Consider the following 72,089-nt stretch of genomic DNA (forward strand, 5'->3'; position numbering starts at 1 on the left):
ATGGTTTTTTTGGATGATCAGGTATCGTTACTGTTATTTTATTTTATGTGCGGCCCAAACCAAATTTTCATCTTCTAATGTGGCCCAGGGAAGGTGAAAGGTTGGACACCCACTTTAGTTCTTTCTCTCAAACTGTTTTTAACTATAATGGGACCCTGAAACCGTGTATACATGCTGGGACTCACATACTGTCATTTTTGTACAAGTTCAATCACTGTATAGATTGTATAGTATTGTGATTAACCACTAATGTTAATAATATATCTTCGATATATATAAAAAATTATGTACAGTACTTTAATAAAAATTGAGAGATTAAGGTGGTTGATGGTAGGCATAGCTATGCCCTAAATGGTGCTAGCACCACGTCTCTGCACAGTAAGGTAATGGAGCCTATACTCTGGCACTGGAGTGCTCCCAGGGACTTCCTTATATAGGCAGGGCTTGTCTTTAGGTGCCTCCTGTGACGTCACCAGGAAGAGTGTATGGCCCTTTAAATCAGTGACAGGTCGGGACATAGGGAGCCGCGGCCACCTGCAATATGCTGGAGGAGGGAGAAAGCGGCATCTAGCAGCGAGTGGTGGGGACTCCACACCCGCTGCAGACCAGCGCTGCTGGACCCGGTAAGTGTGTACCGGTGTCCGGCGCGCTGTGAATCGGGCCCTGTGTCTTAGGGCAGTAACCATTGTAACGCATGAAGGCATGCACAGGGTGACTGACACATGTGCAGACTGAGAACATTGGGCGCTTGTGTACAGCAGCGACAATATGTGCACCTCCTGAATCAGGCCCTAATGTGTTATAATGATGACCATGTCTTACAGAGGGAAATAACTCCCAAATCAATATGATCTTGGTCAGAACAAGCAAATTGATTTATATAAATCATTAAGACAAATATGTCCTCCTATTTGGTTATTAGCACAGAATAATGTTTAGTGAAAAGTGAATATAGAATTGTTTAGTTTTGGTTCATGGTGGTACATAGGATATGATCTAAGGAAGTGCTTCACTGCTAAAGCCATGCTTTCTCACCACTATCCCTTGTTGCGTCTTTAGGAAATTAAATACTGGGCCAGATTCAGAGCAGGACGCTATTTGCGGACGGTCGTTCCAAAAAAGGGGCCGGCTATTTAAATTGAGTGCTCGCTCTTTGCGGTTTGTTGACGCCTCTATGTCTTAGCAAGCGAACGAAAAATGCGCTCGCTATTTTGTAAAGACGCCCCTTTGCCGTTCGCATCACACGTCATCTCCGGTATTTATTAGATTAATCGGGAACATCGAAAGGCGTCTGAACTGCTCGCAGTGGTTGTGGTTCCTACCGCAATCACTGCGAGCAGTTCAGGCTAAAAGACAACCAAGTGACGTGGTCGATGACGCTCCTTTACTAATTATGCACTCCCATTAAACGCCCTTTTGACCGTTAGGCACGCCTGCGTTCGGATGTCCACTCCCCCGTTTTCAAGCACCTTCCCCTGTTACCACCCACAAACGGTACATTCTGTCAATCAAATTAGCAGCCCCTCGCTGTTTTGCGAGCGCACGATTTCCGACCGCAATGACTGGTTTGCGCATGCACATTACGACCCATACGCATGCGCAGTTGTGCGAACATCGCTCAGAGCGAACAAGCGGCCGCTTACGAGCGGCTCTGAATCAGGCCCACTCTGTGAACTTATGATTATCAACACAGCCTAAAGCTCAACATGTCCTAAACTGGAGTTATATCATTCCCAGTCACCACCTCACCTCCAGTCTCCCAGTCCTGTCATCTCCATCTTAGACATTTTACCAGGATGTGCCCTTTTCTTAGTCAATGGGCCGAATTCAATCAGAAGCGAAAAGTCAATTTCTGCGATACTTTTTTGCCGATTCCATTTATCCCCGTATTGAATTTGTCCGACTTTTCGCCGTTGCAAAAAGTTTCGCTTATGAATACCCGGCGGAAAAAAGTGCAGAATCGGGGTTTTGGGGTGCACAATTGCAGAAACCCCCTAAACCATTTTTACACCCCCCTGACGCTAATTGCATCAAACGCTTAAAAAAAAAAAAAAAAAAGACACCCCAAAAAAAGCACTTTGAAATAATGGGTGAAAAATAAAATCAAAGTGGAGGTACAAAATAAAAAACTGGCGAAAAAGCCTTTGGGGGGGTCTGCAAGTATGGGGGAGGTGTTTTTTGGATTGCAGGTGTTTGCTGAAGGTGTGTTTTTGGTGCTTTTTAATGCTTTACTTTAGCAACTTTTTAAAATGTGCTTACCTTACACCCATTTTCATGTACCCCAAATTTGATGGGAATACTTATTTTCCCCCCAAAAAAATGGCTAAATCCTATTCTTCACCACTGTCACTAAAGATGCGAAATAGCGCCTATTGAGACCATTCAAAGACCCCAAATACCTTCAACATGGCTAATCAGGGGTACCCATACTGAACTTCCATGAGAGCATCTTTTAGGGGGTGTCAGGCTAATTTCCCCAAAAACGACACGACCTGTTTGCGTTTCGCTGAGTCCCGTTATCGGTAATTTGAAATTGAATACGGGGATATGCGGGGATGCGCGCCATAGGTTTTCGCCGGCTAAACCTCTGATGTGTATTTTAGCATAAATTTCTCATATACATCAAATAAATAACACATTTGGGTGTGGATCATTAGGTCTACATTGTGTAGATAGACAATGTTTGGGTAGACAATGGAAGATAGACAGGCAATAGATAGACAGGGACTGAAGGTCAACAGGGTCTGAAGGTCGACACACTAAAGGTCGACTGGTAACAAGGTCGACAGGTACTGAAGGTCGACAGGCAACAGATCGACTGGGACTGAAGGTCGACATGGTCAGAAGGTCGACACACTGAAGGTCGACTGGTAACAAGGTTGACAGGGACTGAAGGTCGACTGGTAACAAGGTCGACAAGAACTGAAGGTCGACAGGGTGACAAGGTCGACACACTAAAGGTTGACTAGTAACAAGGTTGACAGGTATGAAGGTCGACAGGCAGTAGTTCGACACTCATATAGGCAAATGGTCGACACTTTTTTTTTTTTTATTAGGGTTAGGCACTTACTCCGACGGTTAGGCTCTTATTCCGACAGTTAGGCACTTACCCCGACCGTTAGGCACCAGGAGGCAGGGTTAGGCACCAAGAGGAGGGTTAGGATTAGGGTAAAGATTAGGGCTAAAAAACAAAACAAACCATGTGTCGACAATTTGCATGTCGACCATATCAATGTTGACCTAATGACCATGTCGACCTTCAGTCCTGTCGACCTCCATAACTGTTGACCTTTAGTGTGTCGACCTTCATACCAGTCGACCTTTAGTGTGTCGACCTTCTGACCCTGTCGACCTTGTTACCAGTTGACCTTTAGTGTCGACCTTCTGACCCTGTCGACTTTCGGTACCTATCCACCTTGTTACTAGTCGACCTTCAGTCCCTGTCTATCTATTGCTTGTCTATCTTCCCTTGTCTACCCAAACATTGTCTATCTAGACAATGTAGGCCTAATGACCGGATACCGTGCAGTCGTTTGTCAGTCTGTGACGTACTTACAATGAACGAGGAGTAGTCCTGTCTAGGCACATCAATCATCTGCAAACATGTTGAACCGATTTTCAAACGATTCCACAATAATTATATCGTTATCTTTCAATCGCTCAATTTAATCGTCTAGTGCACAGGTCACGCTTTCCAGGTCACCCAGCAGGTGCACAGGTGTTTTCGTTACTTACTGACACATTTTGAAAAATCCACAGGTGGAGCTATTTATTTAACTTGCGATTCAGTGAGGAAACATGGAAAACATGCACTGTTTGGGGTCCTGAGGACCGAGTTTGAGAACCTGTGGTCTAGTGGGTGTGCCTTAAGGGTTCTATTTATCAATGGGAGAAAGGTGCTACATAAATCTTATACCTATTGCGATGTGTGGCAGCCATTGCTTGGGTTTGTGTCCTCCTGTGATAACTTTCCCATGCAAAGGCATAAGTACCATCTATGTACTCCAATCTCAAGATGGGGATAGCAAAGATTTTTTTTTTTTTTCTAATAATAATATTAAGTTCCTTAATAACACTTTTATACTGAATAGCCGGGTCTGACCCGGAGGTTGGAACAGGGTTCCAATCCGGATTAGACCCGGAATTTCCCCGGTGCTGACCCAGGATATTCCTGAGTCAGCGCCGTTCACACCGGAGCCGGGTCTGCAGAGACTCGGCGTTGAAGTGGATGCTTTGAAATTACATCATCTCCAAGCTCCACTGAAGCCGGCCAATGGGGACGGCATGCGTGCTGATCAAGGTCACCCTGACCCGAATCACGCCGATTACACTGCAGGGTTTCACGGGTTATTCCCATGTTAAATCCTGCAAGTTACCTGGGTTAGATTGCCGAGTCACTCCACCCAGGAATCCAACCCTTTTACACCAAGGAGCTACCCGTGTTAACCCTGCAATAACCCGGGTTTTAGCTCTGGTGCAGAGCCGCAACTAGACTTTTTGGTGCCCTGTGCCAGAAAGAGCATTGGCGCCCCCCTTATTTTTCAAAGGGACATAATGCACCCCAAAAAGGGCCATGGCTTCATGGGGAAGGGCCAGGGAAGAGATGAGAGGCCAGGAGATGCTGGGGATGAAATAAGAAAGTTATAAGTGAGAATGATAATAAACAGAAATTTTATAGGCCCAAACAGCGCCCCCTAACCTGTGGTGCCCTGTGCGATGGCACCGGCCGCACTACCCTAGCATACCTCCCAACATGACCCTCTCCAGGAGGGACACAATGCTCTGGTCCTGGGCTTCCCTGGTAATTTATGATTGGTGGCGGCTCCAGAGGTGGGGCTGCAGTACAGTCCAAAATTCAAATAGGGGAGTCACACCAACTGCCAGTGAGTCCCAGCCAGTGATGTTTGGCAGCGTGTGAAATGACAGTTGGTGAGGCTCCCCTATTTGAATTTTGAACTGCGCTGCAGCCCCACCTCTTACCAGGGAAGTCCAGGAGCATTGTGTCCCTCCTGGAGAGGGTCATGTTGGGAGGTATGCCCTAGCTACGGCCCTGCTCTGGTGTAAAAGGGGTATCATTTGAAATTTCTTAAACCATGAAGGTGTGAGTTATTTATGTTTATTTATGTCTAACATGTTAATGTATGTAGTTTATGTTTCATTTCCCTTTTAGAATTTGTCATATTTATAATTTAAACGCCGACTGCGGATGTACTATAATTATACTGATGTATGACAAGGTCATCTTTCTTTTGCAACCTTTTACCTTATTGTAACCTTCTGAATGCTCAAATAATGACTTTATAGGAAGAGAAAAAGATGAAGAATGTTACCACTAGGAGGGGTATTCAATATGAAACGTAAACTTCGCTGTTGAAGTGTACGTTTCATATCGGAGTTTTCACCTGCGATAAAGTATCGGGCGCGCGCCCGCTTATCCCCGCATTCAATATCAAATTAACGAAAACGGGAGCCTCCGAAGTTGGATTTGCGTAAAGTTATGAATTTTTCCTTAAAAAAATTGTAGGACCCCCCTAAAGTTGTAAAATCATGGGGGATCACTATGGGTACCCCCGTTTTAGCCTTTAAATGAAAGTCGGGGATTTAAATAGCCGCAGCAGGTGTTTTTTCCCGACATTGAAGAAGTGTTGCAGAAGAGCACTTAGGTTTTTTTTTTCGTTTTTTAAGTGGTCCCATCAAATTTGGGGTACATGAAAATGGGTACTAGCATATTTTTAAGTCCCTAAAGTAAGTTTTTAAAAATTCTGCATTTGTGCACCTGCCGCTACAATTCTATTCTAGAAAACACCTGCTGCATACATGCAGAATAGCCCTGAACCTATTTCCCTATTTTTAATCAATTTTTCCCCATTTATTTATTTTTTCACCCCAAATTTTAAATCAATTTTTTGGGGTGTCCCTATTTTTTTTTTTTTTTGACACAGTTCTTTTTTAAATGTCATTCCCAGGGGTGCAGGCTATTTTTTTTTTTTTTTTAAGCCTCCACCCCTAAGCCCCAATTTTGCACTTTTTTTCGACACCTATTCAATGGTGAAAAGTTATCCCCGTTTTTTATCAAAGACTTTTCAAAACTGCGAAAAGTCTTTGAACTTGAATACGGTGCAAAAGTAAAACCTCCGATAATGACGTCATAGCTCCGATATTAACGCAAAAACGATGTTTTCGCTCCCATATTGAATACCCCTCTAGACGTTCATATTTGCATTCAGGGATATTACCCGATTAACATACTGCAAGAATCACAAACTGCTGTGGGCCTGTAGCTGAGCGAGGCTGCGGCGAGCACTAACTGAGCAAAGACGGGCGCCGGGGGCGCGCCGCAGCATAACAGCACGTGACTGGACGAGCCGCGGGCGGGGGCGAGCACGCTGACCAGATTGTATTAGACTAGGGGGAACGGACTGGTTTGGATGTGATTGTTTCCAGGGAACGCTTTTTCGCCTGCATGCTGGTGTTACCTTGATTTATGTCCCCCAGTAAAACTAGGGATCGTGAGGACAGAGTTTTGCCTTATTTATCACCGGTGCTCGGCATGAGGCTGACGCTTCTTCTCCGCCGGCCTTATGACTTTGGAGAGCAGACGGTGGCGCACTGGTTCCCGGGGCACATGGCTAGGGGTGAGAGATGGGAGTAGGAGCACAGCTGTTCCCTGGTGACGTACTTACTGAGATGCTGAGGCTGTCTTCGTATAACGTTATAGAACTAGTACAGCACAGTCTCACCACATACATAATATGAAATCCGCAGCTAATTAGCACAGAATGATTGTATCATGAATGGTAATAAAATATACATGTTTAATTTTTCAAAGCGAGTCCACATGTAACACACATGCACCTAGAGGGGATGTAGTTCATTTACCGGTGTCTGGAATCACGACGCTGTACTAAAGATAGGTTTTTAAATACCAACGCCTATCTTTAGCCGGACGCCGAAATCCCGACAACCCGCCATCCAGAACGAAGGTAAGCGGGGACTGTTAGCCATGGGGGAAGAGGGTTAGTTTTAGGCACCCCCCAGGGAGGGTTAGAGTTAGGCTGGGGCAGTTATGATTTTAAAATTGCCAAGGCACACCACCCGGCGATGCGGCGTGCGCGACCTATAAAAAAAACATACATATTGGCTCCCACATAAGAAAACCAAAAAACCACACCCACTGGCATCCACAGGAATAAAACACACTACATTGTCCTCCACAGGACTAAAACACACATACATTGGCCCCAGAGAAGTAAATCACACATACATTGGCCCCAGGGATGTATCTAGGGGTCCGAGCGCCCCTGGCAAAGAGAGAGACTGGCGCACCCCCCCATTTTCTCAGAATATTTACACTCTGAAGGGGTCACTGGGTGCAGCCGTACAGTCCCTGCTCTGGTTCACTTCCCTGTCTGTGTTATTCTGCTTCCCCATCTGTGTGATTGGGGATCAGTATGATTTAGGTCCGGCGGTTCAAATCCCGATGACGGAAGACTGGCAGTGAAGATCTCGAGTAGGTAAGTAAATTTCCTATTTCTAAATCTATTCCGTCCCCCTAACCCTCCTTTAGGGGTGCCTAACCCTACCCCCCCCCCTCCCCGCAGCCTATACCTAACCCTCCAGGGGGGGTGCCTCCTAACCCCCCTTCCCCTAGCCTAACCCTCCCGGGGGTTGCCTAACCCTCCCCCTGCACGGCTGTCCGCACCCGGCTTACCTTCATTCGGTATGCCGGGCTCCCGACATGGGAATTTCGACACCTATCAATAGATCCCTGCCGGGATTTGACAGTCGGGAAGCCGGTGGTCGGCATTTCGACTGTCTGCTTCCTAACTACATCCTGTGTGATTGTGCTTCCCCTTCCTCATCTGTGTTATTGTGTCCCCCCTTCTTTTTATCTTATCTGTTATTGTGTCCCCCCTCCTCCCCATCTGTTATTGTGCTCCCCCTCCTCATCTGTGTCTGTTCTGCCCCCCCCCTCTTCCTCCCATCCGTGTCTGTTCTGCTCTCTCCTTCCCATCAGTGTCTGTTATTCTGCCCCCTCCTCCCCATTGGGCTTTCTCCCCCCCCCCCTCCTCCCTCTCAGTGTCTGTTATTGTGTGTCCCCCGACCCCCTTACCAGCTTCTTCTCTCTTCACATGTTCCCCTGTTTTCTCGGCTCCTCCACTGTTAAGAGCACCTCCGTGGGTCTTCAAAGGGCTGGGTGACTGGCGGAGTGGCCTGCCACCGCATCTAGGTACGGCCCAGGCGCGACTGTGCCACCCAGAGGAGCTCAGCGGCAGTGCTGCCCAGTCCGTTCTATAATGTGACCGGCGCCTCTCGTGCTGCCGCACACTATACAACCGTCGTGTGCCGTGGCACAGCGGTTGAAAACCTTTGGGTTAGGGGAAGAAGGGGTGTCAGGGTTAGGCACCACTGGGGGGAAGTTAGGGTTAGGCACCCCGCCGGGGGGGGGGTTAGGTTTAGGGTGCGGGAAGGTGGGTTAGGCATCACCGTTGGGGTTTAGAGTTAGGCACCACTAAGGGAGGATTAGGGGGGGGAGGGATGGGGTCCTTACCAGCCCCAGTCGGGATCCTGATGGTTCGGGCTTCCAGCGTCGGTATTTAGTCCGCCAGCAGTACATCCGGCGGCATTACATACCAATTCCACTTAGACAAGGCCCCTATTGTAAAGTGAGCCGGCGTTCGCGCAGGTCTGTAATACGTGTTTAATAAAAGTTAATAAAATATCTTGACCGCAGAAATGCCTTAATAAACCCTTAACCACTTAACTGGCTAATCTTTTTTTTTTTTTTTCCAAAAATAATTGTTTAAATTAGGTCAAGATCTATTTAAGATTTATCCTACATGATTTTATTTAAAATAAAAAAAATGCTTTTTTTTATTAACACAGTATAGTATGGTATACTGAGTATACCATAAAATAAAAGCAAATTGTGCATGAACTTGTTTATTTAACCATCACCAATTGGCAGTGCTGCATCGATATTCGTGATCGCTATGGGCTTGCCATAATCAAAAGGAGACATGAAATCAGGATTAATACTAATATTGGGCAGTTACATTTTCCCAGCGACTGCTCCTCTCTGCAGCCACTGGGTGGGGGAGCTGGGAGGTACCTCTGAGATTGGTGGCTGCTGGAAAGTCTTCCTGCAGCCACCCAGTGGGTGTTTCAGTCTGGTCACAATAGATGCAGCCATGTTGGGGAAAGCCCAGCCTGATGTGGTCGCATCTGATGATTTATGGTGCGACTTTAACCACTTGCTGGGGTGATGCAACCAAGCCAAGCAAGTGGTTTAAGTCACACAGTATATTCTGTGCTTTTTAGCCTTGAACACAGCTATGTTGTAATGAATGAGCCAGCATAGTTGTAGGTGTTTTCTGTTAGTCTTGTTAGGTAGATTAATTCCAAAAGCCAGCTGGTATAAATGATCAAATAAATCTACATAATTATGCAGATTTGTCTTGCAGTTAGTACTATATATCCGTATTGTGCAATTGTTCCATTTTTACCAGTCACAGACAGGAGCAGGTGATGGCAAAAGCACCCGACGTATGTATGTCACAGCCTATCTCTTTAGGAAACAATCACTGATACAGCATCAAATGAATGGAATATAGTCGTGTCTTACCAGTCACAGGAATGGAACTTATGACAGCGTCCACCAATTGATGGTGCTGTGTGCGCTTATGCATCAAACTCCGAATCAGACATGTTTTTTTACTTCTTAACCAGGAGTGAAGTTCTGAAATTAAAACAGTCTTTTGATTTCCTTTGTTTGGGTAGCGTAAAACACTTCAAAAAGTTATTGTCTGTTATAATACACTGAACTACATCAAAAAGTGAGATTTTAGGGAATGCAAACCACAGAATACAGCAGGAATCACAGGTTACACTGCATGAAAAATTAATATGATCATAACATACAGTGGCAAGGGGGGGGTCAAAGAGGTATATTCCAATTCCAGAGTAAGGCATTAGAGAATCAAAAATATGTTTTAATGTGTATCAAAACCTTAAGTAAAGACTGATTGTTGAGATTTTGCTTCTTTTTATTACCTAGTGCAGTTTCAAGTTTTGCTACCATTGGCATTTTATGTCTAGATTTCTTATTTCCTCAACTCTATTGATGACCTTTGAAATTTTCACATTTCATCTGCAGTAACTTAGATTTCTAGTCTACTTAAGTAAATTTCAGGTATTCACTTTTCTTTTGGACCTTGCTTGAAAACTTTGTCTAATGCATTAAAAAAAATAAATCCAGCTTCTCAGTATTGCAGAAAATGTCCCCTGACTAATATTACTGTTTCTCCTACAGGGATCAAACAGATGAGGGCTAAACTGACCAAAATTGACTGTATTGTGGAAGTGCATGATGCCAGAATATCCTTTATCTGTGGACTGTAAATGAAGCCATTTCACTAGAAGTCATAAAATAAAACAATCTTTAGAGAGTAACTTCTGGATGGGTGTCCTTTTATATCTCCCTAAAGTCGACCATATACCTCACACAATTGTTATTTATTTTCAGTTATTTATATAGCGCACACATATTCCGCAGCACTTTACACAGAATATTTTACCATTCATATCTGTCCCTGCCCCAGTGGAGCTTACAATCTATATTCCCTAGCACTTACACACACACTAGGGGTAATATTGTTACGAGCCAATTAACTTACCAGTATATTTTTGGAGTGTGGGAGGAAACCCACGCAAGCACAGGGCAAATATACAAACTCCACACAGTTTTGGCCGTAGTGGGTATCAAACCTACGACCTCAGTGCTGTGAGGCAGTAATGCTAACCATTACACCATCTGTGCGGGATGTAGTTGTGGCTGCCGGTCACAATCCCGACGCCGGAGTGCCGGCTAGGGATTTATGACAGGCATCAAGATAGCAACGCTGGTCATAAACCCGACGCCGGAAAGCAGATTGGAGGGGGGGGTGTGGTTTAGGTTTAGGGCACACCGGGGGGGACTTGGGGTTGGGCTAGGGGAAAGGGGGGTTAGGGTTAGGCACCCCCCTCCGAGTGGGTTAGGTTTAGGGTGCAGGTAGGGGGGGAGAGGGGAGGGTTAGCTATACTTACCTCCGCTGTCGGGATTTCCTCCCTTTGGCCAAACCAATCCCATTTCATCTGTGCTGTGTTATTGTAGTCGACTATAGCTCATTTCCTTACAAATCTGTTTGGGTGGGATCTTAATACTGTATCTTGTCAGTAGAGATTAGTTAAAATGTCCTCCTCAACCAGCTGCATCACTAGAAAGCCTGGGTTGATTCCAGGTATAACAAGCATTAGGTCCCTACACTATAGCGCTATAGTGAAAACGCTCCTTACAGAAGCTACTAATCTGCACTGAAACCAATGATGCTCTTCTCTAACCTGGGTGGTGGAGGCTGTGGTAATTGGGACCCCTGGAGTGCGTAAAAATATATAAAGTACAGCCACAATTTTCAAGTAAACTTTCATTCTTCATTATCTCCTTAAATATAAAATAAAAACATAATTTCTTTATTTGGTTTGTTACAGCCTAAACAAGGAGAAACAATTTACCTAGCATTCCCGCGGCCACACGCCCGGCGGTTCAAATCCCGGCAGTGTGAGCCTGGCAGGGGTGAAAATCCAGATCGTCCTAGGTAAGTATTTGCTAACCTACTTTTACCCCCAACCCTCCCTTAGGGGTGCCTAACCCTAACCTCCGAATCACCCCTCTAAGTGCCTAAACCTAATACCCCCTTCCCTGCTGCCTAAGCCTAAATCCCCCGGGGGGGGGTGCCTAACCCTAACCTCCCCCCAGGGGTGCCTAACCCTAACCCCCCCTTCCACTAGCCTAAACCTAACCTCCGGGGGGGGGGGATGCCTCACCCTAAGTCCCCCCCGGGAACCCTAAACCTAACCCTCCCCCCCGCGGCTGTCCGCGCCCGGCTTACCTTTGACTCGGGCTCCCAGCGTAGGTCTAATGACCAGCGTCGGGATTTCGACACCGATCATTAAACACCTGCTGGGACTAAACATCAGGATGCCAACGGTCGGCATTTAGACCATCGGCATCCCGAATGCATCCCGTTCCTGCTAGGCTGTTTTAGGTCGCCGCGCTCTACCTGATTTTTAAACACTAAAATGCTTCCTGCCCTTATGGTGAAGCTCCTCTGAAACAGCCGGCCGACTGTTGACCCCACCTGTGGGCCTAGTTAAGGTGAAACAGTCACCATCAGGTGGAATAGATGCCATGCGCATGTTCTGCAGGCAGAGCTTTGGAGCTGCCCAGCATCTCTGAGTTCTGGGCACGCCTCCTGCAGTGATGAAAAGGGGGTTCATCTTAAGGACACGCCACTTTAGAGTGCTCACATTTCCTTTGCGGCATGCATGCTAGTGCTCTTTTTTCATGCAGGGCATCTGGCTGTACTTCTGCCCTGGTGTGAACACTATAACCCTTAGTACTCCCCACAGAAATGAGCTACCTACACATTAAAAATGACCGCAGCAAAATTATCAAGGCCAGCAGTCTCCCTTCACCGCCAGTCAGTTACAAGAAGCCAGTGTGGTAAATGATTTGAATTAGCTGACTGTGTTGAGGAATCTATGGGACCCCCCAGTATGGTCATTTATTTATTAACAGTGACTTATACTAGTGTCAGCATTTCTATTGTGCTTTACAGTTGGGAACAAAAAAGTAATAAAAGAAGACTAATGACTTAACAGATATATGATTGTTCAGTGTGTATGAACAACCATCATCTGCAGATATATCTGCAGTCGATGGTAGTTCGTACACTGAACAATCATCATCTGTGTTCAGTGTGTAGGAGGAGGCGGGTCCCGCGCTGGCCGAGTGGTGGGTTTGGGTCTTGTCCGCCGCCCCCTCCATGGCTGCCGTTGTATGTTTACGGGTGGGCTGCAGACCGACCGTACACACTTGCTGATGGACAGGTATGTCTGCAGACATATCTGTCCATCAGCTGTGAAGCACAGCCAATGCGATATGTCTGTGAACAAAATCGTTCAGAGATATCGCGGGTACACAATTTATCGGCCAATATATCGGTCAGTGTGTACCCAGCTTAATAGCACACACAAAATAAGAGCACCCTACTTGATTACACTTTATAGAGAAATATGCATTGATACAGGATAAGTGCTACATATTGCATATTGTTCAACCAGATTGCAGAGGTGCTTGGTGGGCTGTATGATTCAGTCACATAGGAATGTTGGCCTGGTGTCAGCAGGATGTGTGGACTGTACAGAGGCTATGTAATTGCGTAGGATAGCTTATGAAGGTTATATGGGTGGTTCTGGAATTTTATAAGTTTGCCTGAAAAGCTGACTTTTCTGGGAATGCTTGAAGGTTTGGTGATTAGAGGAAAGTTTTATTGTGCGTGGGGGGGCATTCCACAGAGTGGGTGCAGCCCAAAATGTTCTGTGTTAATTGTTTTGCTTCTTTGTTTGTGGTGTGTGGGTCATTCATATTTCTTTTTTAAATAATGTTTTTTTGTTGTTGTGGGGCTGATAATTTTCTGTGGAGTAAAAACCATATGGAAAATGTTGCTTGGTATTCCGAAGGCTTAAATTAGGTGACACATGCAACATTTCATTGTCAAATTCCAGTTTAGAAAGTGTCACTACCTGTGCATTGCTTACTTACCTACCAGCCAATATATGGGATGTGCAGGCTCGGATAGGTTCGAGTTTGCACGTTGAGTTCGGATTTTTCCCTCCAAAAAAACGGAACTTAGAAAGAGGCTAAATGTCATCTTACATGGACGAACTTTAGCCTCTTTCTGAGTTCCGTTTTTTTGGAGGGAAAAATCCGAACTCAACGTGCAAACTCGAACCTATCCGAGCCTGCACATCCCTAATATATATATATATATATATATATATATATATAAAATCTATATTGGTTTAATTTTATAACGCTGTATGGTATATTGTCTTTATCTAGCATATGAAAACCCCCTTTCTATAACCCATGATAATATGTTATAGTAATGCATTTTACAAGTGAAGAAACTGAATGCACATCTAGTTTAGTCCGCAGGACGTTGTGACTACACGCTGGTTTCTGAAGGATTACTGTTTGGCTTATAAAAAACAAGCATAGTGGTTATTTCCTTGACTAAGAAACATCCCATTATCTGGTCGGAACCCTCTCTTTAAAGAATACCTTGGAATTAAGCCTCACCTGCTTATACTCAACAAGATGGACCTGGCAGACATGTCTCATCAAAATGTAAAACTGCATAAGTAAACCACTGTTTAAGTTAGGCACAGAAGAGGAAACTGATCACACAGGGAGGATGCATGCATAAAATAATACATAGTAATGCTAGTTAGATACTAATCTACAATGTTTGAGGATTTGCCACATTGCCTATGTCAGATAATATCTCAGTTTAATACAAATACGTGATCATGTTTTATTGTTTTCAAATACTAATTAGAGTTATTCAGTACTGTGTATGCATTTTAGAATGCAGTGTTTTGAGGGTAATACTCATAGTAATACATAAAACGGCACAACCGTTTCCCTGTCACACTAGAGGGCTCTAACCAGTGGTGGGAAAAGCGGTTTTGGCAACTACAAATGCTAGCCAGATCTGCCTTGCATACCCTATGTTACTTTAACATTCACATCATTGCCCATATCCATTGATTGTTCCATACATAATGGACTAGCACAGTGACCTCTGCAAGTGGCTAGTGTACAATGCAGATGCCCCTATTCTGTGCTGGCTCTTGTACAATGGAAACACCTCCTCTGTGGGGACTAGTGTATAATATACAGGCAAAGTCCATTATACAGCTGATGTATAATATGGCTTTGGTTCTCTGATATAATGTGTATAATACAGACCTCAGTCTCATGAGATTAGTATAGGATGCAGAGTACACTCTTGAAATTAATGGCCCTATTTCAGGTACACTAACTTATGTCCCCATTTAAAAAATAATGGGGGGGGGGGGGGGCAATGCTCTCTCTGGCACAGGGCACCATAAAGTCTAGTTACGGCTCTGCATCTCACTAAAGCAGCATATAATGCCTTCATAACAATAGTTTACTGGTTGGTAAACACAATGTTTTTATTCTCATGTTCCACTTTCCTTAGACTTGTTACCAGTGTTACACAAATACAATGCGAAGTTATTGTTGTTCTCTGCTCAATTGGTTTCAGTGTTTTTACAGGTCCCCTGTTGTCTCCATAAGGCATGCTCAGCAGTGAGACCACAGATGATGTATTGCTTAATTTACTTAATTAGCATAGTGCAAGCTATTTAGACCAGAAGTACACTCTCCCAACTGATGTCCCAAAGTCTATTGTGAACCACTTGTTTTGTCGGGATACGTTCGGTATCCCGACACAGGGGATGCCGGCGCTTAGAATCCCGGCTCCAACATCCCGAAGGTAAGTAGCGTGGTTGGGGGGAAAGTAAGGGGGGAGGGTTAGGTTTACGGTGCGGGTTGGGAGAGGTTAGGTTTAGGCAGAAGGGGGAGGGGGTTAGGTTCAGGCATCGGGGAGGGAGTGTTAGAGTTAGGGTAAGGAGAGGGGGAGGGTTAGGATACCGACCGTCAGGTGTCGGTATCCTAACCCGGTTGGGATTTTGACCGCTGGGATCCCAAGCACCGGCATCCTGTAATCATCCCGTTTAGTGGTCTCAAAACAATGGTGTACTAACACACTCTCAACAGAAACTGTGAATATCTTTCACATCTCTGGTAAATCCTAATTTTAAACTTAACTTTGTTACTCCAAGCACTGAAGCATATAACTACCAAATTTTACTACTTTCTTGTCTTTTTCCAGAGGATTGATGCACAGCTAAAGAAACAGGGAGTCGGAAAGGTCATTTACACTGACTGCATAAGGGAAGAAAACATCTGGCAGGTAAGTAGAATTCCAGCCTCCTTCATGTTCCCTTGCTCTTTTTAATGATGAATAAATACGTAGAAAACTTTGTATATAGATGTTTCAGTGTATAAATAACTTATTAGCCTGCATCCTGAATGTAGGGAAGAGTTTCAGGCATCTGTGATTAAGAAAGAAGTTAAGAGCTCAGAGACAGGCTACCTTAATAAAATCAATGGAGGGATCCAATTATAAAGAAGGATTTCACAAACTGGGGTTGTTTGCTTTGAAAACAAGTGACTTAGAGGTAATCTAATACTACAGATTTAATACACAGCCTTGGCTGACACTGTTTTTGCACCCAGGATGACACAGGAGAAATCTGCTGTGACGGGAGGAATGATGTTTCACTGACACCTAGCATTATGCACTAGTAGGTTAGTTAGATACTAGAATCCAGTGACAATGGCGGTTGGAATGTAGAATCACTGGATGATATTAATGCCTACCTTATATGTTAGAGAGCAGTGTACTCCGGCACTGTCTCCTCTTTCAAATATAAATGCTGGGCCCTAGGACCCAGAGTCAGAGGGAGGCACAACCTCCAACCTGATGATGTCACCAATGTGCTACTGCTCATGTGCAGCTGGTACCATCTTGTTTAGAGTGTAACATTACTGTGCAGATGCACAGTACTTAGCTCCTGAGGTGAGACACCTAAATACCGCTGTTAATCCCTGCAATACTGCTATCCTATTTACCCCTGTGTTACCCATTACCCTATTGATATCAATAAATCGTAATCCTGAATAAGGTCTCTGTGTGGGGCCGATGCAATTCAGCTCGCTGTTGATAGCGTCGGTAAGGAGTTTTCGGAGGTAATCAATTCAGCGTGCTGTTAGGTCGACTAATGGATTTCTCCTCGCACCCTCCGAGCAGAAATCCAACTAAAGTGCCATCCGAGAGGCTGTTTGCTGGTTTAGCGCGGCACTGGCAGCCTCGCTGCTGGCACTTTAGTCAAATGCCGCTTCTCGCGACTAAACTCCCAATTAAGTCATGAGAATTGGCATTCTCCAATGTAAATTGTTACAGCCAGACTAAACTGTGAGGTGAATTGAATAGTTTTGTGACCAACTTCCTGGTGCTATTCACCTCGCTCTGAAGTGAATCATCCCCTGTGTGACCGAACAGTCACTTTCACATACCGCCTGACACCTATTGTTACCACGGGATCGGTATGAAATACCGCTGGCCCCCTGGCCGGCAGTTTGATTCCCGGCAGCGCCTGGCCGACAAAAGCAGAGTTCCCGGCAGCGGAAGCCCAACAGCGCTGGAAATCCTGATCGTCGTTAAGGTAAGTATAAACTAACCTAACCCCCTAACCCTCCTTAGGGGTGCCTAACCCTAACCTCCCCCCCAAGTGCCTAACCCTAACCTCCCCCTTCCCCGCTGCCTAAACCTAAGTCCCCCCGGGGGTGCCTAACCCTAACCCTCCCTCCCCCTAGCCTAACCCTAACCCTCCCGGGGGGGTGCCTAACCCCAAGTCCCACCTGGGTGCCCTAAACCTAACCCTCCCCCCCGCGGCTCCCTTCGATTGGTATGCCGGGCGCCGGTGTCCCGGGGTTGGGAAAATGATAGGCGTCTACAAATAGACGCCCGTCATTTAACCCCCGCCGGGATAATGCAGTTGGGAAGCCGGCTGTCGAATAGGCTGTATTATTATCACAGTGTGTCTTTAGTTATATTGGGATCGAATATGTGTGCTATGTATGGTGTCAGGAAAAGGAATCTGGGTTTGTTTGCTTTGATAAACACATCCAAAATGTATAAAGTTATGTAATTTATAATGTTGTTTATTTTCAACCTCAATTATTTGGTCACTATTTAAAATTGCAGGACACATCCTCGTTCACTGATACCTGGTGAGGACTTCAGTCTTGATTCCTACTGTACACAAAACATTATAAACAGTTATAAAATATTGAGTATAAACAGCTCACATTGTTACAGGGAATACCCACTCATTATCGTGCCTAATCAGTGTGCTGGCTACCTCAATCTATTGGAATAAGTCGGAGGCTGTAAATAGAGAAAATAAGGTAATTTGTTATAAGAAATGGGATAGGTACAGTACATTGAAGGTTTACATCCACAGAGCCAGACAAATATCTGGTAATTAAGGCAGATTATATAATGTAGTTATCCACACCTGTTCAAGGCGCCTCATTAAGCGTCCCATGTTTTTTGGTACTTGGATTCTTATGCTTCCCAACCCATTTCTCTCTTCCGCTCTTGGACCATTATCCTTGCTTTAATTGGTGATTGGTATAATGTGCAGCACAGGCGGTGTAATGGTTAGCATTACTGCCTCACAGCACTGGGGTTTGATTCCCACAATGTGTGGAGTTCTTATATTCTCCCTGTGCCTGCGTGGGTTCCCTCCACGTACTCCAGTTTCCTCCCACAATCCAAAAATATACTGGTAGGTTAAGTGGCTCCAAACAAAAAAAAATCAACCCTAGCATGTGTTTGCGCATGTGGTAGGGAACATAGGGCCTGATTCAGAGCCGGACGCTCTGACAAGAGCGCTCGCTCTGAATCAGGGCCCTCCTACCTAATATTGGAGCGGCCTCCTGGCCGCTCGCATAGCTGTGTGTGGACACCCACAGCTTATGCGAGCGGCCAAAAAGATGATCGCGATGGTCTTGACCATCGCGACCATCGGGCTTGCGACGAGACCCTTGCGGTAGGGTCTCGCTGCAGCAAGCCCAGGAGTGCTTTTGGCTCTATCAGAGCCAAAAGCACTCCCACTGACATCACTAGTGATGTCAGTGGGGCCGGCCCCAGACGGTAGGCGTTCCCATGGGAACGCCTCCGTCTGGGCAGCCATGCCCCTGGCACGCCCACAAAAGGGGGCGTGCTGTCAGTCACCATCGACAGCACGCCCCCTTTGGTGCGAGACCCATAGCGACGGTTTGGCCGTCGCTATTCAGGTCTCGCGCATGCGCACTACGGAGCTCCCTCCGTCGTGCGCATGCGCACTAGGGCACCATCGAACCGCTTGCGAGCGGGTCTGAATCAGGCCCATAGATTGTAAGCTCCACTGGGGCAGGGACTGAAGTGAATGGCCAAACATTCTCTGTAAAGCAATGTGGAATATGTGTGCGCTATATAAATAACTGGTAATAAATAAATAAAAAATTGGTATGACAGCAGCACTGGTTTGGTATGATATTATGTGACCTGTTCTGGTTTGAAGAAAATTTTTTTATTTTGTTTTTATTTTGATCTTTGTTTGGAGATTTGTATTTTTATTGTAAAAAATTTTGCAAAATGTGCAACTTTGGGGTCAATCCAATTAGATGCAAATTGCGAGTAGCGAGTTTGTTTCATAAAACTTGATGACTTCGCACGAATGCGCGCACCCGAGAATTCTCCAATCCAGTTAAAAATTCCTGTTTGCGGTACTCGCAGCAAAGGTTTGTAAAATGGACTGCCAAATGCGATGCGAGAGAAGTACATGAAAAGTGGGAAGACCATCCTGGACCCACACCATAATTGATAATTTCTTCTTCAGGGTCCATAGGGATCCACAAGAATACCATGGGGGTAATGTGGTTGGAGTGATCCAGGCACCAAACAGTTAAGCTTCTGCTGCCATGAGGCCAGCGTACACCGGCCGGTTGACGCAGCTTAGAGGAGGTAGGCTCCCCCAACCCAGATGCAGATCCATCAAGGTTTTCCTGCGTCTGGGCCACTCCTCCTACCTTCCTCGTGCATATGAGATGCTCACAGGGCCTCATTCTGTAAGGTTTGTAATTGCAAAGCTGCACACAGGCAGCTTTGCAATTGCGATCCTTGCAAATAGGGTAATGCAGCAGGAGGCATCACGCCTCCTGTGCATTACTTAACCGAGCTGCGTTGTCCAATACAGCATTGGTGAATCTGCGTATCATCGGCCGGCTGTGGTGACCCATTGGGTCCTGGAGCCGTCCGCTGCAGTTTAGAGGAAGAGGCCAGGAAATCTCCCGTCACCCGATGGAGATCCTGGCTTCTCCCATGCACCTGCGGTGATATGCCTCCGTCTCGGGACACAGGGGGCATCGCTGCCCCCTCCCCCCCCTCAAATGGCAGCAGACTGTCACTGACAGTCTACTGACAGTTTGTGTATGTGCTCGCAAACCCGTTCTACACATGCGCAGAACAGGTCTGGCTCTAACTTGCACTGCTGAATCAGGCCCACAGTCCACTATTGGTTCTCTGCTGAAGCAGTTTGGTCTCAGGAGGTTTTGGGTCATTCTCTCCTTGGTCAGGTATATAATGTTCCTAACAAGCCTGCTGTTTGAGTAGTTGATACAGGGCCTATTGCAACTAAATTACATTTGCACTGCTAGCAGCTGTGTTGTTACTGCCTTTTATTTGTGACTGTTAGTTATAACTATCACTGTTTTTTTCTCCTATTCCCTCTGGTACAGGTGGGTGGGTTTTTTTCTGTGTACATCACATTTACTAGTATTTGTGAAGGCTGTCACATTGCATTGCATTGTTACCTTTATTATCGAATATGTCAAAAGGTAAAGGGAAACAGAAGGTGGAGGCCCCTGTGCTGGTTTCATGTAAATCCTGTTTGGCGGGCTTGTCCCCTCAGGACTTTATACAGGATGGTTAGTGTGCTATTCTAAAGGACCACCTCAACAGTCCAGTATACCAGCCCCTGTACAGGAGCCATCGTGGGTGTCCTTGTCTCAGGTGATTGCGCAGCTGGTGGATCGTTTGGCTACTCCCACACTGCCTCCTTTAATGGGATACCCAGAGCATGCTATGTTTGCCCTTCCTATACATCCTTCCTGGGTGGATGTTTATGCCCACTCAAGTCAGAGTATAGCTCAGTTGGCTGTTACGAACAGACCGGTAGTCACTAAGGCGCCTCAGCGGAGGTTATATTTTTATCAGTCTGCTGAGCATGTAGATTCAGACGCATCATCGGAGGAATCAGATGATGGGCCCAGTTCTTCTCCAGAGTCTAGCTTGGGAGAGGAGGACCATTCTTCTACAGTGGATGTTCCTTCTTTGGTGAGGGCGGTCAAATCAATCCTAAATATACAGGAGGATGATCCGGCTCCTAGAAAGAAGGCTCCAGTGTTTAAACACCAGAAGGTGGTAAAAGCTGAGGTTCCTAAATCTGAGCAGCTCCCTGAACTTATGGAAGAGACATGGAGTAACCCGGATAAACAGTTTCATGTTACGAAAAGATTAGCATCGTTGTTTCCTTTCCCAGCTTCTGAATGGGAAATCCCTCCTATCTACTGTGGATGCTCATGTGACACATTTAGTCAGGAATGTTACGTTGGCTATCCCGTCAGCATCTTCTCTTAAAGATCCTACAGATAGAATAATTGAAACATGTCTTACTCGACCAGCTATGGCTGGGGCTTGGGTAGCCAAGGCTGTTGAAGAATGGACGGGGGCTTGAAAGATACTCTACCAAATGCTACCAGCTGAAATATATCTCCCACATATAGGAAGCAGCCTCCTATTTGGGAGAATCTGCAATAGAGGCTGGGCTCCTAGCTTCTAGGGTCAAAGAAGGCTCTGGAATCCTTACCTTTTTTTGGGAATATACTTTTTGGAGTAGAATTAGATAAGATAGCTACTCTGGCAGCTTCAAAATCTGCAGGTCTGCCATCAACAGCTACATTAAAGTCTAGGCAGTCTTCTTTTCGGTCCTTTTGTCCTCAGGGACGAGCAAAAGGACAGTCTTCCTCCATGCCGTCTAGTTCTTGCAGGACAACCAAGCAGCAAACTAAGAGGTTCTGGCCGGCCAGACGTCCAGCTTCTAAGCTGGACAACAAACCCTCTGCCTGATGGGGCGGGCCTGCTCCTGGGGGATCCCAGGCAGGGGGGCCGACTTCTCCTATTTGCAGACTACTGGCATCAAACAACAACAGATGCCTAAGTCCGAGAAGTGGTCTCTCGGGTATGCCCTCAGTTTCCGGAGGCATCCTCCCCAGAAATTATTTTGCACAACTCTTCAGATTCTATCTTGGCCTTGGCCCTCCAGGAGGCTATTTACTCCCTGCTGCGGTCAGGGGTGATAATCCCGGTTCCTGTAGGTCAACAAGGAAAGGGTTATTATTCCAATCTATTTTTGGTTCTGAAACTGAATGAGTCTCATCGTCCTGTTCTAAATCTGAAAGCCCTCACCAAGTTCCTCCGTCTACCCAAGTTCCTTATGGAGACTCTTCGGTCAATTATTTTGGCAATGGAACCTGGGGATTTTATGGCTTCCCTGGACATTCAGGATGCATATCTGCATGTGCCTATTACGCAATCCCACCAACCATTTCTATGGTTTGCTGTCCTGCAACAACATTACCAATTTCAGGCACTGCCCTTTGGTCTGTCAACGGCCCCTCGGGTCTTCACCAAAATAATGGCGGTTATGACGGCCTGCGTCAGGGAATCAGAATACTACCATATCTGAACGACCTTATGATATTCTCCAGCTGTTCTACAACACCATCTCCAACTGACCACGGCCTGCCTACAGACGCACAGCTGGGCCATCGATTGGAAGAAATCCTCTCTTTCTCCAACACAGCAGATGGTACATCTGGGGGAATTTCTGGATTCTCAGATACAAAGGGTGTTTCTGCCAGAGGACAAGATTGCGGCCCTATAATTGCGAGTAAGCAAATTGCTACGCAATCAAAGGGTATCCATTCTATCAGCAATGCAGGTCCTGTGGTCAATGGTATCCACCTTCGATATGGTGGAGTATGCTCAGCTTCACTCCCGGCCTCTTCAAATGAAAGTTCTGTCCCAGTGAACTGATCACATCTACAGCTGAAGACATGTAAATTAATTCTCTCAGAAGTTCGGCTCTCTATCTTGTGGTGGCTCCAGGGTTCCCACTTGGACAGGGGTCGCCCCTTTTGGCTTCCGGAATGGGTTCTCCTCACTACCGACCCAAGTCTGCGCGGGTGGGGGGGCGGTAACCTGTCAGCAGATCTTTCAGGGTCAGGGTACTACTCTAGAGAGTCTGTTGCTCATAGATGTTCTGGAGCATCTTGTGGTCCTCAGGGCTCTTTGTCTGGCTCTGCTGCTTTTCCATAAACTAATAGAGAAAAAGAAAACTCCTTTTTGGGGGCACTCCTTTGTTTAATAATGGATATTGTTAAAAATTTACTTTTATTACTTTACTACTAAAAAGATAAACTTTACAGACAGACATACACAACACATATTCAACCCTAATAATTAAGGGAACAAATCTATATAGGAATAAAATAGCCTATATGGAATCAATTATACTGTTAGGCATCATATTATAAGTAAAGTGATCTTTCTGTGCGGTTTAATTGCCCACAAGCATAGTAGCAATAATGTGTCTGATAGCGCCACACAAAAAGCAGCAAGAATAAAGCTGGAATCAGTGATAATTGTCTCTCATGAATCAATAAGTTAGCAACAGGATATACATATAAATCAAATGCATTAACCATATGTATCAGAGATTGTGGTCCATCTGAACACTGGATTATAGCTATCTCAAGTCAGGCTTAGTACAACATAGTATTTAATTGGTATATTGTCACAACAACACTTGCATATATGAAATAAATTAATTATTTAAACGATAGCAGTGCCAATTCATGCACATAGTGTTGAAAATGTATATATATATATACACACATCACCTCACTATAACTTCAGAATAAAGGATTATAGCTATTGAAAGCACGTATGACGTTTGCTTCTTATCAGATACTCAGTGACACCAAATTTGCTGAGAGTGAGGCATAAATACATGTATCAAGGCAGACGTGTGAGTTAACTTGTGCTGACTTCATGAGGTTATCCCTTAGGTATTCTGCTGTTCCCAAGGGGGGAAGTGGCTGTGAACGCGCACAGAGGGCACAGGCTTCGGAGTAGACGGCAGCGGCAGTGGGAATCCTCCTCCACACGGCTTCACAGGATGGTGCCTGGCCGTCCTAGCAGTCACAGCGGTGGCCGCGGGAATCCCCTTCCACGCTACCACACAGGATGGTACCTGACTGCTCCGACAGCCTACCTCGTTCTGCTGCTTTTCCAGCATTGTTCTGTCCAGGTACACTATAATAAAGAGACAACCGTCGCCTGCATCAACCATCGGAGCAGCAATCGCAGTCAAGACACCTTCATGGAGGTGAGCTGCTTTCTCAGCTGGGCAGAGCGTCATCTTCTGGCTCTTTCTTTCCCGGGGTTCGGAATTGGAAAGTGAACTTCCTCAGCCATCAGGATATTCACGCCGGCGAATGAGCACTTCATCCAGATGTCTTTCAGCTCCTGGTTCTTCAATGGGGCTTGCCGGACATCGTCTTGTTGGTGTCCTGACACTTCTGTAAAACTGCAGAGATTCTGCTCTTGCACCATAATCCGGGAGCATTTCGTGTACGCCTTGACGGGCCGGTGAAAGTTCACTCTCCTGTAAGTCTGTCATACGATCTCACGGGTTCTCTGCAAGTTGACGTCAGAGGGCGGCACGGTATTCCTGGTAGCCCCCAATTTTCCACATCGAGTTGGTAGGCACATTTCCTTAGCCTCTCTGTTGATGCTCCACTGAGTCTTCCTCAGTGGACAGATTTTCGGACTCTGGCCCATGCTTCCATCCGGATCCGAACCGGCTCGCTTCGATGGGATGGTTCTTGAGACATCCATCCTGCAAACTAAGGGCCTTTCCAGATCAGTCAGTCATATGCCTGTATGTATGCCCTCCTCTACAAACATTTTTCACTGCATTAGCGGACTTACTTAGCTTCATGTTCTGACAGGAACTTTAATCCCAGAGTGTTTTTTCTCTCTCGGATTCTCTCTATAAAGGTCTGGAATTGGGCCTCCGCCTTTTTTGTTTGCAGGTGTGGAACCACACCTTCGGTCCTATTCCAGAGTCAGATTGCTCGGATGCCTGACGTACAGACTTTCATTCAAGGAGTTCTCCACATACAGCCCCCTTTGTTCCTCTGGTGGCATCTTGGCACTGGTCTTTGGTGCTTAGGGATCTTAAGTCGTTGCCTTTTGAGCTTTTACCCTCGGTGTACATTCGTGGGTTTATGAAGAAGACAATCTTCCCACTGGCAATTGCGCCGACTCAACGGGTGTCAGACTTGGACGCATTGTCCTGTCGCTCACCATTATTGTTTTTTTTAAATTGGACCGGGTTGTTCTTCGAAGTTGCTTAGGCTACCTTCTTATGGTAATCTCTCGGTTTCTCATTTCTCTGGAAATCGAGGTACCTTTTTTTCAGCCACCTGATTGTTCTACAGAGGAGGAGGCCGCTTTAGACGTTGGGTGGGCCCTCCAGTCCTCAGGGCATAGGATCCAGGATCTCTGTTAGACGGGTCCACTTTTTGTCTTTTACGAATTTCACGGACCTGCTGGGAGAAAAAGTTTAACTAGTTGGTGCCCGGACTCCTCCTGTTCCAGCCTATACCCATGGTCAATGCCTGTGTCCCCTTTCGATTCCGAAAAAAAGGATTCAACCAGGTAAGGCCATAAATCTCCTTTTTTTTTTTTTTTTTTTTTTTTTTTTTGTATGCTGTGTAAATAACATGAACAATGCAGTTTATTTTGTTTTAGATATGTTTTTGTTACAATACCCCTATGTTGCCTAAGGGCAGCACAGACTGGGGAATGGTTAGCATTATTGCCTCACAGCACTGAGGTTGTGGGTTCGATTCCCACCACGGCCCTAACTGTGTGGCGTTTGTATATCTTCCCTGTGCTTATGTGAGTTTCCTCCGGGTACTACAGTTCCCTGGTAGGTTTATTGGCTCCCAGCAAAATTAACCCTAGTGCGTATGTATGTGTGCATGTGATAAGGAATGTAGATTGTAAGCTCTACTGGGGCAGAGACTGATGTGAATGGCCAAATATTCTCTGTAAAGCGCTGTGGAATATGTGAGCGCTATATAAATAACTGGTAATAAATAAATATTTCATAAGTGTGGGTTTTAAGAAGTTGAAGCCCATAGCAACCAATCACATTCTAGGTATTCTCTTCTAGAAGGTGCTAGTTAAATGTTAAGTAGAATCTGATTTGTTGCTATATGCAACATCTCCACTTCTATAAACCTGCACTTTAGTAAATATAACCCTAAACATTTCCATGGATAGTGGCAGCTACATCTATGACGTCGCCCACTTCTGTACGTTACAATGAATAGTTTCATATTTCTAATGATGCTGCACAGTTCTACTATATATAGAGTAAACTTATCTGATGCAGTGAATGCAGACATTTGCTGGAATAAAAATTCATGACAATGTAGCCTGTGACTTGGCTTTGTGGCTTTGGCTCCTACTGATTAGATTGACCACATTCTTATAAATATTGACTCAGTCCACATGTTAGCTGTGTTCCCTATATGTAGGAGACCAGTTCACTTCAAGCTCCAAGGAGCTGATTCAGACCCGGATTCTCAGAAGCGTTCGCTCGTAGCTGCCGATGGTTCGCATTGTGCGTATGCACCGCAGTGCGCGAACCACTGCGAAAGATCGGGAAGCATTCGCTCACCGAGCATAGACAGCCCAGCAGAGTGAGTGACAGGAGAAGCCGTTTGTGGGTGGTAACAGCGGCTGGCCACTATAAACGGGTATGAATACCCTTAAATTGCTAGAGAGAAATAATCGCTGTCCAGACAATAATTGTGTTTCCAAAGCACAAAAGTTCTTATTGTAATAAAAGAAAGTTACACGCTTTCATCTAGCACTATTAGCGCAAAGACAATGAAATACAGAATATGATACAGCCCAATACATACGCGTGCGCACTGGTCCCAGCATACAGTCATCAGCCCAGAAGCCTGTGGTCATCCAAGAAAGTATGGCTGTATACTAGAACCAGCATACAAGCTATATACCCTCCCAGAACAAAGAAACTAGTTAACGGGTTTCCATTGGATCTTGCTCGTGGACATTCTGGTATGATGCAGGTCATTGGACAGTTCATATAGCATCACTAGGGGTATGTCCCAGTTCCTCAGATGTTGCTTTATGTGATTTTCCCGCCGAAGAACTGGTTTAAACTAGTAAAAAAACACTTCATACATTTTCATATTCTAACCACTATTTTCATATTGTTCATATCTTGCGAACGCATGATGCGATTTCCTTGCGGGTCGAACCGGAAATCTGCAAACAAACAGTGCTTTAGAATGGTACCAAACATGATATGTTTACTAGCTTATGTACCTTAAATATCGCATACATTACATTTCAAAACATAAGTATTCGCTAATATAACCTCTAATATTAAGCCTTTAATGTGGAAGAACCTTTGTATAAGTTTCGGTATATGTAAGTGTGAGAATATTGCGTATAGTCGCTAATATGCGTGGTGCGTTTTATGTCTAGAGTGCTTTGATAAACAGCACAACTGTGCGGTGTGCGTCTTGTATATTATATGTATGACTTAATGTGCGTATGGGGTATGGTAGGACTTTTAACAATATGCGGTAGCAAAGCAGTCGCACAATGCTAATAATGGCATATTAGCATCGCACACAATGGTTTCATGCTGACGACGCAAGATGGCGTCGTCAGGGGCAACATAAGATGGCGTCGCCCGATATTAACTTGGGATCTGGTTTCAGCCATTCATTTGGCTTCGACACGGGGGAGTGGAGGTGCGAATGCAAGTGTGTCTGAGCGTCTTAATGCCGTTTCAGAGGCGTGCTTGGCTGGTTTTTACACTGAAGTGCTCGCAGTGCTTGCGGTAGGGTATAGTCAACCTCAAGGGCTGCGTATGCTCCTGATGGTACCCGATGTACCGATGGTTGCATACACTTCCTGGAGATGATGTGAGCAAGTGGGCGTCTGCATACACAAAGCGATCGCACGCCAAGACATAGTGGGCTTGCTTATGCCTTGTCGTGCGTTCGCCTGCCTTGTCGTCACTTGGGCATAATTTGTATACTATATGAGCGTACGCATCTAGCGAGCGGGTCTGACTCGAGCCCCAAGTGCTTTAGTACTGTTTCTCTCATTAGCTTTGCTTGGAGAGCACTATCAGTGGGTGCTCCCAAAGACAACACCCACGGTAATGATGAACATTGGTTATACAGTATGTTGTCCACGTGTGCATAGAAATGCAAATTTCCTCATTGCAGTTATACTTCATGTGTTTAGTTATTCATGATTCCTGTAAAGCGCCGGAGTCTTTTTGGAGAAAAGCGCTACATGTATAAAACATTTTTAATTATTTCTGGAATAGATCTTACTGATCTATGCTCTTTAATGCCTTCAGCATGAGACTTGAGAGTTTAAATCCACAAATGAAAACATTTTTTATTTCTCATAAAGAAGTAAATGTTTGTTTCCAAACATGTGTATATATGCCTATTACAGAATTATGTTTCAATTTGCAGACATTATTTATTTTATAACTGGATGCCTGTATTTAGCTGCATTCATTTAATATGTGCATAGCCGTCAGTTGGCACATTTGTATGATGACGTGCCGCTTTTCCTTAGCTGCATAAAATGTATTCTTGGGCTTTCATGTAGAGTCCTGTTATAAGTGACGCCAAAATTCTCCTAATCTAACACATTTTTTTGGTTTGTTATATCATTGTAGATTGTTCCAGCCATTACAGAACGCATTGGATGTAATCCTCGATTTCACAGAACAGAGGTTGGGTTCTCAGGCACTAGAACTGCATTACATGCATGTTGGCTTTTTTCCTTAGTGACTTGAGTCTCTCGCTCTCTCTGTCGCTCTCTCTGTCGCTCTCATTTGTATCAAGTTTACATGCATTTGACATGCGGTTGTGTCTAACACATTTACTCTCATTCATTAGGTTGTTGGGGGACACTCCTTTGACCTCCATGCAAAAAACTATGCTGCAACACTTACAAACACGTCTGCATGTGCGTTAGTATGCTGGCTTTGGAGACGATGGATTTCTTGTTCCTTCACTAGGGGGCACAGGGAAGATGATGGGCATAGCCTGGAGAGGAGAGTCTTGCCACTAAGCAGTTAATTTAATTACCTAGCAGCCCAGGACTACCTCTCCCCTATACTCAGCCTACAGTTCCGTGCCGTCAGGAGCAAACACCGCTTGCAGTGGGGACTGCTTTTAAGTGGTCCCCCTATTTATTTATATATATATATATATATATATATATATATATACACATATACATACAGTGTGTGTGTGTGTGTGTGTGTATATATATATATATATATATATATATATATATAAATATATATATATAATTTTTTTTATTGTTTGCGTATCGCAGTTAAAGGTGTTCTATAGATGCCGTCGCTGCCATTCCTGCAACCTCCGTGTCAGGGATGGCAGCATAGGCAATTCGGTTGATGACTTCTGCCACAGGCCCCAGAGATGATTGCACTCATCTTCCATGGCTCCATGCCGGACACAAGGGGGGCAAGGTAAGCATGGCTCCCTGCTTGTAGGGAGCTGCATACTCGCGGCTTTAAACCATTGGTGTGGAGATCACCGGCGGTGCTGGTAGTGTCCCTCCGGGAATCCCTGCTCTGTGCACTAGACCACCAGGGCATTTAGAAAGGGAACGCTGCTTGCAGCTTGGCGGCCATTTGCTTGGGGTCCATACTAGAGGGAGAGGCAGGCTTCTCCTGTTAGCCCCTCCCCCACACCTGAGCACGTTCCCTCAGTGCAGGCAGCCTGTCTCATGTGTTCACCTCTCTTCTCTCCATCTCAGATTTCTTTACACACCCACGTATTTTCACTTTCTTGCTTTTCTGTATAAAATAATGAATATATATGTGGTGAAAGACCTTTGTTTGTGTAACTGCTGATAAAATAACTTTGTGCATTCCTCTATAGCGCTGTTGTGTGATCCTGCAGTATATAAAACATACCTATCTTTGTGCTTTTTATATGCCCACAGGCCCCAGAAACCTGCATTATGGTAACTGGAGTTCCCAATGTGGGAAAATCCTCCCTGATAAACGCACTGCGTAGAATGCATCTAAGGAAAGGTACACGCTCTCCATTCTACCCTGCTTATTTACTGTAAGGGCATTTATTTCTCAGGGCAATGTTACATTTTGTTTGGTAAACTAGACACACATCCCATATACAAAGAAGAAAAGTAAAATCTCACTGTATTAAATTTGTTACCATCTTAAATTTAATACAGTGAGATTTTAATGCATACCTATTAAACATATATAATTTTAAATGACCAATGTGGGTCCCAGTGCACCCATTAAAACGACTTACTTTTCTTCTTTGTATATGTGATTCACAAAGCTCAGCAAGCTTTATATTTATTCTGTAGATACAGATGAACTGAGTAACAGCTAATTGGAGAGAATACAAAAAACTGTAAATTACAAAATAGATGGCTGGTGCGGGATTGGTGCTCTATTTGTAACTACTGTAGAAACTCATCCCATCTATTTATTTCCGAGGTAACACACTCTTGTTTCCTATTTCATTGTGTCTATTTTCTCATCTCCAGGAAAAGCCTCTAAAGTTGGGGGTGAACCTGGAATCACCCGCTCGGTGCTTTGCAGGATACAGGTTTGTCGCTTTACGTGCAGTTTATTTTATTGGGAGAAGCTCACACACTACAATAATAATCCACGTGCAATAATTTTTCTAGAAAACATCAGTTTACAGTGAGATCAGAGATTCATAGGGAAACTCCAATGTCATAGCTCTTAATGGTCATTTTTGCCAATAACAATCCCTACACTGCTCCTTTTCATTTGTTAGATGCATTCTCTATGGCTCATTGACTAACATTGAATTGAGAAGCCCAATTTGCACTGAACCGCAGCAGTCAATGCGAAGGCTTTTTTTTTTTTTTGTAGTGCAAGTTAACATCCCCGCTGTAATTATGTTAGACAAGGATCCAACAGGGATCTTTGCTTTTCATGTGTTTCACCACAAATCACAGCGTGTATGGACTAAAAGAAGACCACTGTTCACAGTGAGCATCCGATGGGGAGCCAAAAGGAATGGTGAAGAGTGATGGACGTTGACAACAGCTGAATGTGTAGGCGATTATCATCTTGATGGTTCCCTGTGGATTCTGCCATTCAACCCTAGCACCAAATGGAATTTTGTCTTACACATATAAAGTGGTGTATTATTATTATTATTATCATTTATTTATATGGCGCCACAAGTGTTCCGCAGCGCCTTACAAAGTACATAGACAAAAAAGTAACCATTGACTTACAATACAATACAGGACATGGATAAACATTGCTATATTAGTGACATTAACGCCCGCATAAGCAGCCAAGTGTTAGTTGCCCTAGTGGCTAGTAAGAGATAAATTAAATTACAGTAGGGAGAAGCACAAGAGGGTAAAGGGCCCTGCTCGAAAGAGCTTACATTTTTTAAGGGAGGGGAAGACAAACAGGAGTAACACAGAATGGGGTGGGCCGGGAGAAAGGAAGATGTAGCAGCAAGTTAGGATGAGAGCTGGAAGGCTTTAATGAAGTAGTGGGTCTTAAGAGCTCGTTTGAAAGATGGTAGAGAGGTGCAGAGTCTGATAGGGAGAGGGAGGGAGTTCCAAAGGTGAGGAGCAGCACGGGCAAAGTCTTGGAGGCGGGAGTGGGAGGAAGTAATCAATTGGCATGAAAGGCGGCGTGTATTAAGTGAACGAAGAGGGCGGATGGAAGAGTGAAGGTGAGGGCTTTGTAAGTGAGTGGAGGACTTGCAAAAGAGGGGAGGCAGATGTAGAGCATTTGGAGAGGAAGATGAGCCGAGCAGCAGCATTGAGCACAGACTGGAGAGGAGAGAGATGGGATTTGGGGAGGCCAGCTAGGAGAAGGTTACAGTAGTCCAGTCTGGACATGACCAGTGAATGTACAAGGGTTTTGGTAGCATCCTGGGTGAGAAAGGGTCTGATCTTGGAAATATTCTTGAGATGGAAACGACAGGACTGTGAGAGGTTCTGAATGTGTGGTTTAAAGGAGAGGGAAGAGTCCAAGACAACGCACTTTGGGGCTAGATGAGATAGTAATGCCATCTATTAATAAAGAAATAGTGGGACATGATGTTATGTGGGAGGGTGGGAAGACTCAGTCTTAGACATATTAAGTTTGAGAAATAACCAGCTTCATATAAGGACAGCTATTAAGTTTGTATAACCAGCTTCAGACAGTGGAAGCAGACCTGTAATAGGTTGCTGTGGTTCATTGAGAAGTCTTGCAATCTGTGCAATGTTGGCTGTTATCCCTTCTGATCTTGACTGTTGTCATCTACAGCCATTTGAACTGCTAAAGGATAGCTACTGGCAATTAAAGTTTGAAACCAAAGTAAAGTTTAGTAAATTACTTTCTTAGCCTCACTGTGAAATGTAGTATGGTAGTATGAGTGCTGAAAGCAATATTGTCCTTCCTATACACTTAGTTATTTTTTATGTCTGTATTTGACTGTTTCAGATATCAGAGAATCCTCTCATCTATCTCCTGGACACACCAGGAGTCCTTACCCCCCGCATTGAGTCTGTTGAGACAGGAATGAAGCTAGCGCTGTGTGGTAAGATGACCTTTGGTTTACAGATAGATATACACCTAATTTATCATTAAAACAGGTAAAAGTAGCACATCCTGTTTTTTCGGTCTGTCCTGTTAACTGATCTGTGCACTTGGTTGTCCTCAGCCTTCCCGGGTTGTCAGGGATCCAGTTGACTGTTTACTGTATTAAACACCACAATTGTTGTGGGGTGTGAGGCTCGGCTTTGGGAAGCAGTGTTTTAATTCATATCTATTTATTTCACATTCATGCAACTGCACATTGCCATTTCTTTTGAAATAAACAAACTTGTACCAAAAGTTTACTTACTTGGGGTCTTGTCTTTGCCAGCCTCTGCGGGTCTCCTGGCATCTTGTGCACACCAAGCATTGCTCTGCTGACAACACGCTACCTCCCTGATATAAGACTGGAGCGCCGGGAGTGGGGGAAAGTGTTGGAAATTGGGGCTTGTATCACATAATAATTGCACAAGTAAAAAAATATTTTATTAGATGTCAGAATAAAATAAATTAGCAACAGTATGATCTTGGTACTGATTCATTGGCTGTGTAAAAAATATTGGTTTTCTGATATGCGGTGCAAATTAACCGTGGTGACCAACTTTCTCCTTCATCCACTAGGGGACACTGGAGTCTCAGTACAGTAGGGGTATAGATGTTGGATAACCGGGAGCTGGCACTTTAATAAATTTGAACAGTAGCTAGCTCCTCCCCCTCTATACGCCCCTACAGGTCAGTCTAAATTTTGTGCCAAGGGAGTTGGTCACATACAAGAGCTCTCTACTAAAAATCAATGGATCCTCGATCAGCTTGAGGATCAGACAGGTAGCTCACTGCCCCTGCCTGTCTGCTTCGTTGGAGCTGCCGAGAGACCTCATCGCCGCTGCTTGCAGCGCGCGCTGGGGTCTTCAGCTACAGAGACCACTGTCTCTGGGGGGTAGCCAGATGCGCTGCGTGCGGCGTTCGTCGCGCTCCCCCATTAGCACAGCCCGCCGCTGGAGGCAATTGGCAGCAGAAGGTTAGTGACTCATGGCACTCTGATTAGCAGGGTGACCAGGAGGTCTGCCTTCTCTGAGCCAGACTGGGCGCAGTCTTTAGCCAGGTCTGTAGAAGGGCTGACCAGGCTTATGTCAGCCCAGGTTCCTCCCGTGGCATTGTCCTCTAGTGTCCCGATCAGGAGACTTATACCGAATCCTCTTATGTGGAATGATCCGGAAGAGGATAACATGCTGATATGGAGGAAGGGGAGGTACAGAAAGCGGAGCCTGTATATCAGGGAGTAAAGGCGCTGATTGCAGCAATACGCCAGGTGTTACATGTTGAGGACAAGGATCCTGTAGAGGTTAGGCCGTCTATCTTTAATAAAAAGCAAAGACTGGCAGCCTCCTTTCCAGTGTCTGAGTAATTGGACGAGATCCTTAGCTCAGCGTGGAAACACCCTGATAAAAGGTTTCAGATTTCAAGGAAGCTTTTATCATACTATCCCTTTCCTGCAGAAAGCAGGTATTTATGCGAAACTCCGTCAGTGGACCCTTCAGTGTCACGTCTGTCTAAAAACAGTGCTCCCTGTTCCAGGTGCAGTGTCTTTTAAAGGAGTTTTCTGACAGGAAGTTAGAAACTACCTTGAAGTCAATGTACACTGTAGCAGGGGTGTCTCTTCGACCCGCATTAGTCAGCTGTTGGGTTAACAAGGCGGTGGAAGCATGGGCTACGCAGCTCGCTGAGGGTCTTAAGGCTGGGGTTCCGGCGGAGGATCTGGTTCCTCTAGCGGAACAGATTGCAGAGTCTGCTGCTTTTCTTGGAGAGGCTTCTAAGGATATTTGTAGTCTTTCCTCTAGATCCTTGGCCTTGGCTGTCTCAGCCCGCAGAGCCCTGTGGCTGCGACAATGGCAGGCGGATGCGGAATCCAAGAGAGCCGTGGAAGCACTTCCATTCACAGGAGAAGCTCTGTTTGGAACGGAACTGGATAGGTGGATATCTCAAGCCACAGGTGGTAAGTCCACTTATCTCCCATCTGCTGCTCCTCCCCCCAGGAAGCCCTTTGCCGGACCGTCCTTTCGTATTCCAGAGAGATTCAGGGGCCGTGGCAGAGGCGCTCGCGCTATCTCCCGTGGTCCCAGAGGCAGGGGTAGAGCCACTGCATCCTCCTCCCAGCAGGATAAGGCTTCAGTTAAGCCTCCAGCATGATGTGCTCCCTTCTCTCCTGGGGGACCCCAGGGTGGGAGCTCGCCTTTGCTACTTCAAGGAAGTTTGGACCAAGTCTTGCCAGGACGCGTGGGCCCGGGACATCATTATTCAGGGTTTGAAGCTGGATTTTCAGATCCAACCTCCTCCTCGTTTTTTCACAAATGGTTTGCCGGCATCTGCGGACAAACGGGTTGTTATACAGGAGGCAATACAAAAGCTACTGTCTTCTCGAGTAATAGTGCATGTCCCTCTCCACCAGCAGGGTCAAGGTTTTTATTCCAGCTTGTTTGTGGTTCCCAAGCCAGACGGCTCTGTAAGACCCATTCTGAACTTGAAACATCTCAATCCTTATTTGCGGACTTTCAAGTTCAAGATGGAGTCCCTGCAATCCGTCATTGCAGGGCTAGAGAGGGGCAAGTTTCTCGTATCCTTAGACATAAAGGATGCTTATCTCCACATTCCCATTTGGCCTCCTCATCAGGCATTCCTTCGGTTTGCAGTGCGGGCCTCTCATTTTCAATTCCAGGCCTTACCTTTCGGTCTTTCATCAGCACCATGAGTGTTCACGAAGGTCATGGCAGAAATGATGGCCCTTCTTCGGATACATGGGGTTACTAGCGTCCCTTACTTGGAGGACCTACTCCTCAAGGCTCCGTCAGTCTCTCAATTACTGCAGGACATCTGGGTAACACAGAGTCTGCTGTTGCAACACGGATGGATCCTGAATGACCAAAAATCTCATCTGCAGCCTACAAAGCGTCTGCCTTTCCTAGGGATGATTTTGGACACAGTGGAGCAGAAGGTATTTCTTCCGCAGGAAAAAGTCACCTCCATCCAACACATGGTGCAATTGATACTGTGTCATCGCAGGGTGTCAGTGCACCTGTGTATTTGCCTTCTGGGAAAGATGGTTGCGTCTTTTGAGGCCATCCAATACGGGAGGTTCCATGCCCGTCCATTCCAACTGGACCTTCTCTCTCAGTGGTCAGGGTCCCACCTCTTCCTTCACCAGCGAGTTCAACTGTAACCCAGGACTCGGACATCTCTCTTTTGGTGGCTGAATTCCTCTCACCTTTTGGCAGGCAAGAGGTTTGCATTGTGGGAGTGGATTCTCCTCACCACAGACGCAAGTCTGAGAGGATGGGGGGCAGTGACTCAGGGAAGACACTTTCAGGGCCACTGGACTCGGCTGGAGGCAGTACTGCCCACAAACATTCTGGAGCTAAGGGCCGTGTTCTATGCTCTTCAGGTGGCACATCATCTGTTGAAGGGCCAGGCCATCAGAGTGCAATCTGACAATGCCACGGCTGTGGCGTACATCAACAAACAGGGCTGTACCAAGAGTCGGTCCGCCATGAGGGAGGTAAGCCGCATTCTTCTCTGGGCAGAGGAATATGCGGTAGCGATATCAGCAATTTTCATACCAGGGGTAGAAAATTGGGAGACCGATTATCTCAGTCGACAGGACATTCATCCGGGAGAGTGGATGCTCAATCCGCAGGTCTTCCAACAGCTGATTCAGCGTTGGGGTCTCCCTTAGGTAGATCTTATGGCGTCGAGACTGAACCATCAACTGCCACGTTACTGCTCCACAAGAGATCCACAGGCAGTGGCGGTGGATGCTCTAACAGCTCCTTGCCGGTTTCAGTTTGACTACCTGTTTCCACCCACTCCCACTCCTTCCTCGTCTGCTGCAAAGAATCAAACGAGAAGGGGTAAAGGTTCTGTCGGTGGCTCCAGACTGGCCCCGACGGGCGTTGTATTCCAACCTACGTCTTCTACTGTTAGACAACCCGTGGCTTCTTCCTCTGCAAGAAGATCTCTGCAACAGGGTCTGTTTATTTATCAGGACTTAAAGCGGCTTCGTTTGACGGCGTGGCTGTTGAAAGGGCTCTCTTAAGAAAGAAGGGTATCCCTTCCAGGGTGATTCCTACTATGTTAAGGGCTAGAAAGGAAGTTACCTCTAATTACTATCATCGCATATGGAAGGCATATGTCGCTTGGTGTGAACGCAAGGGTGCGCCACCGTCAGAATTCAACTTAGCCAGGCTGCTTCTTTTTCTACAGGCTGGTTTATCAGCAGGTCTTCGTCTGGGATCTTTAAAAGTTCAAGTATCAGCTTTGTTGATTTTCTTTCAAAAGGGACTAGCATTATTACTGCATGTCCAGACTTTTCTACAAGGGGTTGTCAGATTACAACCTCCGTTTGTACCTCCTACAGCCCCATGGGATTTGGATTTGGTCCTCTCTTTTCACCAATCTTCCCTATTTGAACCTTTACAAACAGTGGAATTAAAATTTTTATCATGGAAAGTGGTTCTCCTGTTGGCGCTCGCCCCTGTTAGGCGTGTGTCTGAGCTAGTGGAGCTTTCTTGTCATCCGCCTTACCTAATTTTTCATGAGGATAGGGCTGAGCAACGTACGCAGTTATCCTTTTTGCCTAAGGTAGTGTCGGCGTTTCACATCAACCAACCGATAGTAGTTCCGGTGTTTAAAGAGGATTATTCGGCTTCCAGATCCCTAGATGTTGTCTGGGCTCTTCGGATTTATGTTGATAGGACAGCTTCCCTCCGAAAGTCGGATACGCTGTTTGTTCGATACGATATGATATGGCGCGGCCAGGCTGGCCGGCTTCTAAGGCTACTGTTTCTAGATGGATTCGTCTGACAATCAGACAAGCTTATCTGGCTGCTTCAAAGCAACCACCTACTTCAATCAAAGCGCATTCTACGCACTCAGTGGCTCCTTTGTGGGCGGCTGCCCGCTGGGTTTACCGTTAAATCCCTTTCTCCGATTCCACAGGGGACACTGGATGCCCACCCGGCGCTGTTCCACCTGCATTTGTTATTGTTCTACCAGGTTTGGACAGTCAGTTTTTTCTTCAAGGTCTGCTTGATTTGTTTTGCTTATTTGCTTGTTGTTTAGGTATGTTCTAGGTCTCTTCTCCTCTGTTATTCCAGCTCTCCTCGGGCACAGTTTATTTAGACTGACCTGTAGGGGTGTATAGAGGGGGAGGAGCTAGCTACTATTCAAATTTATTAAAGTGCCAGCTCCCGGTTATCCCACATCTATACCCCTACTGTACTGAGACTCCAGTGTCCCCTGTGGAATCGGCGAAAGGAATTAACGGTAAGTATCAAAATCCTGTTTTTCCCTGCTTGCTATTCTATGTTTTGTGTCCAATGTCCTGACTCCTAATGGTGTTAATCCATCTAAAAACTTGATTTTGAATGGAGTTAAGCTGGCCATACACCTGACCAACTTTCCTCCAACCATCCAACTAGTTGGTTGGTTGGAATGAAAGTCCAGTAATGTATGGGAGCAAATGACAATCAGCCATTTGCTCCCAAATACGGGAAAACAGACAAAAGCTGTTGTTCGAATAAGTTTTTTAATCAAACAGATTTAACCAACTTGTCTAAATGACCTTTTTTCTGTTTTCTGGTGTTTGGTAGCAAATTGCTGATTGTCATTTGCTCCCATGCATTACTGGATTTTCATTCCATCCAATTAACCAGTTAGATGGTTGGAGAAAAGTTGGTCTGGTGTATGGCCAGCTTAATCCGCTTGCCAGTTCCCAGACTTCTGCCAAAGGCAGGAGCTGGACAAATCGGGGCCTTCCTTGCTAAGTGGGGGTTAGGCTAATGACTATTTCATTGATATAACTCTTCAATGACATACGTCATAAAGATAATCTGGGTGCACTATGGTGGTGCTAAGTGCAGCTTTACATGTATCACCATGAAATGAAAACGTGTGTATCAGGAAATACAGTATAAAAGAGTGAGAATGAGAATTATCTTTGTTAAACTAAATCTATAAAGAGTATTTTTCTTTCTTCTGTTAAGGCACAATCCTTGATCATTTGGTGGGAGAGGATTTAATAGCAGATTATCTCCTTTATACTCTTAATGAACATCAACAGTACAGGTGAGAGGGGCAAGGTTTGTGACATCACTATTGTATATGAAATGCACATACTCACAGACTGGTTATTTTATGACAGAATAAAGAATATCTCCACAATTTTGGGATTACTGTGTGGTGCACCTTAGTATCCTAGTGCACTCTGCAGTTAGATAATGTAAATGAGTTTATCCATTTGTCTGGGAGAGAGCATTTTGTTCAGCTTGCCATAGCTCTTCCTGGCATGCTTCCTTCAACGCACACAAGAAGAGTGCATTGTGGTACAGTGTCCTGTGAACCAAGTGTTTTTTCCCCTGATTTCCTGCTGTGCACGAAAGAAAGCTGCCTGGCAGAGTGCATAATACATACGTATCATTCATATACAGTTTTACCTTCTAAGCAGGTTCTTGTGGAATCCCATTTGTTGTGTTATTTTTCTAATTACAAATGCCTCAATTAGAGTTGTCCATAAAACAGCTGGCAGATCATATGAGCAAAAATACTTACACAGAATTGCAGTTGTACATGTACAGTTTGCGTTGAATGTTTGGTTCCACATCTATACTATACACAATTTATACTCCGACACTTCTGGTATGTCTCTCCTAGCGTCTCTCCATACCCTAAACTGTGATTCTGTCCAAATTTGGTACTCATGCGTAGTGCGGAAATGCAGTACTAGCCATTTGTGACCTAGTGATAGGTGCTCTATAAACAAATCAGCATATACCTAAACATATGCTAACATTTCCATGTATGTATAATAAAGAAGGCTTCATCTGAAGGTATTAAAAATAAAAAAAAAGACATTTATCAATTGACAAGAAAACTTGTATTTATCTAGTAGCAGAGAAAAGTGTGTATTTATAAAATGCAGTCTGGAGTAGGTGGAATTGAAAGAATTCTCCCAAAAAATCTTTAAGTCATAATATCTTAAACTGTCCTCAAGACCCTAAACAGTGCATGATTTCAAGGTCTCCTCACAGAATCACAAGTGAAATAATTAGCTCCACCTGGGGATCTTTTAAAATATGTCAGTGATTAATGACTACACCTGTGCTCCTGCTAGGCGACCTGGAATACATGACCTGTTTGGGGTCCTGAGAACCGAGTTTAAGAGCTACTGCTTTAAGATATACTCTGGAAAGAACTGACCTCATCAAGAAATAGAATTCTACCTGTGACAAACAAGTTGATTTTGAAGAACGATGTCCATGAAAAAGCTGTTAAGCTTTGCTTGGTATGGGTGGCTGCTTTTTTCTCCAAAATAACTAATGTTCTACCAGTCAAGGATGGATCTGCGAAGGCCCACCAACCCTTCACACACAGCCCTAGCTTATTCCTGCTTTGTTGTTATGTTATTACGTTGCTTGTAATGTTTTGTTTAACAAAACTTGGTGATATGTTATAACCGTTTCTCTTTCATTGATTAAATGTATTTAAATTACTACTGAGATTAAGATTAATTTGTGGCCACCCATTGTCGCCCCTGATGTGTATTGGGTAGCCTATCACTGATTTAGGATAAATAAGAAGACAGCAGCATCTAGTATAGTATTTATGAAAATAAATGTAAAAAAAAGTGTTAAATTAATTTCCCAGTGAAATGCAGACATATTAATAGAATGATATAAGATTGCGTATCTGTATAGGTCTTTCATTCTCATGGATGTTTCCTTGCTAGGCCAGCATCGTTCCTCCATAGTGTCTTAATTAAATAAAGTAAATGCAAATGTCTCCACAAATCTCCAACATGCGCAAAGACTGCTTCAAGTAAATTGCACACGTAAAACAAACACTGCATATCGGATTCAATTTGGTGGGTACTTATAAATAAACTTATAGCCCTTTTCCACCAAAATCCCGGGTATGACCCGGAGTTGGTACACAGAGTTCCTATCCGGATCAGACCCAGAATTTAGCCGGCGCCGACTCAGGATATTCCCGAGTTGGCGCCGCTCACACCGCAGTTGGGTCTGCATAGACCCGGCTTTCCAGGCGTGAAAGTGGACGCTTGGAGATGACGTCACCTCCAAGCGCCACTGAAGCCGGACCAATCAGCCGGCTAGCAGTGCACTCCAGGTCATCGTGACCCGGAGTGCGCTGTACTCAAAGCAGGGTTTCACGGGTTACACCGGTGTTAAACCCTGCTAGTTACCTGGGTTGGATTGCCGGGTCACTCGACCCGGCGATCCAACCCTCTCCCCTTTTACACCAGGGAGCTGCCCGGGTTAACCCTGCAATAACCAAGGTTTTCGCTCCGGTGTAAAAGGGGTATTAGTAAGTTAATGTCACATTCAGAAATAAATAGCTTGATCTTATCTAATTTCATACTAGAAATACAAGCTAATGGCACTTATCCGTGCCTCATGGGGTGAGTTCAAGAATTTTGTACTCCATGAAAACTCATATCCATCAAAAGATAAAAGTAATACTGCAAAGTGTAGCATATTTATACATCATTTTATTACACCCTAACATAAAACGCCATAATATGCTCGTATATATATAAAAATAGCTCATCTTGAGTAAGCGGTCCCGTTTCTCACAAAATAGCAGAGGGCAAGGGTCCTGCCAATGTGTCTTCCAGCGTGTTCTGTCCGTTTTCCTTTCTGGTGGATTACATTAGAGTGATCAAGTTATAGTTGTGGCCATATTTCTACCTACTTTAATCCTAAAATGCTATTTCCAGTGTTTGTCATATATATCCATTCCTCTACCGTGAAAGAGTTAAACTATTTTCAAATGATCTCCTATCACTTTAGTGTATGGTTACCAGGAGATGTGTGTGCTCATATTTTGCTTTGATTACATAATTGGTTTGGCAGCTATGGTTACCTTCAATAACAAGTCGGTTTTAATAGGTTCAATTATGATGATTATAATGCAAATGTTTGAACAGACTATTTCTAGGTGGAGAGATGTACCCATATGGATGTTTCATTGTATGTCTATGAGATTATATTTTTAGTTTGTGATTGGATATTTGAACTTAGGGCCTGATTCAGAGGCGCTCGCTATTTGCGAGCGCTCGCTCTGAATCAGGGTGTATTTTATTGTTAAAAAATCCCCTCCAGGCCGCTCGCATAGCTGTTGGTGACCACCCACAGCTTGTGCGGGCGGCCTGGCGATGGTCGCGATTACCGCGACCATCGGGCTTGCGACGAGACCTTTGTGGTGGGGTCTCGTCCACCGCAAGCCCCAGTGAATTTTCTGCTCTAATAGATATCAGTAGTGCCGTCCACAAACGGCAGGCGTTCCTTTGGGAACGCCCGCGTTTGTGCAGCCACCCCCCCCCCCCCCCCCGGCCCACCTACAAAGCGGGGCAAGCTTTCGATCAACATCGACAGCAGCCCCGTTTTGCTGCGAGCCCTGCACGTGCGCACTGCCCGACCATCGACCCGCAGCGCTCGCAAGCAGGTCTGAATCAGGCCCTTAGGCTTGGGTATTTAAACATGAGATGAACGCAGTGAAAATTAATGCTCTGCTGGGACTGCTGTATGTATTCCAGGTGCACCTGTTTGAAATTTCTTCAAAAGCCCTAATCTCCCTTCAATTTCCACTTCTGTGCCACTCATCACGCTTTGTGTATTGTGGTACTCTTCATCTGATGCCAGACTATGGGGAATGGAGTTTCTAAATCTTCTAAAAATTAAGTGGTGTTGACCTTAGCAACCAATCAGATTATAGCTATAATTTCTCTAATGCATTCTAGTAAATGATAGGCAGAATCTGATTGGTTGATACGGGCAGCACCACAAGTTTTCATTTTTAGAAGCATTAGGAGATTTATCCCTGAGTCTCTATTGAATACAATTTAACAAATTCTGTTTCTGTCCTTAATGCACTGTGAGTCGCTCCAAGGAGCAGGTCCTCATACAGTAGTTCCATCAAGTTCCTACAGTAGTGTACTCCCTTGAAATTTGGGACAGACTGACCTAAAAATGGAATCTCATTTCCAATGCTCTTAACCCTTGGACCATTCTGGGGAAGCCCAGTGTTTCCACCTGGCTTTGGTAAATCCATGTGAATTTCTGAGAATTCTCAAATCTCCCTTCCTAACGGATATTGCCCCCCTCCTTTTGTAGACTTTCAAAAGAAATACCTAAAGTGGGATTATTTCAGTATTTTAAGATATATTATTTGTTTATTACTTTGTATGGCTCAGACATCCCTCCAAAGTACTGCCGACCTCTATCTACTGCCTCTTGCTGGCAGCTGTTGCTTCTGACAAAGATCCAGACAAGGACCCCCTCAATCCTTCCTTCTGGAAGCCAATGGTTTCATCTTTTGTAAGCAATTGTGAAAATTCAGTTGCCTTTATGTTGGCTCGATTTCAACAGAGTTCCACCTGCCCCACATCTATTGAGATTGCCCGATAATAACCCCTCTGCTGAAAAGTACATCATCTTATCTCACAAATAACTCGAACTCCTGTACCCTATAGTCTTTCTTACTCTCTCCTCTCTCAACCCTCCCACAACACCCTAAAATATATATCAGTATTACAAGACAGCTGTGATTTCTACTTCATTTTATGATAATTATAATCTTTGTAATTTGCTATTTCACGGACAATGTTTTGTAACAAGAGAACCACTTAGGCAACTTGTGAGATATCTTAGCAACGTGATGTGTAATCAAAGCTGTATCTGTGAATGTGACTGACTGTGCTAGTGTCTATCAGGTATGTGGAACACTATGACCTGGACAGCCCCTGCTCAAACATAGAAACTCTTCTCAAGAAGATTGCTGTTAAACTGGGAAAAAGACAGACTGTGAAGGCCATAACTGGTGTTGGTAAGTACATACATATAACAGACAAGTCCTGTTTTTGACCCACATTAAACAGATATTTGAACATATAAATAAACATATGATTTATTAGAGGAGTTGTGAATGCCTTCTGTAGTTAGGTTTTTTATATATCTGCACAGAGCCTGATTCAGCAATAGCATTACGCACACAGTCTCACTGCGAAGATATACTAATGATTGCAATCGCAGTGCCATACGCAGCCTAACATAAGGACGCCCACCTTACCTTACACACATGCGTAATACTTAGCAAAACTGCGAAACCGTCAGTAACATTGAGTACAATCGGAGCCTCACGCACACTTGCACAAGGTCTGACCTTACTCAGGAATTACTAACCTCATCGCACGCAGTGAAAGCCCAAGCTGCGTATGGCATCGCAATGGCTAATTTATGCACACCCCTGTAACGGCGTTCAAACCTCACTGGCACGCCTGCATTTCACCGACCGCCCCCCTGTCACCACCCCCAAACTGTACTTCCTGTCAATCACTCTGCGATGGGTCTGCATAGTCACTGTTCGATCTCAGTGGAGTCTTCGCGCCCTGCGATGCATACGCATGCATAGAACACAACAATAGGCCAATTGCGTGCGTAATCACAGTTGCGATGGGTAATGAATCAGGCCCAGAGTTCAGATATGAGCCCTGTTCGGGGCAGGTATTTACATTTTCACTATTAAAGTATGAACAGTCCATGAATTAGCCAGTAAGCAAAACCTTTAGTAGGAAGTGATACCAAAAATCACCTTGAAAAATGGGAAAAAAAATGATAAACCATTATTTTTCAACTAAAACATTATTGTAATTAAATTTGGGGTGTCTAAACTAACGAAAAAGTAGATTTTTGCAGTAATTTGAGGTCTTTTTTTTTTACCTCAAAAACTTATGTGTAATTATTGGACTAAGGGCCTGATTCAGACCCACTCGCGAGCGGCTGTCCGCTCGCAAGTGGGTCGATGTTATGGACTGAGCATGCGCACGACGGAGGGAGCTCCGTCGTGCGCGTGCGCCAGACGCGACGAGCGAAGGAAAGTCCTTCGCTCGTTGTGTCCGATCAAAGGGGGCGTGCTGTCAATGTTGATTGACAGCACGCCCCCTTTGGTGGGCGTGCCGGGGGCGTGCCTCCCTGACGGGGGCGTTCCCACGGGAACGCCTCCCGTCAGAAGCCGGCCCACTGACATCACTAGTGATGTCAGTGGGAGTGATTTTGGCTCTGATAGAGCCAAAATCACTCCGGAGCTTGCGGTTGAAAACCTCAACCGCAGGCTCCGGCTCGCAAATTCGATGGTCGCGATGGTCTCGACCATCGCGACCATCACAATGCACGCTCGTATAGCCTGTGGGTGGTGACCCACAGCTATACGAGCGTCCAGGAGGACGCTCCATGAAAATGGAGCCCGGCCCTCATTCAGAGCGTGCGGCTCTGAATGAGGGCCTAAATAAGCTAATTAGAAACTTCCAATTGCCTAATTGGTCATTAGGGGAGGTGTCCAGGGGGTTCAGCACAATGTCCCCACATTTTACCCTTGAAATAAAGATTTTCCTTTCCATCTCTCACCCTCAGGGAGGTGCGAGTGAAAAGTTGCGAATTCAGTCTCACTGATCAGTGCGAGTTGCTAATTGGATTGCAAAATGAATTCGCTATGCGAATTCGAAGTGAAAATCGCATCTCGCAATTCGCTCCTAATAGGATTGACCCCAATATTTGTATACAGTATCTTGTCAGTTGTGACTTTATATAGGGAAGATCTGTATTCTGGTTTGCTGAGTATAGATATATCCTGAAATAATAAGTAAACCCTATCCCATTATCTACTGTGTAATTTGAAACTATAGATGGACCTTATCGATTTAATAGTTGCAATTATATAATTGAGTCAATAATTGTATATTTAATACAGGTTGAGTCTCCCATATTCAAAAACCTTGGGGACCAGGGGTATTTTGGATATCGGTAAATTTTCCATATTTTGGAATATTTGCATACCATAATAAAATATCTTTGGAATGGGACCCAAGTCTAACCACAGAATACTGTTTTATATAGACCTTATACACACAGCCTGCAGGTCATTTTATACAATATTTTAAAAAAATTTGTGCATCAAAAAAAGTGTGTACATGCATGAAATTAATTTGTGTTTCATATACACCTTATACACACAGTCTGAAGGTTATTTTATACTGTATCTTTATAATTGTGTGCTTTAAACAAAGTTTTGTGTACATTGAACCATCAGAAAGCAAAGGTTTCACTATCTCAGTAATGCTAAAAATATTCCGTATTTCGGAATATTTGGATATGGGAGACTCAACCTGTACTGCATTGCGGAAATCCACTTATTTTAGGTGGCTTACTCCGTCTCGCATATATAAAAAGGGAAAGAAAGTACTCTCTTTTTTGGATAGTAAAACTTAACTTTTAATGTTTTGTCATAAAAGAATCATAGGAAACGAAAAACTTAAATTATAAACATACAATAATGTACATACAATAATAACACAACGTTATATTAAAAAAGCGAACACTTGTATCATATCAAACAGCACATCACAGAGTGGTCAAGATCGATGTAAATAGATTTAATAATCCAAGGTACCAAAATACAAAATTTAAGGGGAACTACCCCTAATTGGTTCTGATACAGCTGTAGCCAAGGTGAAGTTTTAAGTCTGTATATACAGTGCCTTGCAAAAGTATTCACCCCCTTTGCATTTTTCATGTTTTGTTGCCTCACAACCTGGAATTAAAATGGATTGTTTGAAGGTGTGCATCATTTCATTCACACAACATGCCTACAACTGTGAAGTTGTGTTTTTTTATATTGTGAATCAAACAACATTTAGGACAACATAACATAAAACTTCAGCGTGCATAACTAAAGTCAGTACTTTGTCGAGCCACCTTTTGCGGCAATTACAGCTGCAGGTCGCTTTGGATAAGTCTCTACGAGCTTGCCACATCTTGCCCCTGGGATTTTTGCCCATTCCTCAAGGCAAAACTGCTCCAGCTCCTTCATGTTGGATGGTTTCCGCTTGTGAACAGCAATCTTCAAGTCTGACCACAGATTCTCAATTGGATTGAGATCGGGGCTTTGACTGGCCATTCCAAAACATTTAAATGTTTCCCCTTAAACCACCCGAGTGTTGCTTTAGCAGTATGCTTCGGGTCATTGTCCTGCTGGAAGGTGAACCTCCTCCCCAGTCTCAAATCACAGGCAGACTGAAACAGGTTTTGCTCAAGAATATCCCTGTATTTAGTACCATCCATCTTTCCCTCGACTCGAATCAGTTTCCCAGTATCTGCTGCTGAAAAACATCCCCACATCATGATACTGCAACCACCATGTTTCACTGTGGGGATGGTGTTCTTGGGGTGATGGGATGTGTTGGGTTTGTGCCAGACATAGCATTTTCTTTTGGGGCCGAAAAGTTCGATTTTTAGTCTCATCTGACCAGAGCACCTTCCATTTGGGGAGTCGCCCACATGCCTTTTGGCAAACTCAAATAGTGTCATCTTATTTTCATCACTAAGTAATGGCTTTTTTCTGGCCACTCTTCCATAAAGCCCAGCTCTATGTAGTGTACGGCTTATTGTGGTTACATGCACAGATAGACAAGTCTCTGCTGTGGAACTCTGCTTCTCCTTCAGGGTTACCTTTGGTCTTTGTGCTGCTTCTCTGATTAATGCCCTTGCCTGGTCTGTGAGTTTTGGTGGGCGGCCCTCTCTTGGCAGGTTTGTTGTGGTACCATGTTCTTTCCATTTGAAGATGATGGATTTGATGGTGCTCCAGGGGATCATCAAAGATTTGGATATTTTTTTTTTATAATCCAACCCAGAATTGTACTTCTCAACAACTTTGTCCATGACTTGTTTGGAGAGCTCCTTGGTCTTCATGGTGTGATGCCTCTTGCTTAGTGGTGTTGCAGCCTCTGGGGCCTTTCAGAAAAAGTGTTTATACTGACAGATCATGTGACACTTAGATTTCACACAGGTGGACTTCATTTCATTAATTATGTGACTTCTGAAGGTAATTGGTATTGGTTGCACCAGAACTTTTGAGGGGCTTCATAGCAAAGGGGGTGATTACATATGCACATGCCAATTTTCAGAATTTTATTTATAAAGATTTGGAATGAATGGGAGCCAGTGGAGGTCTTGTAGGAGAGGGGAAGCAGATGCAGAGTGTTTGGAGAGGAAGATGAGCAGAGCAGCAGCAGTGAGCATAGACTGGAGAGGAGAGAGGTTACAGTAGTCCAATCTGTAGATGACCAGTGAGTGTATGAGGGTTTTAGTGACATCCTGGGTGAGAGAGGGGTCTAATCTTGGAAATATTTTTAAGATGCAAACTACAGGACTGCGATAGATTTTGGATATGTGGTTTGAAGGAGTCCAGAATAACTCCAAGACATCGCACTTTGGGGTTAGAGGAGATAGTTGTGCCATCAATTGATAAAGAAATGTTGGTAAGTGTGGTTATGTTGGAGGGTGGGAAAATGATCAGCTCAGTCTTGGACATATTAAGTTTAAAAAATCGCTGGGACATCCAGGAAGGGATAGCAGACAGACAGTTGGAGATACGAGTGAGGAGAGAGGTCAGGGGAGGAAAGGTAGATTTGAGTATCATCAGCATAGAGATGGTAATGGAGGTCAAAAGAGCTGATGAGTTTACCTAGTGAGGACGTATAGAGTGAGAATAGGAGAGTTCCGAAAACAGAACCTTGGGGAACACCTACTGTAAGAGGCTGTAGGGGAAAGAGGAGTCATGAGAGGAGACAGAAGGATCGGTCAGGGAGGTAGGAGGATAGCCAGGAGAGGGCAGTGTCACGTAGACCAAGGGAAAGAAGGATTTGCAGCCGGAGAGGGTGGTCCAAAGTGTTGAAAGCAGCAGAGAGGTCGGGGAGAATGAGCAGGGAGTAGTGACCCTTGGATTTGGCAGCAAGGAGGTCATTGCTGACTTTTATGAGGGCAGTTTCAATGGAGTGGAGAGAACGGAAGCTAGACTGAAAATGGTCAAAGAGGGAGTGGGACAAAGTCATACAGTTGCCAGTTGTCCTCTTATATGCATACTTGCACACATACGGTCACACGAGCATGCTTACACACAGCATATAATGGGTGGTAATTCAGCCTCCAGGTATGCTGACAGTGGGCGTCCTTGCATGTACAGACGCACGGATGTACACAAGGGAAGGGCTTTGTAGTGGCATTAGCATGAAGACCGTCGCAACTGCAGCAAAAGAAGCAGCCACATCCTCGTCCTACTCAGAATCGGCCCCAAATTGAGCAACAAGTTGAACTTGTCACTGCGAAGGCATGCAGTTTGTGGGTTGTACTTATGGGCCTGATTCAGAGGTGGGAACAGAAGCGCAGGCAGCAGCGTGTATTGGCGATTCCATGTCTGTGACTTTACGCAAATGCTGCTTTAAGCTCCTTCCTTTGTGTACATCTGTGCGTCCATATGTGCAAGAACTGAGACGCCCACTGTCAGCGTCTGTACACGCAGTAATACTTCAGACACCACTATCGGACGCACCATCGCAGGTGCAATAATCCGGCTGACTATGGCCTCCTATGATTGCAGCTGTGCGTCTGTGCACGCAGTCACTTTCACTCACACTCCCATTAAACAGACCATTTTTACGTGCATTACTAGCCAACGCCCTGAACTTCTCCACACCATATCTGATCCGTACGTCAGCGTTGCATTCGCCATAGTGCTTTTGTGTGTACGCTCTATGTAACGCATGTACCATACCAATTCTGGTGTTTTCGCGCATGGACAGTTGCAAAAAATCGCTCAACTACATCGGCATTGTGCGCGTCTCTAAATCAGGCCCAATATGAGACTGTAACCTCTGCACTCACTCGCCCTTCCCAGTGAGAGGCTAACGGAAAACGCTTTTACCTATCCCCCACTGGTCCTACTGACCAGCCGGCTCCCCCTGTAGCTGTTATGCCAGAACGTAAAAATAAATGAATAAAAAGTGTGGGAGGAGGGACTTTTAAGTTCCCCTGTCCTCCCCAACCCCACCACCTAGATAGATGGGGGCACCGTAGTTTGAAAGAGAGTAGTCCCACATAAAAGCTAATATCTTGTAATCACACTCATCATCGTACATTAACCCACTACACTACAGAAAAATAATGTGGTCCTGTCATTTAGGAAAACCTTTCCCAACCTGACTACAAGATGCGTCTTTAAAAAAATATATGTTGAGGCCCCTTGGTACTTATTGCTTTGTCATCATCCGGAAAAATTGTGTGTGAGTACCACATAAAAAACAAAATTCAGTGATATTATTCAAATGTGACGAGCGCAAATGTGAAAAAATGACCACATCACAATGGTGAGAGAACCCTCAGCTGCAAAATGGTTGATAGAGTAGTGTGATGTAATACATGTTTTATTATGAAGTCACAAGCTATCATTTCTGTCTGGCAACAGCGGTTTCAAATGGCAGTTGGTGCTTTATATAAAAGTGTATTGCACATGTGTGCCTTCTATGTGAGAACCAGCATACAGATCTGTACGTACAATACATCTACTACATATTGTAACATTAAAATAAATTATTTAAATAAATGGCAACTTAGGGCCATATTCAATTAGAGGCGAAAAGCCTTTTTCGCCTGCTTTTTTGAGAAAATGTTGCCTAAAAAAATGTCGCCAAATTCAATTCCAGGACAATTTTGCCTAAGCAGCAACTTGAATTCTCCAAAAAAAGATTCTCCAAGCAGTAGCTGGTGAAAAGAAATGCAAAATCTTTATTTTGGGTGCAAACGTGGAGAAACGACTCAGAACCCTTGGGACAGCCCTCCAAAGGACAAATCTGCAAAAAAAAAAAAAACCAAAAACCTAAGCACACCCCAAAAAAGACATGTAATTTTTACGGTAAAAATGGAAAAAGTGGGGGTCAAGCATAAAAACTAGCAAAATAGGCTTCTTGGAGGGCTGCAAGGATGGGTCAGGTGTTTTTGGGATTGCAGGTGCATGCAGCAGGTGGATTTTATTACGTTTTTTAAAAGTTCACTTTAGATAAATATGCTAGCACCCATTTTCAAGTACCCCAAATTTGTCAGGACTACTTATTTTCACCAAAAAATACTGCTTAATGCTATTCTTCACCACTTTTACAAAGATGCTAATAGCAAGCAATTTACACAATTTAAGTATGCAAAGTAGTTTTATTAGTGCTATTAGTACACATCTATATTGATTCCCTATGTTAATGTATCTTTTTCTGGGGTACAGACTGATTTCCCAAATTCTTTCAGTACTTTTCGCCTGTTCCGCATTCGCCTAATTACGTTTTCGCCTGTTTTGCAATTGAATTAGGCGAAAAGCGGGGACGCCCATGGAATGATTTTGCCTCTTAGGCGAATGAGGCGAAAAGTCAGACAGGCGAAAATGTTCCGACTTTTCGTATCTAATTGAATATCTCTTAGTCCCTGCCTAAAGCCTTATCCAGCACCAGTGTTCTCCATGCTGTAAACCAGTTATATCCTGTACAGTCCAGAGCTGATTCCTGTATGGGAAATCACACATGCCCAAAGAGGTGTGTGTGACCACTGCCAATGCCCAGAGCTTGTTCTGTGATGTCATGATGTCACTTTTATTGGAGGCAGGGAGTTCTGTCCACGTGGTGCCTCTAGGTCATGCTATGGCACTGTACACGCAGGCAACCAGACCCACCACGAGAGTTATCATGGCTAATTCAGGATTTCAGGAGAGGGTTATTCAGCATAGTTTGTTTTTAACTATACATATTATTACACGGGAATTTTACAGTACCTACAAGCACTTATATATATCGTTTACTTTGAAGGCATGACACACATTCACACGCGGTGTGAATGGGTCTAAACTAGAGTGTTACTGGGTAAATGAGAGCATGCTGCTTGTTGAAGGGGTGATTGTGTGGTGTGAATAATTTATTGATTTCTAAAATATTGCAAAATAAGGGGTGCTTGTTTGATTTTGAGGGTAGTTTAAGAGGTATACTATCGGGAAACCGGCAGCCGGCTTCCCGACTGTCATATCCCGGCGAGGGTGAAATGCCGGGGGTCTATATCTAGACGCCTGTCATTTCCCCGACGCCGCGAGCGGACAGCCGCGGGGGGGGGGGAGGGTTAGATTTAGGGCACCCGGGGGGGACTTAGGGCTAGGCACCCCCCGGGAAGGTTAGGGTTAGGCTAGTGGGAGGGTTAGGGTTAGGCACCCTTGGGGGGAACTTAGGTTAGGCACCCCCCCGGGGGACTTAGGTTTAGGCAGCGGGGAAGGAGGGGGTCAGGGTTAGGCACTTGGGGGGGAGGTTAGGGTTAGGCACCCCTAAGGAGGGTTAGGGGGTTAGGTTAGTTTATACTTACCTTAGGGACGATCAGGATTACCAGCGCTGTCGGGCTTCCGCTGCCGGGCTCTGCTGATCTGTCGGGCTTCCGCTGCCGGGCTCTGCTGATCTGTCGGGCTGCCGCTGCCGGGAATCGAACTGCCAGCCATGCGGCAGCCGGGATTCCATACCGATTCCGTTTAAGAAGGGCACCTCTGTTTTATGGGGGCTACATTTTTGCTTTATGTTTAGTGTTTATATAATTATATACCTGGCTGTGATTCAGATCATATTCTGTATATACTGTATCATGTTCGGTTGCTTGTTTTTATGTGTAACCCAAAACATTAACCAAACTTGACTTTTCTACATTGTATGTATGGGAAAAAGGGGAAGGAAGAAAAATGAGAGAAGGAAGATGCAATCTCTGTGACACATATGTGTTGTCCATCTTCATGCTACTGACAGTCAATACGTCGACCACATTATATCACCGGGACAATATCAAGACTGCTATAGTGTTATTTACAGCTTTATAATTTCACAATCATGTTATAAAGATATAATACAGACGTGGTTAGAATACCTTAAATAACATTACAACAGTGTCAGCATTGTCTCATCAAAATATAATTCTGTTAAAAGCAGGAAGATCACAAACTACTTCCCGGAATCTTTGAGCCACATAGTTTACATAAAAAAAAGTGATAGAAGAAAAAAAATTATTAATAATCAATATAAACCTGTATTTATCGGATTCATTATTTACCAACTATCTGCACTAAGGAAGCAATCGCAAATTCAGACACAATATGATTGAATTGGGGGAGGAGAGAGGAAAATAGCTCAGAAGAAAACAAATCTAAATTATTAAACGTAGAATGTTCCGGGCAACAACCTATTGCCAAGTAGAATACATGCTGTAGGCATAAATATATACTTTTTTTATTATTATTTATCAGATTTGTAAATACATGTTTACAATAAAAATTCTTGAAACCAGCACAAACCTTTTTAAAATTAGCTTAAATTTGCTCTACAATAAAGCACATAAAACAATACTGTATAATATATACTACAGTCTAAAGCAGGAAATGTAATCTGGCACAAAGTAATGGGCTATGAAAAAGTGGCAGTAAGTGGTACTTGGGTGATAGCTTGTTAGCGACAACTTAGAACTATGGAGGCAAATTCTGTTTTTTTAAATAATAAACATTTGTGCTGTTGTCACTTCCTACATCGATCAGAGAATCATAATTTAATTAATAATGTGACCGTTATACAAGCTTCCACCAATAGCTAGTATTGTTAGGTGTTTTTATGTGTGTGTAATAATTAATAAAATATGAGATTTTCAGTCTTATTAAAATGTTATAATTTGCCTGTTTAATATGCATCAACAGTGGTTTTATATTTGTGCCTTTCTATAGGAAATGTGAATATCACTGTGCCAAACTACTCTGCCGCTGCTTATGACTTCATTCGTACTTTCCGCAAAGGGAATCTTGGTAGAGTGACTTTGGACTGATGCTGTGCAAGTGGATTGATGGAGCATAAAGACCTGTGTTTGTGGCAGTGCAGTACGCTGCCTTTATCTGTGTGCCTACGTGGACATGTGACCTGTGCTATGGACAGGATGATGATGATTTGGCATGACTATACGTGCTACAGTGTATCTACAACAGTGCTTTCATATATAATGAATAAATGTTTATAAATAATATATAAAAAATGTTTATCTTCCAATTAAAAGGCCATAGTTAGTTTTTTTTACCCCTATTAGTATATCCGGGATTGTTGAAAATGAGGGACTCCCATTTCCATGTTGTACTTCACGTGTTCTAAACTAAAATGCTCATCGGCATTTGAGCCTTTTTTTTACAAACTAAATGTACAGTATGTCTGGATGAAAGCTTAGAGAACAAGCAAGAAAGAAGGCTGCAGCACACACCCTCAGGAACACTGGGGTACCATCCAGTACATGAGATCACTATGTAAAGGAGGAGAGTATGTGATCGCCTGCCCAGAATTATTTTCACTTGGAGAATAATTTCCTGTCTGTTCCTTATACCAGGGCTCAACAAATCCCGGGGGCCAGGTTGCCATGGCGACCAGATTTTGCTACCTGGCGACAATTTTATTCGTGGTGCGAGGAAGCAGATCCTAGTCAGCCCCAGCGGTGATTCGAGAGTGTGACTGTAATGTGGCGGACAGACACTTGCAGAGTGCATGCAGTGAAAGCCACCAATTCTGCTGAGCTGACTCTTCCTTCTCTAAACTTCGGCTTTATAGATCTCGCCGGTAAGAGGATCTATTCGTGGCCGGGAGTGGGGGGGCATCAGAAGGGGTAGCCGAGCATGACATGGGAGATTAGCCGAGAAGTGGCGTGGCTGCAGGGAGCTGTTGGAGGTAACCGAGCAGTGGTGTGTTGCTGCGGGTAGTGGTTTGTCCTGTGGTAGCTGTGCAGTGGTGTGGCTGCAGGGGGTGGTTTGTTTGGGTGTAGCAGAGAAGTTGTGTGACTTTGGGGGGGTTGTGCCTGGGGGTAGCCGAGCTGTGGTGTGGCCGTGGGGAGTGGTTTGTCCGGGTGTATTACTTTCTGACACCATTTTTTATAAATTAATGTAGTCTGTTATAAGGAGGGGGAGAGGTGTGGAGCTGTGCAGAGCAGTGGCGTGGCTAGGTGGGGGCCATTATGTGGACTACAGTGTGTGGAGCTGCAGCAGCTGAGTAGCACACAAAGAGAAGCAATCCTCACTCCACTGTAATTTAATAAGACCCCTGCACCTTTCTCCTGGGTCATATACTTTTGTATAAATACAAATGCTATTTTCTTATTATTATGGGACCTACTGTGGAATAATGAGAATGTGGATCCTAGTGTGTGGCATAATATGTATTTGGTCCTAGTGTGTGTCATAATGTGCATTTGGGTCCTACTGTGTGGCATAATGTGCATTTGGGTTTACTGTGTGGCATAATGTGCATTTGTGCCCAACTGCATAGCGTATTTTGAATTGGGGGCAGGTATGGGCATGTGGCAGAATCTGATGACCATCGAAGAGACATGTGTTGTGGTCTGATGGTATGTGGGGAGGTTGTGGGGCATGTGTGGTGGTTTATACAAGTTTTCTTATATTTTGGTAATGGACAATGGCGTAAACTTTTAAGCTGGCTCCTAGATTTTACAAAAAATTGTTGAGCCCTGCCTTATACTGCCTTGTTTAATCAGTGCCGCCGTAAGAAACCTTAATAATTGCGGCAGTTCTGAGATTATTAATACATAAGCTCCTAGATCTTTAATCTTTTGTGTGCCTCATTAGGATTTTAAGGTTTATCTGATCTTTAAACATCTGTATTTCTTATTCACTTCCATAGTGGACACTGGGACAACACTGGGGTATAGGCTGAGCAGAAGGACTGGGCACTAAACAGTTAGTCTTGACTTCCCAGGCAGCCCAGCCTCCTTCTCCCTATACTCCGCTCTCGGCCTCAGGCAGGTCAGTTTGCTTTTGATATCGGCAGGAGCTGGGCACAATTTTACAGGAGCTGCATATGCAGCCTCAATTTTTTTATTTTATTTTTTTTACTTTTATTTAAAATTTGAGTGAGCAGCGATGAGGGCCTGCCTCTCCACCAACACCCCGGTGTCCGTGGCACTGGCGACCGGGTCAGCGACCTCGGCCGGGTCCTCCACAGCAAAGAGGACCCCAGTCGCAGCCGGACACTGGGGGGAAAGCTAAGGTGGCTCCCTGCTTGCAGGGAGCAGCATTTTTGCGGCTTAACCCATCGGAGCTGAAGACCGCCAGCGGGTCTCTGACTGCGAGTAGCCGGGTTGCCGGCGCCCCCCAGGGCACAGGTATTGGGAGTTCAGGGGGCTCCAGTCCCTAGCAATGCCCACTGCCCTGGGGCTTTATGTCAGAAAGATTAGGTGGGCTCTCCCTGTTATACCCCTTTCAGACATACTGAGATTCCCGGGATTTTGGCCTGCCTCGGCCAAAATTCCCGGGTCTCATGTCTGTGTGAAAGGTACCTACCCGGGAACACGTTCCCGGGTAGCCGCCCCTGCAATCGACCAGGGTATTTCCCGGGCCTTAAGTCCCGGGAAGACTACCCTGCTCTAGTGTGATTTTACTCCCGGGCTGCACCAGGCAGTTTCTGATTGGCCCTGGCTCTGACTGAGCCACCGGGGAGGCGGCACCAGCGGCAGTAACAGCGCCCGCACCCCTTCCCATACACAGCGCCGGCAGCACTGAGAGTAGCGCCCCCTTGTCCCTGTAATTACCGGCGGTAGCAGCACCGCCGGTAACAGTGCCCCCGCACCACCCCCCTTCCCATACTCAGCGCCAGTAGCACTGAGATCAGCGGCTCCTCTGTCTTCAGCCCTAGCGGGGGAACTTTCCGGCTGTCACCAGGCAGAAGTGGAGGGAGAGATTACAGCCTCCCCGTATGTTGCACGGAGCTGCGCTGGGAAACTACAGGTACAGTGTCCCTCTGTCGCTTTCCCCACCTGTCCCTCTGTCACTTTCCCCACCTGTTCCTGTCCCTCTGTCACTTTCCCCACCTGTCACTGTCCCCACCTGTCCCTCTGCGCCTTACCGTCCACTTTAATAAAACTGTCTAAAACTCTCAAAAACCCTGCTCTTGTCTGAAAGGGGTCTACCCAGGAATTTCCCATGTAGACAGTGTAGTGTGAAAGGGGGGTCTAGACCAAATACCCGGGATTTTTCACAGGAGAAATTCCCGGGTCTGAGCAGGAAATTTCCCGGGTTCTATGTCTGAAAGGGGTATTAGTCTCTTTACCAGCCCATGGATGCTTCTCTTCCCGCCAGTGAGTTTTCTACTCCTCCTTCTCTCCCTCCCTCAAAGAGACTGAGTGGTAATTTTATTGCAGCAGGCTGCAGCTACAGTAGTCTCCGGAGAGATGGGCTCCTGTCTACCTGTATTCCTTAATCCCAGGTCAGGTTATGCAGTTGTATTCCTTCCAACAGACTGAGGGTTTGGTCTGTTGAGCACTCACTGCCCATTATGTGTGGAGATTCTTCGGGTTCCATAGGGTCCACAGGAATTACCTTGGGATATATAGTTGGACAGCGTCCATTGCACCAAACAGCAAAGCTTTGGAGCTCCCAGCATGCACTGGTCCTCCCTGTATACCCCAGCCACAGGCATTCAGTTTGTTTGTTTGGTGCACGGCAAGACGCACCTGTTATAACAGCGGGACTGCTAGGCAGTCCTAGGCTTTTTTCTTTTATGTTTTACCTTAAGTTTGTGAGACTTCCAAGAGTTTAGCGGTATTAGCGCCAGTAATGACGCTCTACTGCGGCTCCATCTGCCGACGCCGAAACACCAGTATCGCTGTAAGCCCTGAGGTTCTCAGCAGGCCTCAGCGTTTCTTAGCTGGTGGCCTAAAGACGCTGAGGTGAGGGACTGCGGTCAGGTAAACGGAGACATCAGGTAAGGAATCCTCTCGGGGAATCATGCGCAAAGCAGTCCCTAGCCTCTGGTGTTGAGACGCGCCAGAGGCCGCTGCGGGTGAAACATGATCTGCAATTCCTCACTAAGGTGACCCGGACCATATCAACTGTTACCTTGTAGTGCAGCGCTTCCGGACGTCAAAATTGCAGCTTAGGGGAAATAAGGCGCTCCTCCCCCCAGACGCCAACTTCCGAGTACAGATTCCCGTGCCTTGTATAAATGACCACCTTATGTGTGAAACGAGCGCAGTTTAGCGTCTATCCACGGCTGTAGCAGTTGGTCTCAGATGTTTGGTCTGTCACTCTATATACCTCTTCCTTGGGTTTGGCATATAGCGTACGCTATATCCTGCCATCCCCCTCCGGGGGGTGGTTTAGTTGATTGAGTCCATGTTGCTGTAGCAATTGCGCGTATTTTTGCATTGAATGTGACTGTATGCCAGCTGCTGTATGTACACTGCCTATGTTTTCAAAAACTGCTAGGGTACTGCTATCACTGTGTTTCTCCTTATCCCTCTGAGGGTGGGTTGTGTCACTGATAGTGTAAGTCACATTGCATTTATACTTGCACAATTTGCATATCTTGTACCATTTATACATTTGATTATGTCAGAAGGTAAAGATAAGGTTGAGAGTCGTCCGGTGCTTACATCATGTAAGTCCTGTGCTGCAGGCCTGTCTGAGCAGGATTTTAATCTGGATGGGTTCTGTAAAAACTGTAGCAAGAGATAGTTACCTAATACATCTGGTACGGCTGCAACAGCACCAGAGTCGTCGTGGATGGCCATCACACCTGAGGTCCTGTCCTATCTAATAGGCAGGGCCACGGAGGTACCTCAGGCTATGGGGTTCCCACAGCATGTACATCCTATCTGTTTGCCCCCCATGAATCCCTGTTGGGCTGATGTGGCTGCTCACTCTAGCCAGAGTATACTACTGACTTCAGCATCACCGTAGGTGGAAAGACCGGTGGTAGCAAGGAAGCAGGGGCATAGAAGGGGCTCACGCCATGTGTTTCCTCAAGAGTCGGACTCAACCTTCTCATCAGATGAGGATTCTCAGTCTTCTGGGTCAGTCTCAGTAAAGGAGGATCATCAATCCTTGGTGGGTGTTCCCTCTCTGGTAAGAGCGGTGAGATCTGTCCTCAATATTCAGGAGGAGAAGATTGCACCGACATCTAAGGAGGTGGTCTTTAGACGTCAGGCGGTGGTAAAAGACTATTTCCCGCACTCAGGACAGTTGACAAATTTCATGTCTAAGGCATGGGAAACTCCTAGAAAGCATTTTACGCCCACTAGGAAGGTAACCTCTCGGTACCCATTTGCACCAGGAGCGTGTAATAAACGGGAGGTTCCCCCCACAGTAGACGCTCATGTCACTAGGTTAATTAGGAGTGCTACGTTGCCTATTCTGGCAGCATCCTCCTTAAAGGAGAGTACGGACAATAAACTTGATACTGATCTTAAATTAATGTTTTCTTTATCTGGGGCCATCACCAGACCTGCTATGGCTGTAGCTTGGGTGGCAAAGGCTACGGAAGATTAGACGAAGTCTCTGAGGGAGACTATAGTTGAACCAACAAGAGAGCAGAAGTTCTTTCTGGACCACATACAGGAGGCGGCTGTGTACATGGGGGAAGCAGGTATTGACGCAGGCATCATGGCGTCTAGGCTAACTCTGTGGCAGCCCGGAGATTCCTTTGGCTAAGGAACTGGAAGGCAGGTCCAGGGTCTAAAAATGCTCTAGAATCTTTACTTTTCGCAGGCAAGGTGCTGTTTGGAAGATGGTTAGATGACATTATGACTTTGTTGGCTACATCGAGGTCTGCGGAGTTACCATCTACTTCTAGAAGGCAGTTGTCATCCTGGTCCTTTTGTCCACAAAATAAGACGAAGAAACAGTCCTCGGCCAGACAGGGTCAGTCTCCTAGAAGGCCACCCAAGAAGTCTTCGTCAAACGGTAAGCCTACTGTCTGATGGGGCGGGCCGCCCCCTGGAGGATGTCATGGTTGGAGGCCGACTGTTACAGTTCTCCCAGGCTCGGTATAAGACAACTGCAGATGCCTGGGTGCGAGAGCTGGTTGCTCACGGTTATGCCATAACATTCCGAAGGCATCCCCCTCAGAGGTTTGTGGTTACAAATCTTCCTGTGGACCCAGTCAGAGTCTTGGCCTATCGGGAATCTGTGGGGGCCCTCCTGCAACTCAGGAGTCATAGTCCCAGTTCCTATGGCGCAAAAGGGAAGGGGTTACTTCTCAAAATTATTTTGATCCTAAAACCCAATGGTCAATGGTTTTAGGATCAATGGGTCGCACCGTCCTATCCTGAATCTAAAATCTTTCAACAGATTTGTCAGGGTACCGAAGTTCCGTATGGAGACTCTACGGTCATTCTGCTGGCAATGGAGCTGGGAGATTTCATGGTTTCGTTGGACATTTGGGATGCATATCTGCATGTCCCGATTGCAGAATCCCACCAGACCTTTCTCAGGTTTGCAGTGGATCAGCAACATTTTCAATTTCAGGCTCTACCCTTCGGTCTGGCCACAGCCCCTTGGGTATTTACAAAGATAAAGAGAATGGTAGTCATGACGGCTTATCTCAGGCAACAAGGAGTCAGGATACTGCCATATCTAGACTGCCTCCTGATATTGGCCCAGTCTCAGGAGATGTTGCAATGTCATCTACGAATGACTATTGTTTGCTTACAGGAGCACAGCTGGGTGATCAACTGGAAGAAGTCACCGACTCAGCGAATGGTGCACTTAGGGGCATGGTTGGACTCTCTGGGACAGATGATTCTTCTTCCAGAGGACAAGATTGTGGCACTACAGTCTCGGGTGCACAGTCTATCGTGCAAGCAAGTAGTGTCAGTCCACTTTGCTATGCAGATTCTGGGCTCCATGGTAGCCACATTCGACATGGTGGCTTAGGTCCAGTTCCACTCCAGGGCCCTACAGCTGTGAATCCTTACCCAGTGGGATGGTCAGCATCATCAGATAACGCGTCAGATGATTTGCGTGTCAGCAGAGGTTTGGCTCTACCTGGCTTGGTGGCTGGAGATGACTCACTTAGACAAGGGTCGTCCGTTATGGGTCCCGAAATGGCACCACAGACGCAAGGCTACGAGGATGGGGAGCAGTGTTGGGTCAGCACACCTTTCAGGGAAGGTGGACAGACCAAGAAAGCCAGCTACCAATAAATATATTAGAACTTCGGGCAGGGCACTTATTCTGGCACAGGACCTTCTTCAGGGCAGGCCTGTTCAGGTTCAGTCCGACAATGCGGCGGCAGTGGCCTACATACACCATCAAGGAGGTACACGAAGTCCGGCAGCCATGAAGGAGGTGGCAAAAATTCTGCTGTGGGCAGAAGACCATCTTCCTGTGATCTTGGCAATTGTTATCCCAGGTGTGCTAAACTGTGAAGCGTACTTCGTAAGTTGCCAGGACATACACGCCGGAGAATGGGCTCTTCATCCGGAGGTGTTTCAAATCCTGGTGGACAGGTGGGGGTTACCAGACGTAGACCTTATGGCGTCACGTCACAACCACAAGGTCGTCAGGTACGGGTCCAGTTCAAGGGACTCCTCAGCAGCTTTCATGGACGCTCTGGCGGTGAGATGGAATTTCAGGTTTCCTCCAATCTCCCTCTCAAGAGTCATTAGAAAATTCAAACAGGAAGGCAGCAGGATGATTCTAATAGCTCCTGCCTGGCCCAGAAGGCATTGGTTCTCGGACCTGACACGTCTATCAATAGACAGTCCATTTCCACTGCCTCTGCAGCAGGACCTGTTAATGCAGGGTCCCTGTCTATGCCGGGATTTATCTCGACTGGCTTTGACGACTTGACTCTTGAGTCTTCCGTCTTAAGGGCCAAGGGGTTTTCTCCTTCAGTGATACAGACAATGCTGAGAGCAAGGAAGCCAGCTTCTGCTCGCATTTATCACAGGGTTTGGCGGTAATTTTTTCTGTGGTGTTCTAACAAGAAATATGACCCTAAGATATTCAGAGTATCCAGGATGCTTGGTTTTCTACAGGAGGGATTAGACTTAGGTCTTCACCTGGCTACCTTGAGAGTCCAAGTTTCGGCTTTGACTGTTTCGTTTCAGTGCAAGATTGCTCCTTTGCCAGATGTTAGAACATTCATTCAGGGGGTACTGCGGCTGCAACCTCCCATCCTCCCGCCGGTGGCACCGTGGGATTTCTCTTTGGTTCTCAGGGCACTGCAGACGTATCCCTTTGAACCCCTGGATAAAGTTGACTTGAGATGGCTGATGGCGAAGATGCTGTTTCTCCTGGCTATCTCTTCGGCTCGCAGAGTCTCTGACTTTGCAGTTCTGTCATGTCTGTCACAAGCGGATCGGGTACTTGCAGAAATGAACCCAGGGTGGATCCAGGAGAGGTTATGAGGGCATACGTTTGGTACTGAAAGGACGCTGGTCTGAGAGGAGTGTTGCTCATGGATGACCCACTAGCGGAGGAGTGATACTGGCGGAGGTGTATACTCAGAATGGTGCGTGGATACACACAACAGGTAACTGGGTAGTCAGAGAGGATCACCATCTGTCAGAATGTAAAAGCATGGCTCCCTCTAGGGCTGGTAGCAGGGAGTAGCACTGTTGGTCCACATGGTGACTAGGAGGCTGGAACAGTGGATATATGGAACACAGCAGAGACAGGATACTTGCAAGGAGCTCATAGAACTAGCACCCAGCTAGGCTGGGAATAACATTGCACTGGCAATGAAAGGACTGCAATTCAGCCCTTAAATACCCGAAGGAAGTGCAGGATTGGTTGCTAGGACTCCCGGAATGCTCTGCCTGGATTGGTCGAGAAGGGTCACCTGACCAAATCCAAGATGGCGCCCATGTCGTGCTGCAGGACTGCCAGAGTGTGCTATGCTCACACCAGGAACCAGCACACTTTGCCTACAGACCCCTGTAGCATGCAGCGCAGACCTCCACATGCCCGCACCCCCTCCAGAGGGACCCCGCCAGAGTGTTCGGACAGGTAAGTGCCGCTGACCCTGACCCCTCACAGCCCTGGTCGTGACAATGTCGCTCTCCATATTTGGTGTTTCATCAAAATAGAGCTGTCCTCTGTACCAAAGCGGGCTATCTCTCAAAGGTTGTTTCCCATTTTCATATTAACAAGGAAATTATAGTCCTGGCCTTTAAGTCTTCAGACCTATCTTCAGGTGAGACTTCCCTTGATGTGGTTTGAGCCCTCCGAATTTACATGGATCGAACCAAATCCATCAGGAAATTGGATTCACTTTGTGTTATATGCTTTTCACAAAAAGAGGTTGGCCAGCAAACAAACAAACCTTGTCTCGCTGGCTTCGTATGACCATCTCTCAGATGTATACACAGGCTGATCTCCCTGTTCCTAACAAGGTGACAGCCTCATACCACTCGGTCGGTCAGACAATCGTGGGCGATAAGATGGGGCCTCTGCAAGGCAGCCACCTGGTCTTCCGTGAGTACGTTCATAAAGTTCTATGCTTTTAATACGTATGCCTCCCAGGATGCTTCCTTTGGGTGGCGGATTCTCCTTTCTGCTCAGGAGCGTCCCCACCCTTAGGGGAACTGCTGTAGAATTATGGTATAACATACCTTTTGATAATTCTTTTTCTTTGAGGTCCATAGAGTCCACAGGCCTCAGATGGACTTGTTCTTAAACGTTTTCTGGTGAAATTTTTCTTCCTTCTCCACTCTCTGTCTCTTGCAGCAAGGTGTGGTCATGAACTGTATGTCAGGGAGTGAGGTATATAGGGAGGGGGACCAGTGCATGTTGGGAGCTCCAAAAGCTTTGCTGTTTGGTGCATTGGATGCTGTCCAACTATATATCCCAAGGTAGTTCCTGTGGACCCTATGGACCTCAAAGAAAAAGAATTATCAAAAATTATGTTATACCATCATTCTATATTTTGGTCTTGATAATGACCCTTCAGTGAAAAAACATTGACTGTCTTTGACCTAATAAATGCAATATTTGGACTATACCTGGTGAGTGCCCTCATTTGGCTGATCTTGGCCATACCCTGGAGAGATAGAAAAAAATAAATAAATAAATATATATATATATATATATACATACACACTACCATTCAAAGGTTTGGGGTCACCCAGACAATTTTGTGTTTTACATGAAAACTGACTTTTATTTATCAAATGAGTTGCAATATGAATAGAACATATAGTCAAGACATTGGCAAGATTAGAAATAATGATTTTTATTTGAAATAATAATTTTGTCCTTCAAACTTTGCTTTCGTCAAAGAATGCTCCATTTGCAGCAATTACAGCATTGCAGACCTTTGGCATTCTAGCTGTTAATTTGTTGAGGTAATCTGAAGAAATTTCACCCCACGCTTTCCTGAAGCACCTACCACAAGTTGGATTGGCTTGATGGGGCACTTCTTGCGTACCATACGGTCAGGCTGCTCCCACAACAGCTCAATGGAGTTGAAATCTGTTGGCTGCCTGCTTCTTCCCTAAATAGTTCTTGCATAAAATGTACTTTGGGTCATTGTCATATTTGAGGTGGAAATTGGCTCCAATCAAGCGCTGTCCACAGGGTATGGAATGGCATTGCAAAATGGAGTGATAGCCTTCCTTATTCAAAATCCCTTTTACCTTGTACAAATCTCCCACTTTACCAGCACCAAAGCAGCCCCAGACCATCACATTACCTCCACCATGCTTGACAGATGGCATCAGGCACTCTTGCAGCATCTTTTCACTTGTTCTGCGCCTCACAAATGTTCTTCTGTGTGATCCAAACACCTCAAACTTCGATTCGTCTGTCCATAACACTTCTTTCCAATCTTCCTCTGTCCAATGTCTGTGTTCTTATTCCCATATTAATCTTTTCCTTTTATTGGCCAGTCTCAGATATGGCTTTTTCTTTGCCACTCTGCCTAGAAGGCCAGCATCCCGGAGTCGCCTCTTCACTGTAGACGTTGACACTGGCGTTTTGTGGGTACCATTTAATGAAGCTGCCAGTTGAGGACTTGTAAGGCATCTATTTCTCAAACTAGAGACTCTAATGTACTTGTCTTCTTGCATAGTTGTGCATCGGGGGCCTCCCACTTCTCTTCTACTCTGGTTAGAGCCTGTTTGTGCTGTTCTCTGAAGAGAGTAGTACACACCGTTGGCAATTTCTCGCATGGCATAGCCTTCATTTCTAAGAACAAGAATAGACTGTCGAGTTTCACATGAAATTTCTCTTTTTCTGCCCATTTGGAGAGTATAATCGAACCCACAAAAGTGATGCTCCAGATACTCAACTAGCTCAAAGGAAGGCCAGTTTTATAGCTTCTCTAACGAGCAAACCCGTTTTCATCTGTCCTAACATAATTGCGCAAGGGTTTTCTAATCATCCATTAGTCTTCTAACGCGCTTAGCAAACACAGTGTACCATTAGAGCTCTGGAGTGATGGTTGCTGGAAATAGGCCTCTATACACCTATGTAGATATTCCTTTAAAACGTTTGCAGCTAGTATAGTCTGTTAATGTGGTAAATATGTATAGAGTGTATTTCTGATTAATTTAATGTTATCTTCACTGAAAAAAACAGTGCTTTTCTTTCAAAAATAATTGACCCCAAACTTTTGAACGGTAGCGCGTGTGTGTATGTATGTATGTGTGTGTGTGTGTGTATGTATGTATATATATATATATATATATATATATATATATATTATACTGTCATTTTCTCTAATGAGCACCAGGGGGCAGTTGTACTGTGGAAAAAATGCTGCAAAGTAAGTGCTTTCAAAAATAGTTTATTTTTTATCAATTAACAAAATGCAAGTGAATGAACACAAATGAAATCTAAATCAAATCAGTTTTTGAAGGAACTCGGCAGGAAGATTGTTCCAAACTTCTTGGAGTACTAAACACAGATCTTCTGTGTAGGCTTCATCAAACCCTTCTTTCTCTTAATGTAATCCCAGACAGACTTGATGATGTTGGGATCAGTAGCCAAATGTAATAGGGTGTCTGATTTAGTAACCGCACGAACTCGCACCTTCTCGCATTTTTTAAAGGTGCGAGTTTGTGTTTGGACTCGCAAATGTAATAGCCTGCAAACTTTTCAGCTCGAGACTACTACACACTGCGATTCTGGGCAAGTTTTGGACTATGTAAACTGACACCTTTTAATGTGACTAGCATTAAAAGGTGTGAGTTATAGAGAAGCCATCACAGATCAGTGAGATCCGTGACTGCTTCTGCCTGTGTTAAAAAAAAAAAAAAAAAAAAGACGTGCAGCCTCTCCCCAAAAGCATAACCAGCCCCGGGCTCTGTCCAGCTTGTCCGGTTTCTAAAAATACGGGGGCCATAATGCATAGGGCCCCTGTATATTAAGAACCAACACTGGGCTGGGCCAGTCCTGGATTTGGAAAAACAGGGGACAAAACGAGTAGGGGTCCCCTGTAATTTCCATAACCAGCACCGGACTCTATCTAGCGGGGGAGTAATGCCACAGCCAGGGGAAACCTTTTACCGGTTTCCCCGGCCAAAGCATTACCCATGACCAATAGTCAGCCCAGGCTGGGGATCCCTGGGGAGGCGGGGACTCCCCAATAAAGGGGTTCTCCTCTTCAGGGCATCCCAGGTCTGGACTGCTAGCCCGAGGCTATCCCCGGCACCCCCGGCCTTTGGGTGCCGGGTTGATTGTGTAAAAGTGTAGTGTTAAATTAGAATTATCAACATTGTTTTTACAAGTAGACCTGCAGGTCCCAGCAAGCCTCCCCCGCATGCTGCTACTTGGAGAACCACAAGTACCAGCATGCAAGACATTAAGGGCCCGCTGGTACCTGTAGTTCACATGTAAAGAAATAAAAAAAAAAAACAATACACACACACCGTGACAGAATAGCTTTAATACATACATTCTCACCTACATTACCTGGACCGGTCCCCTTGTTCCTGTAGGCATCCATGGTCTTTGTAAAAAAAAAATAAAACAAGAACTTACCAACCCACGAACAAGGTACCATCCGTGAAGTATGGTACCCCCCGAATGAATGGATAAGACGGCTATAGAAAGGTCACTGGAAGACCTGAAGTTTGGGACACTCCTCTCCCCCTAGGCTTTGGGGAACATCATTTTGGAGAGCTGCAAAACCATTGTGAGTGTGCTGAAGTACCAGTATTGCAAGGTAAGTTTTTTTTTTTCACCCAAATGTAAAAAATCTGCAACCAACATGGCTGCTTTTTTAAACATGGCAACCAACATGGCTACTAACTTTAAAAATGTGCTACATAAAAACAGCATAATGTACTAACAATATAAAAACTGCATTATCAACAAGTTTTATCTGTCCCAATAGATAGCTAGGCTGCTCTATGATATATGGTGTGTCAGATGCCGATTTGAAACACATGGCGCAAGTACAGATTGTGGCCCCGGCTTCCAACAATCTGCCCTTATGCCATGTGTTTAGTGACCATGTCCAGTTACCATCTTTACCACTATATACCAGAGAAAAAGCATGTTGATAAGAGAAAAAAAAAAATCAAAATTTTAGGTAGCTTTTCAAAACTCAAAAATTGAGGCAGCTCTGCCTCCAGCATGACTCTGTATATGGCTGATGAGGATGTGAGCGTGAATGTGAGTTTGGGAGCAGGGTAAGTGGCTTGGGGAGTAGGGTGGAATGGGGTTGGACCCATTACTGTACTGGGCTGGGAGGGTATACTGCGATGGGGAGGGACCAATCGGCTGGACAGTTGCCTGTGCCTAGATTGTCAAAGTTATCAGGCAGTTTTTTGTAGCACCTGTTTCAATATTGCAGATGACTGCGACTGGTAGTTTGTGACTTACGCCGATATCTCTTCTTGGTTGGTGGTTGACTGGATTCACTGTAACTTTCAGTCACCATAGCTATTTGGGGGGTAGAGCTCAGGTCCAGGCCTGGTGTAGAAGACTGTTGGAGGGGAGAAAAAAGTTGCATAAATTATCATGTTCTAAATTTTTTGTTATATTCTAGTTCCTGTCAATAGTGGAGGAGTGGAAAGCCATCGCTGATGAATTCGAGAGGCGTTGGAATTTGCCAAACTGCGGGGGAGCAATTGATGGAAAGCATATGCGCATAACCAAACCTGCCAACAGCGGATCTTATTACTATTATATGGGTTTTTTTTAGTATTGTTCTGATGGCAGTGGTGAATGCCTACTACGAGCTCTTCTTTGTTGATGTTGGCAAGAATGACCATGCTTCAGATGGTGGGTCGATGAAACAAACCGTATTCTATGAGAGGCTTGTAAATTAAGTTTATTTAAAAAAAAAAAAAAAACAGTTGGCATGGTGTGTATGCACTGTGTCTGTACTTACCACATCCAAAGAGGATGGTTCACTCGCTTCTTCTGTGTCCTCTCCTGCCACGTTCTCAACCATGAGACACTGTGATGGTATTTGGGGGTCCTGCTCATGAATGAACCGGAGCAGGTACGTTCTCTGCCCCAGATGCCCGCAAGTCCTGGATCTTTTAATACTCTTTAAGGTACACAGTACGGACGTTCTGGATTTTCACCTTAGCCCTTTTAGGACACGCTTCATTATGGTACGGCATGCTTTATACAGCAAGCTCCTCAATGGCTGCTGCCTTCTTCCGCTTGTTGCTATAGTCTTTCAACTTAACCCTCCATAAACATTCATGGTTGTCGTAAATCCCCAAGAATCCGGTTAAGAATTTGTGCTCTGTTGCGCTTGACATAATTCTGTAAATAAAAAGGAAAAAATTGTTATGGTGGCCATACATGGTGCGATGCACCGTGTAGGGCTACTGCCGATCCGTCGGCAGACGGATTGTGCTGTCCCCGCTGACAATCGCGTGGTCCTCGCTAACCGCACGATACGCCGGCTCCCCCTCCACAATCTGAATGGGATCGTACATTGCATCCCAGATCAGATAAACCTGTGGGAAACATAGAATTTTACTGCAGATAAGAACCACTTGGCCCTTTTCATGTATCCTTTAGGCAATTTCAACCCTATTTACTCCTTACATCTCTCAAGGATATTCTTATGCCTATCTCAAGCGTCTTTAAATTGTTCCACTGTTTTAGCTCCAACCACCTCTGATGGGAGGCTATTCCACTTATCCACTACCCTTTCTGTGAAGTAATTTTTCCTCAAATTTCCTCTGAGCCTACCTCCCTCCAGTCTCAGTGCATGTCCTTGTGTTCTTGTACATCTCTTCCTTTGAAGAATGATTCCCTCCTGTCCATTGTTAAAACCCTTCATGTATTTGAAAGTTTCTATCATGTCCCCCCTTTCCCTTCTCTGTTCCAAACTGTACATATTAAGATCTTTTAGTCTTTCTATGTAAGTTCTGTGCTGTAGGCCATGCACCATTTTAGTTGCCCTTATTTGTACAGTCTCTAATGTATTTATATCCTTCTGGAGATATGGACTCCAGAACTGAACACAGTATTCTAGATGAGGCCATACCAATGATCTATACAGTGGCATTATCACTTCTTTTTTCCTGCTACTGATTCCTCTCCCTATGCAACCAAGCATCTGACTTGCCTTCCTCGTTGCTTTGGTGCATTGCTTGCCTGCCTTCAAGTTTTCTGAAATGGTGACTCCTAAATCCCTTTCCTCCTCTGTATTTTCTATTATAGTGTCCTTGATACTATATTTAGCCTTTAGGTTATTGAGACCCAAGTGCATGATTTAGCATTTTTGACATTAAACTGTAGTTGCCATGTTCTTGCCCATTCCTCTAGTCTACCCAGATCCTCAGTCATTTGTTTTACCCCTCCTGGTGTGTCTACCCAGTTGCATACTTTTGTGTCATCTGCAAAAAGGCATACTTTCCCTTTAATATTATTTGCAATATCACCAACATAGATATTAAAAAGCATTGGCCCAAGTACTGATCCCTGGGGTACTCCACTGGTTACCTTTCCTTCCTGTGAATACACTCCATTTACTACAACTCTCTGTTTCCTATCCTGCAACCAAAATCTTATCCATTCAACAGTCATATAATCCAATCCCAAGCTTTCCGGTTTGTTTATCATTCTGCGATGTGGGACCGTGTCAAAAGCCTTACTAAAGTCTAGATAAGCTACATCTACGGCCCCCCCTTGATCTATTACTTTGGTCACCCAGTCAAAAAAATCAATAAGATTTGTTTGGCATGATCTTCCCTGAGTAAATCCATTCTGTTTGGGATCCTGTAAATTGTTGGATTTGAGATATTCCACCACTCTTTCTTTTAACAGTGTTTCCATAATTTTTCCCACTACTGATGTAAGGCCTACTGGTCTGTAGTTACAGATCTGGGGATGCGATGTACGATCCCGCGGGAGCGCGCAGCACGATATCTGGTACGTCGGATTGGCACGTATATCGTGCCGTGTATGGCCACCTTAAGATATACTTGTTGTTTTAATATTTTTACTGTTACATTGGTGGTGCAGTGCCATAATAACATTGGTGGGGCAGTGACATTATACATTGGTGGGGGTGCAGTGCCATAATAACATTGGTGGGGGTGCATTGCCATAATAACATTGGTGGAGGTGCAGTGCCATTATACAGGTGTGGACATCCAGTAGTGGACAAGTTACACTGGAACCAAATGGATAGAGCAGAGACATGCACTTTCAGTGAAGCAAGGCGAAGTCCAAGGTCTAATCCAGCATGATGGAAGGCCAGGACTCTGGAAATCCTAAACACTTGAGGATCGTAGATTCTGGTACGACGGCATTGGAAATATGAATGCCACACTCCATGGTGGATCCGAGCAGAGGCTGGCTTACGCGCTCTGAGCATAGTGTTGACTACAGAGCTAGAGAATCTTTCGGACCTCAGGAGGGATGTCTCAAGAGCCACACCATCAAAGACAGACGACTCAGGTCCGGGTAAAGGCAAGGGCCCTGAGACAGCAGGTTCGGACATTGAGACAGCAGGAATGGAGTGTCGATGGAGAGACTCCGAAGATCTGAGTACAAGTGACGTCTGGGATTGTGACAGGAGGCCATGAGATCCACCTCTGGGAGGATCCATTTGCTCACTAGGCGTTCAAACACCTCTAGGTGAAGACCATTCCCCGGGATGCAAGTCGTGACGGCTGAGGAAGTCTGCTTCCCAATTGAGAACTCCTGGAATGAACACTGCAGAGATGACCTGGAGGCGACCCTCGGCCCATGTCAGAATGTGTGACACTTCTGTTATTGCTGCCCAACTTCCAGTGTCTCCTTGATGATTGATGTAAGTCACTGTTGTGGCATTGTCGGACTGAACCTGTACAGGTTTTCCGTGAAGTATGTGCTGGGCCAGTTTGAGGGCCCTGTAGACAGCTCGAAGTTCCAATATGATGTTAGGATTATCCAGTCTGGGATCCAAAAGGGGTGACCGTTGATTAGATGAGATATCTGTAGCCACCAAGATAGAGACAGACGCACCTTCGGAGAGAGCACCATCATCTGAGCTCCGATCCGATGGGTAACCCGTTCCACCTGGAAAGGACCAGCCTTTGCAAAGGCCTGGAATGGAACTGAGCATATTCCACCATGTCGAAGATGGACACCATGGATCCCAGAACCTGCATTGCCGAGTGGATCGACACTCTGTGACTGTGGAGACATCTGTGCACTTGTAGTTGAAGTGTGAAGATCTTGCCTGATGTCAAAAAGATTCTCTGATCCTGAGAATCCAGCAGTGCTCCTAGATGAATCAATGAGAGATTCAGACTTTTTCCAGTTGATTAACCATCCGTGCTTGTGAAGGAAAGCAGTGGTTAGCTGTAGATGGCTTTAAAGCACCTCTAGGGAACTTGCTATGAGCAGGAGGTCATCCAGATATGGTGGTAGTCAGATACCCAGACCGTACAGATGGGCTGCCATGATAGCCAGAATTTTGGTAAATACCCATGGAGCTGTGGACAGTCCAAAGGGCAGAGCCTGAAATTGGAAGTGTTGCTGTAGTATAGCAAATCGGAGATAACGCTGAAAGGACGCCATAGTGTACATGTAGGTATGCGTCCTAAATATCCAGCGGTACCAAAAGGTCCCCAGACGCCATAGCTAGGATGATGGAGTGTAAGGTTTCCATCCTGAACCTTGGCACCTTTAGGAATCTGTTAAGGGATTTGAGATTGAGGATAGACCGATGAGACCCATTTGGCAGAGTAAAATAATAACCAGTGCCTGACTGATATAGTGGGACTGGCATAATTACCCCTGTTTGCAGCAAGGACTGTATAGCTTTCTGGATTTGTAAGGCCTTGTTTGGGTCTGACCTGTGTATAAAGACTGGTGGGAAGGCATCTGAGAAATGAGAGGGCGTACCCGTGAGAGACCACTTCTCTTACCCAATCATTCTTTGTGGTTAGACACCAGCACTGGGCGGACCGAAGTCCGCTACCCACTCTGGGAACTCCCAAATGGTTCAGGCTGAGGATTTATCCTCGTGTTTAGAAGCAGGGCGTCTGGTGTTCCAGGTCTGCTTGGTTCTTGGTTTGGCTTCCTTTGTGGAGGCCAACTGCCTAGGAATACACTGGCCTTGTGGCTTTCCTTGAGTACGAAAGGACTTAAAAGATGTAGTCTGAGGCCTTATAGTAGAAGTAGCTGAATGCAGAAATGCTGTTTTCGACGCTGCCAACATGGTTACAATCTTGTCATGGTCAGGGCCAAACAAGAGCTCTCCATTATAGGGTAATCCTTCAAGGCCTTCCTTGGAATCTGAATCTGCCTTCCATGAGCACAGTCACAGGGTACAGCGGGCAGATACAGTCATGGCTGAACCTCTGGAGACTAGTAGACTGGCATCCAATGTTGCTTCTCCAATAGAGGAAGCTGCATCTCGAATATGAGCAACAAAAGACATCTGATCCCTAGAAGCTTCTGAGGTAAGAGTACTCAATAGCATCAGCCCAGCTCTCTATAGCTTTAGCCACCCATGCAGTAGCCCTGGTTAGACGGGCAACAGCCCCTGAAAGAGAGAAAATCGATTTTAGGCAAGCTTCCACCTTCCTAAC

The 72,089-nt window shown here is 45.2% G+C and overlaps 1 protein-coding gene across 2 annotated transcripts; it reads left to right on the plus strand.

The window, feature by feature from the left end:
• The first annotated feature begins 6,527 nt into the window (after positions 1-6,527).
• On the plus strand, positions 6,528-53,408 carry MTG1 (mitochondrial ribosome associated GTPase 1). Of its 2 annotated transcripts, none has more exons than XM_088474974.1 (11): positions 6,528-6,635; positions 10,313-10,377; positions 14,126-14,230; positions 15,804-15,884; positions 28,462-28,518; positions 29,763-29,853; positions 30,339-30,400; positions 32,278-32,374; positions 38,406-38,487; positions 43,151-43,263; positions 53,044-53,408. In XM_088474974.1, the coding sequence occupies exons 1-11, from the start codon at positions 6,551-6,553 to the stop codon at positions 53,139-53,141; spliced, it is 936 nt and encodes a 311-aa protein (XP_088331100.1). In that variant the 5' UTR covers positions 6,528-6,550; the 3' UTR covers positions 53,142-53,408. The 2 variants fall into 2 exon arrangements, with proteins under 2 accessions (XP_088331100.1, XP_088331099.1); XM_088474973.1 differs by lacking the exon at positions 6,528-6,635 and adding an exon at positions 6,684-6,983 and having other exon boundaries at positions 53,044-53,406.
• The last annotated feature ends 18,681 nt before the right edge of the window (positions 53,409-72,089 follow it).

The sequence above is a fragment of the Taudactylus pleione genome, unplaced genomic scaffold (genome assembly GCF_031769625.1).
Source record: "Taudactylus pleione unplaced genomic scaffold, aTauple2 ptg000157l, whole genome shotgun sequence".
NCBI classification, from domain to species: domain Eukaryota; kingdom Metazoa; phylum Chordata; class Amphibia; order Anura; family Myobatrachidae; genus Taudactylus; species Taudactylus pleione.

What these genes read in the sequence shown, in the direction of transcription:
- MTG1 (XM_088474974.1), top strand. Translation starts at nt 6,551, where the DNA reads ATGAGGCTGACGCTTCTTCTCCGCCGGCCTTATGACTTTGGAGAGCAG. An exon ending in CAGACATGTCTCATCAAAAT is followed by an intron (nt 14,231 to 15,803) that starts GTAAAACTGCAT and finishes GTCTTTTTCCAG; the next exon opens with AGGATTGATGCACAGCTAAA. An exon ending in AATGAAGCTAGCGCTGTGTG is followed by an intron (nt 32,375 to 38,405) that starts GTAAGATGACCT and finishes TCTTCTGTTAAG; the next exon opens with GCACAATCCTTGATCATTTG.